Here is a 60,330-nt window from a genome sequence, read left to right on the forward strand (position 1 = left end):
CATCCAAAAAAAAATGCCCCCACGTGTAACACCATTGCGGCATTGGAGGAGGTTTTTTTAACTCTTTCAATGCTGATGTTCCATTGGAGCACAGCATTGCCTGATATTTAGTCCCCACAAGCTTGTGGGGACAAATGTTAACCCCTGCAATGCCACGAATGTGTCAGACACAATTGTGGCATTGAAGGGGTTAACGCTGCATTGTTGCTCTCGTGGAGCAATCAGGCAGCAGGGGGTGTTGGAGCTGGTCTCCACACTCATGTGGAGACCGAAGAACCCTCTCCCCCTGTCCCTAAAGCTGCCTCTGGCAGCTGGGACGCAATTGCTGGTCTACAGACCAGCCATTGCAGGGGGGAGTCTCTTTGATGACTGCTGTAGGCTTCCATGCCTACAGGAGTCATCAAAGGGCTTGTGGGGGCTCGTTTTTGCTGTTGCTGGTCTGCCTGGAAGCCCAGCAGCAGAGCCCCGTACAAAACAGGAATTAACCCCTAAATGCCGCAATCGCGGCATTGAAGGGGTTAACGCTGCACTGTCGCTCTCATGGAGCGATCAGGCAGCAGGGGGATGTTGTGTCAGGTCCCCACACTTGTGTGGGGACCCAATCAACACATCACCCCCTTCCCTGAAGCTGCCCGTGGCAGCTGAAAACGCGATTGCTGGTTTTCCTGCAACCGTGTTTTCAGCCTACAGTATCACTCCGTGGGAGTGATCTCGGGGTCGGGCCCTGAGTGGCTGTGCTGGTCTGCCCAGACTCCTGGGCAGACAGCAGCAGCAGTGCCCCCGCGTGGTGACGCGGGGGCAATTTTTTGTGGATGTAACAGGCTGAAAAACACCTAGGCGCCATGGCGACCTGGGATTTGTCGAGCCCTGCTCTAAATGAAGAAACCATCAACACAAAAAAATCTCCTCTTATCTTCCAACATTAATTGGATGGGGAGAGCGATTCACAATTGCACAGTCAGCACCTTAAGGTAGTTTGAATGCTGTGTCACAAACCTATTTATTATCGGTTTGTTTTTCCAGAAAAAAAAAAAATATGGCTTTGGGAAAAAAGCTGCCCCCCCTCAGACCTTCCCATCTCTATTCCTGAAAAAAATGGTCTTGACTACCTCTTTAAAGCTTGTTTTATAATGAGTTTCTTGATACATGGTACTATGTATACTACATTATACTATGTATAATTATGTTTTTTTTTTCTTCTCGCAGAGATCCAGGGCGCAGCAGATAGTGCCATGCACCGTATCACAGTTGCTCTCTGCCTCTCAGAGTGATGAAGTTTTCAGGATAGGAGATGTTGAGCTTTCACAGGTGAGTAATTTCTCTTCAAAACATAGTTATGAAATTTAAACATTGTAATGACCTTTAACAAACAGGTAGATTTAAAAAAAAAAAAAAATTGTTTCCAAGGCCAAATGTTGTTTTGTGTTTAGTGTAGTATGGATTATTATGATTACCTTCAGTGCTCTAAATTCATTTGTCTTGGTAGGTTACAATTGTTGGAATTGTCAGACATGCAGAAAAGGCTCCCACAAACATCTTATATAAAGTGGATGATATGACTGCAGCACCCATGGATGTCAGACAGTGGGTGGATACAGATGTAAGTTGTTTTTTTTTTCTGTGGTACCGTATTTGCTCGATTTATAAGACAAGGTTTTTCCCAGAGTAAATGCTCTGAAAAATACCCCTCGTCTTATAATTGGGTCGTCTTATAATCAGACCTTAAATAGGTCTGACTAAGATCCAGATCCCCTGCAGCGATGCAGGGGACCTGGATCCTCCTGTGTTATGCCCCCCCAATTTACCGGTGCTTCTGAGTCCCCGGTGCTTAGTCCGGGCAGCGTGTAGAGCTCTACGTGATCAGCGTAGAGCGGAAGTTGTCTACGCGATTCGCGTAGAGCTCTACACGCTGCCTGGACTAAGCACCGGGGACTCAGATGCAGGGGACCTGAATCCTCCTGTGCTATGCCCCCCCCTCAACTTACCGGTGCTTCTGTGTCCCCGGTGCTTAGTCCGGGCAGTGTGTAGAGCTCTACGCGATTCACTTAGAGCGGAAGTTGTATACGCGAATCGCGTATAGCTTTACACGCTGCCCGGACTAAGCACCGGGGGACTCAGAAGCACCAGTAAGTTTGGAGGAGGTGTTAAATGGGGGGCATAAGGCATTTCTGGAGGCAGAGTGCTCTGTGAAATGCCTTTTAACCCCCTTAATGCCACTCTGCCTCCAGAAATGCCTTTTAACCCTCTATACGCCACTCTGCCTCCTGAAATGCCCTATACCTCCCTATATGCCACTCTGCCCCATAATATGCCTTTAAACCCCCTAAATGCCGGAGGCATTTACTGGTAAAACTTTTTTCCTATAGGGTCGTCTTATATTCAGGCTTTTTCTTTTTTTTCAGAAATTAATATTCAGATTTTGGGGGGTCATCTTATAATCGAGCAAAAACGGTATTTAAATAGTGATTTTGCAGCTTTAAAAAATCCTAGAAACGTGTATTTTTATTTGTTCTAATATTACCCATGTGTTTTTTGTCTGTAGGAATCAAGCTGTGAAAGTATAGTAGTACCTCCTGGGAGTTACGTGAAGGTAGCTGGCCACCTACGTTCCTTCCAGGTAAAAAAAATAAATGTGATCACGGTCTCTAAACTGTAGAGACGTATTGTTATTTTAAAAGGACACTCCAGCCATCGTTATGCACTCTAATGCATATGAGAGCTGTGTGGTCTGTTTTTCAAATGCATGTCCCTCTCTCGTCCGGCTAAATGCCATGCACGAATGCTTAATCCTGCATACAGATCTGTATAGACCCCAGTGCGCATGTGTAAAGTCTTCCTATTGAAGTGTGTGTGTGTGTGTATGTATATATATATTAGTGTTGCTGTAATCCGAGAATTTTGCCAAACATAAAATTGGGTTATTTTTCAGTAGTGGCAACTTCTTCAGAAAAATCTGAAGCAACTCAGCAAAAAAATAAATTTCTCTGCTTTGCTATAGACTTGTTACATATTAGCACTAGTAATGTTTTATGCTTTTATCTGTGGTTTCCAAAAAATTGGAAAAAGGTAATAATGGCGTTAACATGGTAAATCACCCCCAGTGCTTAGGGAAGAAAGAAATTGAATCTTGGAGGGGTTAAAACCATTCATGTACCACTGTATGCGCTTCCCAATATTCAACTGTATGAGCAAAATATGTAGATGGTAATTCCCTCTTCTCATACTCAAAAAGGAGCAAATTATATAAAATGTTAAAATTACATGGAGACTTTTCTTTGTTCCAGAATAAAAAAAGTGTTGTTGCGTTTAAAATTGCACCAATAGAAGACATGAATGAGTTTGTATCTCATATGTTGGAGGTTGTCCAGTCTCACCTGATCCTCAATTCCCAGAGTCAGGTTGGTACAGAATAACATGCATGTTATAGTTAAACCTGTATCTGTATTTCTGTGAACTTGTATGTGGAAATGTTTTGTTAGATGACATAACTGAGTCTTTAACCGAGTCAATTATATCTAATAGCTTCCCCATTACAGTTTTGTCCTCACAGTAGCACTTCTTGGGTTTTAATGTTAGTGTCCATAATCCTCTTTTCTTATGCACCAAACATTTTTTTGGTAATATCCACATGAATACGGTATCCTTAATTCTAAATAGTAGAATCTATTTCACAGGTTTTTTCCCTAGGTTTTTTGGGGAAGTAAAATTTTTCAAATTGTTTTTTTTTTTCCAATTTTTTTTTTTATAGGAAATTAGATATTATAAAAGAATGGTATCTTCCCTGGTATGGCCATTGTCCTAAGAAAAAAAAACAAAAAAACAATACATAACTTGTGGGGGTACACTAAATGGATGAAGAGATAATTACAGCTAAACGGGCTTTGGTCACAAAGGGTACACAAATAAAAAACAGCCTGGTCCTGAAGGTGTTAAATGGACAAACTCTCAATTTGTATATTTGCTGGAACATTGGATACAATTTCTGGTTATATAAGACTTTGTAGAAGAAGTATTTACTTTTATATGAATGTTGGAGGTTTTCTAGAATATGCCTCTTTTTCCAGTCTGCAGGAGGTGGCTCTTCCATGCCCCTCAGCACACCTGGGAGGTTGGGAATGGACACCAGTGGAGGAGTTTACGGTGGTAATGATATGCAAACAAATGGCCTAACACCACATCAGAGCCAGGTAAATAATAATAATAAAAAAAAAACATTGAAGTGTTTATAGTTTTATAAAAGACTTTTTGTATAGATTTTTGTATCATGGCTTTCCAGCTAATGGTAGAATACTGCTCTTATTCCAAGCTGTTCCTAATTTTAGGATTAATTAAATGCGTCAACTGCTTTTAGTCCTCTGTGCCGCAGAAAAGATATGTTTTTACAGATCATTGCCAGCCACCTTTGACATATAATGTTAAATCGGTTAAGGAACTTAAGGTCCATAATCTTTTGTAAAAAAATAAATAAATAAATGTCAATTTGTCCTAGATCTTGAATCTGATCAAAAGCTGCAGGGGCAGTGAAGGTATGGCCTTTGACGATCTGAAGGCAAGACTTCATGGAATGAATGTGAACACAATAAAGTATGTGTCATTTAAATGCATCTGATACAATGTAAAATTAAGGTTTATATATTTGTTTTACATTTGTAGCTAGTTTTACATGGAATAGCTTTGAGATTCACAAACAATGGTTTAGTGTGCATAATTTTTTTATTTTTTTTCTTCTTTACTCAGGCAAGCTCTGGAATTCCTCAGCAACGAAGGCCATATTTATTCCACAGTGGATGAAGACCATTTCAAGTCCACGGATGGAGATTAAGAAGCATACATCCCACTGTGTTCCAACTAAAATGGTATATTACAGCAGAACTAAGACATCCATAAATTCAGTTTGCCTGCACAATTAATTTTTAGTATTCTTCAAGCAGATCAATAATTGTTGACTGACATGCTCTTAAAACAGGCACATAGAGGGCCCTAGATCTGATAGGCTTATGTACCATTTTATATTTGAGCTACTTATTTGAATAACAGTCTCTTAATTAACGCTGTCCACATTAAATAGAAATTGCTTAGAATATTGATGTCAGAGCTAAATATGGGTTCATGCCTTTAAAGGGTTGGATTTGTTAAATTAACCTTATGGTTTTTGTTAGTATTGAATTCAGCCTACATGATGATTTGGCACTTGTACTATTTTTTACATTTTGACATGGCTTTATCATATATTTATCCATTTGCCCCCCCTCCATAATTTTCTTTAAAAGAATTGTTGAAATTGCAAATGTTTTGAACCTGTAAATAAAGTTGCATAAAATGTTTTTTTTTGTAGTATTGAAACCTGATTAAAGCAAAGTTTGCTTTTTGGTCTTATGGAAAACAATTTATAGGTTAACAGAATATTTTATATTTTGAGAAAGATTCTGTAAAATTTACAGAAGTGAAAATAAAGCCATTTTCTTTCCATTGCTTGTAAATATATTTGTGTTGCTTACCACCTTTCAGTGTTAGAAGTACTATTTTCAAAAACTGTCCTTTCTAAAGTGAAACAAATCAAATTGATTACCATTAGATTCTCGTTGGCAATTTTCTAAGAGTAATTGTATCGTAATCTTGGTGTCAAAGCGTATTAAATGGACCACACTAGCTCCGAAGCAACACTGCTGTCTCAAAAAAAAAACCAAACAAACAAAAAAAAGAACTTTGAGAAGCCAGTTATTTTAATAATGGCTTGTTAATGTGAACTACCACCACTGCCCTCCCCTGCCAATGCACAGTAAATAGGCTGTGTGACAACCTGATTTCACCTCTGTAGGAGCCAGCATGTAGCTCAGAGTTGAGAGGCAGAGAGGCAGGACAGTTCCTTCAGTATGCTCATATTTTACCGGAGCACATCAAACAGTTTTGTCCTTTAGGCATATGATAGCATAGTGTAACCTTTAAGTAAACGTGAAAATCAACTCAGGCATTTGCTGTCTTATTGCTGTAGCAGCTATTTACATTGTGTGGCATGCATTTAGGTAAACACATCTCATGTACAACAGTGTGCATCTGCATGCTCAAGTGTGAGTTCCACAGGGTTTTATTAGGCCACGTGTGCATTGATTTCAAAGGGAGCTTTATCACTAACTGGCTACTTCAAGCACCTCTGGAGCGGCAGCAGTTTCTTCAGGTAAATGTATAATGGCTTTTGTTTATGGACTGCCTATTGAAGTGATCTACTCTAAATGTACCTGTTACATCCTGTCTTTTGCAGCAGGATCATATCTGCATGGGATATCAGAACTATAGCCTGGACTTTCTCTTGTCAACAGAAGCTGGCTTTCTGGTGACAGATCTAGTGTAACTGCTCTAGCACAGGTACACTGTTACTATATGACTGCCTTACTTTCTGCTACTATCTCCTGTGGCGAACGCCCAACCCCCCCCCCTGTGGAAAGTTCTGGCAGGGGAGGCTGTCACAGCGTATCAGAGTAGGATGCAGGTCCCCTGCAGCGCTGCGGGGGATCTGTATCCTAAGCCTGCTGCCTGTCCTGGGTGTCGGGCGATACGAATTGCTCAGTCCTGCGCTAAACCCTGATTATAGGCCGCACCCCCCCCTTTAAGTCTTTAAAGTGGGGGACTGAAAGTGCGGCCTATATTCTGGCAAATACGGTGTGTGTGTGTGTATATGTGTACATACACTATTCCCATTAAGCCTAATTTGTGTGCATACAAAAACGATACCATATGGTAAAAATAACAAAAAAGCCTTGGTCTTCAAAGGAGTAATAAACTCTCGTCTTCACATTTAAAAAGTAATTGAGATTTTGCAAGTGCAGACATCAGACTTATTTGACAGGTGGCAAGTATGCTAAATCCTTTATACGCTTACAGCAGCAAAGAAAAATCTACATACGCAAATTACATTAACAATACATCAAACATGATCTGTAAATGAACCATGCCAGGGTGATGTCGTTTTCCCCATAAACTGGCCTCCTTCTCTGAATTGGAGATGCACAAACAGAATAAAGAAGGTCTAAATCAACTGGAAGTGTAGCAAAATCCATTGAAAAGCCATAGATATCCATATAAAATGTTTTATCTAGAAATAAAGAAAGAAAACATCCTCATAAGCTAGTGGGGAAAAAACATACAGGTCAGTATAATACTTTTCTACATTAGCAAAATCTTCATTTTAATAGAGAGACAATGTGTCTGGTGCTGGTTTAAAGCCAATTCTAACAATTTAAGAAATACAAATTCTAAAAGTTGATTTAAGCTATACCTAGAAGCAAAAGCCTTGGAAGCCGTAACACATTTAGTAGAATGCTAACATACCCATCAAGCAATAGTAGTAGTGGAGCAAAGGGCTTGTGATAAGCAATTATTAACTGAGAGGTCAAATTCACAATAAGGTTCTAGTCGTATGAGACTGTAAACAGGCTTCCTAAGTGCTAATTATTTGGAAAAAAATAAAATTCAGAGTTACTGTAATTATGTTTTTAGTTCTAGAAATGCAAAATGAAACACCATCTAGTCCCAAAGATTTTAGAAAGACACCTTGTTTGTAGCCTTCATTGGTTCCAAGACAGCATCGGCTGTTTTAAGATAACTATAAACGTAAGCGTCTCCAAAGCCTTAATATGGGTGAAGAAAGTAGAAGTTGACTAAGTGCCATTCTAAGACAACAGTGAAACATTGGGTTGTCTTAATATGCAACCCCTTCCTTCCCTCCACAAATGAAACTGAAAGGAGAGACGGATTTTCTGCTCCACCACAGTGGGAAACAACAAGTGTCTTCAATGGGAGATAGCAAGCAAAATGCTATTCCCATCTCCTCCACCAAAAATTCTGCAAAGACCCAGCTACACTGCTGCATTTCCAGTAGATAAAGAGCTGTGATAAGTGTACGGAAGATGCACAGCACCCAGATGTGTTTGGTAACAAAACGCATTATGTGACTCGACAGCAGCAGCTCATCCGAGGGGAGAGGGAAGTAGTGAGAGAAAGAAAAAGTATATGTATGTGCAAGTGTATAGTGTTGGAAAGTATGTGTACATGTGTATGGTGTTGGAGTGAGCATGAGCCTGTGGTGCTAGAGTGTGTGTTATTGAATATGTTACTGTATGTTAGTATGTGTGTATGGTGGTAATGAGTGTGTTTCTGTATAGTGTTAGAGTGTTACTGTGTGGTTAGCATGAATGTGTGCTTTAGTACTTGGAGTTAGTATGTATGTGGGTTTGTGTCTCTATGTTTTTAGTGTCAGTATGTTTGTCAGTTTACTGAATGTAGGGTTAATGGCTTCTGGGAGAGGTGAAGAGGAAGAGGAGGAGCATGAGAAGAAATGTGTGCACATATAGTATATGTATAAGTATAGGGTTTTACAAAGTTTAGCTCCGCTCACTTTCTGCTTATTCCCTGCCCTTTTTTGAACCCACCAATCCAGCCCTAGCTTTTTGGCCGCTCCTTTCCTGCCCTATAGGAAGCAAAAAGGTAAGGACTCAAGTAATATTCCAAGGCAATTACATTAATTGATTTTGGTTGATGATGAAAAAAATCAGCATTAGGCTAGGTTTCCACTTGGGTTTTTGTCCAGCGTTTTTTTCTTGATGAAAAACGCCAAGTAAACTGCCACTGCATTTACCTGCGTTTTGGCGTTTTTTCTGGAGTTTTTTCTGGCGTTTTAGCCTTTCTGTGGAAATTGCTTTTTTTGACCTTAGGCAGTTTTTCCAGCCTTTACAAGTTAGAAGTTTCACCCAGCTAAAAGGGATTAGGATAAATGGCAAGTATCTGCCCTCTCCTGATGTCATTTACTTGGTAGACCCTTTTGTCTCTTTTCTGTGGTTTGTAAGGCATGCTTTATTTCGAATGTCTGCTCCTCTGGGAAGATTGGCCCCAAATGATGGTGCAAATTGTTTGCTGTTGCTTTTGGCACGCAGGATCCGGTCGCGTATGTTTGTTTGTAATGGCATGTTTGTTCCAAATGGTGTAAAATTCAATATGAACCAGTCCAGGACTTTGTTTTGTGTGAAACTGTTTGTTTCCAGCCTATTTCTCGTAGGACACACAGATACTGGGTCCATCCTCTGCATTGTAACTGTGGAAAAAACGCCATAAAAAACGCCAAGACAATAAACCCACATGGCTTTTTCATGGCGTTTTTTCTCTCCCATAGACTTCTATTGGAGAAAAACGCCATGATTTCCTTGCAAAAAACGCCAGAGTGTCAACATGCTGCGATTTTGAAAAACTGCCACAGAGCCCAAAAAAGCAGAAAAACGCCAAAGAGGACTGAAAAAACGCCAGACAGAAAAACGCCAAGTGGAAATGGCATTTTGCGATTTCCTATTGAAGAACAGCTAACATCTGGCTGCTGCGTTTTTCCACTAAAAAAACGCCAGGTGGCGCTATTGGTGTTTTTATGGGCGTTTTTAGCAAAAAAAAACCAAGTGGAAATCTAGCCTTACACCAGTTTCTAAAACTATGTAATAAGTGTAACATATTGCACAATATATGGTCAAAGTGTATATTTTGTACCGTCTCACCACTGTCTTCTTTAATACGTTTTCTTCGTCGTCACTTTTAACTTGCTGAACATTTCATCTCTCACCTCTTCATAGTCATGGTCATATTGAAACTCTGTGAAAAAATAAAGACTGATTTACTTTCTAACTAGGGTTGGCATTTGACTTTTGACTCTCTCAGTCCCACTTACTCTCACTGGGAGCTAGTCCCCACATCTTCAACCTGCCTCTGCACCTCCCTGCCTCCCGTAAAGGCCAGGAAAGAACCCTTGGTATGTACAATCCACATTTAAGAATGTCCTTCATTTTAATCAAACCTGGAAACATTCTAATCCCTCGGAGTCCCGGGATTCTCAGGCTGGGCTGTATACTCCAGGATTAGCCCTTAGTAATGTGTCACTGTTAACTCTAGCTTTTCTTCCTAGTAGGGCTAGGCCTAGGTTTCTGCTTATGGTCAAAGATCTTACTGCTCAATGCATTATACAATTTGCAGGGACATTCAGTAATTTGTCATGTCACAAGGCATCAATCCTTAAAAATGTCAAAAATGTGCAATCAACTGTAGAGCTCACATTGAGAAAGCAAAACATATAATAATAAGCCATATCATATTACAAAATATTACATATCTGCTTACTATTCTAATATGCTAAGGTGCCAGAGTAAAAAGCCATTTTCTGGCACCTGAAATGGATTCTCCATAATAATTGTATTCTTTTTCAAACTTGTCTTAAGAAATCATCCATCAGTTTGCAAAAACATGCCAACACACCCACCTTCTTCAACTGTATCTATCCTTGGAGTGGAAGTGTTCGGATTACTCATACATGACATACTTTTCTGTGGGGTATCTATATGCTTTTCCAGGGGATTGAGAAAAGCTGTTGGTGAAGCCTACAACGAGAAAGAGATCTGGTCACCAAACTATAAAAACCGAACCATACTTTGGTTTTACTTTATATAGTAACAACTCTAAAGTTATCAATAAAACAGATATAGCAGTGCACAGCATGCCAACAGTTTATTTATGTTTGTATGCCTCCTAGTCTATAAAATCTAGTTTATTTTGTGAGAGGAGTTTTACTGAGGTTGCAAGTGGATGTGCGTGCACTCTAACCTCTGGTAGGGTAACTCTTCCAGCTGTAGAGTTATATAAATATGGCTGGAGTCATGAAGCCACTGGAGTCATGAAACAGTGGCATTGATATCACTTTTTTGTAAAAATGAACAATTTAAATATGCAATATAGTTTTGATAACAGAACTATTTTCATATTAGGCCAAGAAAAAATGGACTCACAGATAATTTTAAAATCAAAATTATAGTTATCCTTTGGTAATAGGTCTATTTATCTGAATATTTGGAAACATTATAATAATAATGGTAGAGAAAGATAAAGCGTTAAAGAGATCAGGATTATGAGGAGATCATTTTCTCAATTCACTAAAGGTAAAGAGTAAAGTATCGTTGGCAGATCAAATGTCAAACTAACATATTAAATACATATTTTGAACAAGAAACTCAACTGCACACTAATAACTTTGACATAGCCAGATTGTATTGAATTGAAAATTAGCAACTCAGGGATTCACCCTTATCAGCCTGGTTCATCAGTTGCTCTCTCATAGACTGAGGGCTCGCCACTTGGACATAAACCTTACACCTGATCCACCAAATGACAATATTTTTTCAATGTGCAGCCAACCACACAATATAAAGTTATGATGGATCTCCTCTGACAACAAAGGTGTAGCAGACATTGGGTGTCCCTGAAGCCTAGTGAGGGCGCAACGCATACCGGTACTTTTGCATGGAAGTCCTGGATTTTGCTCTGCAAGTGGCTGGAGAGTTGCAGTTGAGTTGTAAATTTGTTAGTAGAAGAGTTAATAGGTGAATTTTGACTTGCAATACTTTAAACAAATATAATTACAGTTAAAAGAAATAAATCAAACAATAAAAAATACATAAATCAGTATTTATTTCTTCACCAGTATAACAAGATGGTAACAAATCAGAATATACATACCCTCACCTTAATAGATGCTGGATTTTTCTCACTTGCATAATTATTGTATGGACGCTCCACTTTCAGACTAGTCTGTCTTTTAGGGGGCCTGGGTGGTGGAAGCTCCTTGCATGGTTGGTCTTTCCGTATACTATAGTAAAAACATTCTGTTAGTTCTTCCACATGTGCTACCATGTTTGGTTCCTTACTTGGTGGGACTGGATCCTCAAGGAAAACCAAGGAAACATCAGAGTATTTAATTGGAAGTTCAAAGCATTCAGATGGAGTCTCTTGAAAGCCAATCAACAGCACAGGTTCTTCAATCAACTCCTCTAGCTTGAGCAAAGAAAATGAACACAGGGGGTCACAGTTCATGGACGGATCTTTTGCTACAACCTTCACTTCACATGGAAGTGTAAGTGTTTGGATTAAACTGTTGAGGCTATATTTTTTGTTATTTGTAATTTCTTCCACAAAACGGCCTTCCAGGTTCAAAGGCAGCACAATCTCCTCTGATTCATCATCATCATCATCAGCAGCAGCAGCAGCAGCTAACTCCTTTCTACAAACTAGAAAATCAACATCCTTGGTTGATATTTTCCTTGTGGTGTGATGCAGAACCTTAAGGTGATCCCCAATACCTAAGGATGGAAAAGAGCCCTCCAAACATTCACTATCCTGAGTTACTACAACATTCAGTTTTGTTCCTGCTACAGCATGGATCCAAAGATCATATATTGTTGAAAACTCCCTTGGCCGTTGTCGAAACATCCCTTTGTATGAATCATGGATGTAGAAGAAGCTAGAAAGCTTCCCTTTGCTAGCAGTGGCTAAAACTTTTCTGGAGAGGAACTTCTTGTGAATAACAATTTTTTTACCTTTTCGCAAAGCGGAAAATATGTCACTTTTCAAAAAGGAGGTGTATTTTGAATTGTCCAAGATCTCTGCTACAATGGGGAACTTGTCTTCACACTCAGAAGCTTCGGTCAAGGACAAAGGTTTGACAAAATCGATGACTCCACAATTATCAGTTATATCTATCACATCTACTTCTAGACTTGATTGCATTATCACAAGATCTTTTCTCACTGTTGTAAAATAGAATACATCTTGTGAAAAAAGCCACACAAATAAACTTGACATGTTTCTAACTTAACCTTATTTGTTTTACAGTGACAACTCCCTGTGTGTTTAAACTATACATATGTGAGTTCAGAATGTTCTATGCTACTCTTCGCTCATTGGCTGTATTAAGTAAACTAAAAGTGACATAAAGAAAAGTATTCATATCCTAAGACCTATATCCTACAGCTGTACCCGTTCAGGGCAATACTGTAACATGATTCTTAAATTGGGTTATGTATAAATTTGGGTTATGTATAAACAGAAATTATTTAGCAAAGTAGTGAAAGTGGAGACACCAGTAGGAACATTCCAATGATTGATATGATGATTGCACTAGTTTGACTTTATACAACCAAAGTGGTAGCAAATATTACCACTGTTTAATACCAAACATACAAACAGAAGTACTGGCAATGTTCTCTATTGTTAAATATCATTGGAGTTTGCATGTGTAGACCCTGTTTGTAATGGATTGAGGCGAATTGAACACCAGTAGAAAATGAAGACATGGGTGTGCAAAACATAGAGATGTGAAAGCAGCACACACGTTTACATAACATCATTATGGAATAATCATCATGCAGAAATGCAGACACTATCTACTGGGAGACTTTTGACACTCCCAGGGGCTACATCAGTTGAGCAATGTGTACATCGCACTTCTGCTAATGACTAGTCACAAGTCTAAACTTTACAGATCTTATCTACTACTCTAACAATGCCTGTTTACATGTAAAAGCTTTAACTTTATAACATGACTTAAGAAGAGTCTTAAAGGGTCAAATGCAGAGTCCCAGTATGCAGTTGACCCTTACCCTGCTTCACAGCTATTTCTGTAAGTTGTGTTTGGCCATCAATGGCAGTGTTGGCGGGGTATGTTCCCGACAGCTTGGAAAGTGTCTCTATTAATTTTAGTGGGATCACTTTCCTGCCACTGCATGGCTGTTTTGAGCAGATCATGGAAGAATTCATTTTAAAATACCAAGAGTATTTTAATGTGCATTCTTCCTTAGTAGGGCTGTCAGGAGCTCTCTTTCTTTAAGTTTACTTGGAAATTTGCACTGTAAATCTCCTCAGCAAATGAAGGTATCACCTTAACACAGTTGTTTCCCTCTATAACAGGATCTCTTCCAACCCTAATAATGGAAGAATGGCAGGATAACAACACAGATTTATTACAAAAATGTGTGCATTTTATGATGTAATAATTAACACATTAACACAAAAGTCCAAGTCAGAGAGTATGAATAGCAGTAATCAAGTTTAAGTTAATACTCACTGTGCATAACAGTTGCAATTTCATAAACTGGGCATACAATATATGAACCATTTCCTATTTCACTGCATCTCAGGCAACTTTTCAATAAGATAGGTGACTGTAAAATTTTATCCAGTGAGTATGATTCCAGTGCCTTATGTTCATAAAACTGTCCTTCCTTCGAAAAAGGTATTTTGAGACAGAGTGCTTTGGGACCCACGTACATTTGGCAATTAGCATATTTGCATTTTTTGTATGTCTCGGTTGACATGTATTGAATTGGAATGTGCCTCCTGATGAGTTGGCCTCCAATGATCATGTCTGACAATGATGAAAACCAGAATCCATGTGTGTAGCCACCACTACACAATTCATTATGCAACGCACCAAAGTTGTTGTATATACATGTATCCTCTGATATTTCAAACAAACCTAGAATATATGACAAAGATACTGTTTTTATCATTTTTTGACAGTCTTTATGAAATGAGTTGAGGACATTGGTGAAGCTACAGAAAAATGTCATATGAAAAGATAAATTATATATCACCAATACAGTGCTTTACAATTATGATTGAGAAAACACATAAAGCTGTACAAAAAGTGCATGAATGCAATTGGAGTGGAGGTCTATACCCGTAAAAGCTTATATTTTTGAATATGTATTTCAACAACGTACTAAAAGAAAGACGACAAATTATAATTGCACATCTGCCTTTGTCTATTATATATATATATTGATCTAGGCTGAAATGACAGTGTTTGTTAAAAATAAGTTTCTCTTTGAGTATAAGATAGTGCTGTATACAATAATTTAATGTAGGTTAGCATTAATAAAAACCTGGTTTCATTACATTTTGTTCCAATACATTTCATTTATTTGCAGAACTGGAAGCTGTCATTGTCCTATTCACGATATTTTGGGTGGCTTTCCCAGCTGTAATACCACACTGTGCTGATTCTTTCTTGACATGCTAATGAACCTTCATTAGGCAGAGTATTCCATACTTGCCAACAGTCCCGGATTTGCTGTGACAGTCCTGTTTTTGGGTCCTGTTACATGGTGCCTATATACAATCTATTATACTGTGCACAAGCAGGATTGCATTTAAGCTGTATATGTCTGCGAGACACACACCTAAACGCTAGTAAATGAGCTCCAGACACTTAGAAACATAAGGGGCATAACTAGAAACCACAGGTCCCTGGTGAGAAAATTGCCCCGGGGCACCCAACTTCACAACTTGTATGTGCCCTCTTTGTCCCGCTCCCCTCCCTTCAACATAGACTCTGGCACACATATGTAAGCACACACTAATTACACATACTTACTCATACTCACTAACACGCACATGCACATTCATTCTAACACACTCCATTTCACCCACTTACACATACTCTCATACATGCTCTCAAACACACACACACACCTACACATCCATGCTCACACACACACAATTACACATCCACTCTGACACACTATTACACATCCATGCTCAATCACGCACACAATTACACATCCATGCTCACAAACATACACATATTGAAAATAAACTGATTTCGTATTTACCTTGAAAATTTACAGGAAGATGATGGTACTTTCCAGTCTTTGAATCCACAAGAGATACAGACTTCAACCTCTTGCTAATGACTTTAAGTACATCCCCGGTAGATAAAGAACATTCAGTGCCTTGAATGTCATATATGGAACCTGAAATGTAAAGGTGTTTTTTTTGAATGTAAAGAAGTTTAAAGGGACACCTTAGCTATCATACGTACTTTAAATGTTTATGTATGGAGGGACTCTGTAGATCCTCCCACCCATATAAATTTGACCCTTTCTCTGTCTTCCCAGCTAGTTACCATGCAGGAGATGGGTTAGGCCAAATACATCTCCCTGCACATGATGTACTTACCTCTAGCCAGCTCCAGAGAATGAGTTCCCAATAAAGCACTTTCCCCACAGAGATTGTCTGCTTCAAGCAGCCAATCATTGCCAAGCATTGCAGGAACATAAATGAGGAGTGCAGCTGAAGCTGAAGGGATTCAGTTTCTGTGTCACGTAAAAATGCATAGATGAATGTACAGTATATTAACTCACAGAGTACTTAAGTATGCAATGGCAGGGACAGTAAATTGTCCCTTTAAGGAACCTTTCAATTTATATACTTTCATTTATAAACCCATTCACTGTTTTATTCTATACACTATGTGACAGAATGACCTGTCATACAAGGCCCCAAGGTAGTCAGAGATGGCTCCAGCCTGGCTGCCAAACAAAGATTGCACAGGCAGGAACTCCATTGTGTAAACTAATCCCATTAACAGGATTGCTGCCAGGGGGAGATTCAGGGGATAAAGGAGATTAAAGTTGGGTTGTCTACATGTACCTGTTTATCAATGTTAATTTATGTTAATGAAGTTCTGTGGATATATGAGTTTATGTTTTACAACAATAAACCGTTCATTCCTGCTGTACTCAATTCAAGGTAGTTGTGTCTACTTATTGGGTACACTTAGCAGGGTTCCAAGGTGTGCATGCTGGCTGGTGCTGGAAGTTATTCTGGGGACAACAGGAGGATACATATGGGTGATCTCTGGGAGTTACTACAGCTCTCTTGGTGAACCTGTTACACACATTATTGTGACATTTTAGGGTTGTAGAACCAATACCCACCAAACATTCTGAGCTCTCTGGAAAAGGACGCTCGAGAGGAAAGATGAGCAGAGAGATATGGGTTATCAAAAGGGAAATGTATCAGTTATGGCTGTGTTTCATTATGAGAGGCATGGAGAAAAAACATATGTCCTGGAACAGAAAAAACGTACTTGCTGGAAAAGAAGTTAAAGTTATTTAAGTTCTCTTTCAGCAAGTATGTATGAGTGTAATGAGTGTAAAGTGTGTAATTATAAAGAGAACTGGAAATACAGTAGACCTCCTTTAACACATTACAGTTCCATTTAATCCTAAAAAGACTATGTTCTAAGGGTATGCCTATATTTATTTGGTAAATAGTTTTGCCTTGATACACTATGTGACCTAATGTATGTGGACACCTGACATCTCAATATTTGCTTGTTGGACATCCCAAGCCAAAACCATGGACAGGGGAGGGCTGGCAGCCTAAGGCCTGGGGGGCAAGTCTAGTCAAGTGGTCCATTGCGCCACCAAAGCGGCTGCGAGCAACATTGAAAGCAGTCACTCCACTGGCGCCTAATGAAATTCAAGCGGCCGGCGTGCACGCACTGCGCCGCCCAATAGCCGTGCCTCAGCTCTTTATCCCACCCCTTTTAAGACGTGGGACGAAGAGCTGAGGAATGGCCATTGGGTCTGACTGCTACATGATGCAGGGGCGTACCTAGAGTATTTGGCACCTGTGGCAGATCCTGTATGTGGCACCCCCCCCACACACACACTTTAAAACTGCATAGTTTCTATGGTTAGGCAAACATTGACAGGGGTACAGCAAAATTGTTATCATTATATACTGAGGCACACATTGACGGTGGTACAGCATAACTGTTATCATTATATACTTAGGGATTACGCTGTACCACCGTCAATGTGTGCCTATACTTTGAGCCAGACAATACTGCAGTACAACCCCTATCACTATATACTAAGCCAAACATTGATGTGGTGTAGGCCTAACACTTCAGTGACTGGCTTAGTACATAGTAGGGATGCACCGAACTGAAAATTCAGCATTCATTTGGCCAAATCCGAAAAAAAAAAGTTTAAAATACTTTATTAAAAGTAACACACCAAAATTAGACAAAAAATAAATCAACAATATTAATATATATATATATATACCTATATATACATATAATTAACAGCAATCACAATCCTATCATGCCCAGGTTCTAGCATGTACTGGCTGACTTAGCATGATAGGCGTGTGATTGCTGTTTGCAACCATATATATCTATTAATACTGTTATTGAATTATTGGACGAAAAAAAATAAAAAAATTGATAACAGCACACTCCTATCATGCCTAGACAGCCTTCATATGCCATGCTATCCCCCCACACTTCCATGCAATCTGAAACCCTCATTCACAAACATTCATCATAAACTACAGCATAACACCCATCACTCTCACACACTTACTAATATTTTCCTACCTTTCCTCTGGCACTGTCACTTTTCCTCCTCCTCTTCATTCTTCCTCTTTCTTCTTCCTCTTCTGTGTCCTGTCCTGTTATCAAGTCCCGACACACAGCCACAGTTGCCGCGCGTATCGTTTTTGGATACTTTGCGGATAACTTTGCGGCTGCCATGAATGTTCGTCTGCCGGCCGCCCGGCCAGCCGGCCAGCCCGGATTCAGGGCAGCCTGGGGGGCAATTGCCCCCCTGCCCCCCGGCCCAGCCCGCCCCTGACCATGGACATTAGTATTGGGTAGCCCCTCCTTTGTATGTATGTGTCTTTATGGACATTGCTTTGTTCACAAGAGCACAGTCACACTGGAACAGTAAATGCTCTTAGGCAACCCGGTTCAACAAAGCATACATTTGTCTTTGTATGTTGTAATATTAACATTAATGATATTAACAATGTTGTACGTGTGTGCATGTGGTGTTTGTAAAGGACAGGTTGAGTTGCCTGTATGATCATTGATGTGCACTGTGTTGCACCATAAGTAAAGTGATAGAGGGGATGCGCATCAGCATGATGTTGCCTGTATAAATTACTTCTTTGATGACACATCCATGCTGAAAGACAGAGGATGTGTGCAAATGGGACTAGGATGTAAGACAAGGGTTCACAAGCGGTCTCCTAAGGATAAGATGCCACAGGGGACACAACATAGTGCCTTGAAGCCTGGACAAATTTAGATAGAGTCTGAGAAGAAATGCTCTGCTAAAGCATTGCATTAAACTTGTAAGTAAGAAAAAAACAATGTGGTACTCTCCATTTATTGGAGGAGAATAAGGTAGCATTAAGGAACTATAAGCATTCTTAAAAGATCAGAGCCGTTCATCATAAGCTAAGCTTATGGAATCAAAACCTTTTTACTAGATGTGCCAAAGAACATGCAATTTTAGATATATAAGTGACAGGAGAAAATGTGAACAAGGAATAATTGGAGAAAAGATAAATGATGGGAGTTATGTAAATGAAGATATAGATCTAGCTGAGTGCATAAATAAATACTTCTGTTAAGTTTTTACAGAGAATGGTGAAGTGACTTAAGTTAGAAATGAGAAGTAGGGAAATATGTAAAATGTGTGTTTTACAGAGGCGGAACTCTACAAAGTAAAACATAAATCAATTAATAAAGTTATTAAAAGTGCTTCAGTGTGTTCTGGCAAAACTGCTAGCAGACTTGTTTTAACCAGCCAATACTGAAAGTAGTTCCAGAAGATCGGAAGTTGGTAATTATAGTACCACCACACACACAAAAAATAGCAGGTACAATATAGTAAGTATTATGTGTCATGTTATAGAACAGAATATGTTAATGTAAGTGGTTTGCAAGATCATATCAGCACAAGTTTACTGCAGGGAGATCTTGTCAAAAGTTATTTTTTTAACTAATAATAATACACCACAAAGAAGCAGTAGTTACCTTAAAGTAACAATGCCAAACCTATGACGGGCATGCCTGGTTGCCGGTTAATTTTTTAAATTATCTTAAAATAAAAGAGACCAGTAACCGCTCCATCGCAAAGCTCAAGCTATGCTGGCGTCATATCACGGGGCTCAGCACTAAAGAGCTCTGTTTCAGCACTCCCTAACACTGTGTGCCAGATCCTGGATATGACGTCATTTGCCTGCGCTTAGCATAGAAGCCGCACAAGCAGCAAGAGAGCACTGAAACAGAGGTCTGAAGGAAAAGACCTCTTGCTCTCTTGTGGCACAGGACCTAAAGAATTAGAAAGCAGAGGAAAGGGTGAATTGGAGTGAGAGAGGTAAGACACTGGACACTTTGTTGGCAATGACAGAGGTCAAACATTTTCTGTAAGTCTTCACAAGGTTTTCACACACTGTTGCTGGTATTTTGGACCATTCCTCCATGCAGATCTCCTCTAGAGCAGTGATGTTTTGGGGCTGTCGCTGGGCAACACGGACTTTCAACTCCCTCCAAAGGTTTTCTATGGGGTTGAGATCTGGAGACTGGCTAGGCCACTCCAAGACCTTGAAATGCTTCTTACGAGTTTTACATATACATTACATTTAAATGTTATTCCTTGCAGGTAAATAAGAAAAATGTCTCTATAATGTGTAGTTTTAAATATCCCATGTCTCAACTGTGTTGTATATATTCTTAATTTATCATATGTTTCTAAGGAGGAAAAAAAAAAAAAAAATTCGGGAACTTCTATACTTCAATATCTGAGGTTCGTTGTATTAAACCCCAGGAAATTAATTTAGCTTTGAGCTGTTCAGGGTCATGACAGATGTAGATCTTTCCGCTATAGGTGACCCTAATTTTAGTCGGAAAACCCCAGGTATATTTGATGTTATTTCCTCTTAAGCATACTGTAAAGTCCGCAAATTTCTTCCTGTTGATACTTGTAGCCTTGGAAAGATCGGGATAAAAAATTAATGATACAAATTTCTTATTTTTTTGAGGGTTTCCGCTCCATTCCTTTACAAACTGATCTTTGATCCACAAACTGGCAAAAATAACTATGGTATCTCTGTCTTGGTCTTTATAAGTAGGGTTAGAAGGTTTTGAAATTCTATAGACCTTACCGACTGGTGTTGGTCCCGGCAGTTTAATATCTATATATGTAGCCAAGAGTTCCTTAATATATTGATCCAAGTTTGGAATTGCTTCTGGAATACCTCTGATTCTTAAGTTTTTCTTCTGGAGTTGTCTTCCATATCTGCTAATTTATACGCCATTATTATTAATTTCCAGATTATATTCTTCATTTTGCATTTTTAGATCCTTGATAGTCTGTTGAAGAGTGGAGATCTCCTGAGATTGGGAAGCTAATAATGACTTTATGGAGGAAGTTTCATCCTTATAGTCTTTCAAATTTCTACCGAGGTCAGATTTAATTTTATCGTATAAAGTCTCTAGAGCCGTTGATAAATCTTTATGAGATATATAAGACCATTGAGTATGAACTGGTTCTTCTACGGAGTGCTCTAATACTGATTTTTCAGGTGATTCAGAGAGACTCAATTGGCTGCGAAGAGAGTAGAAAGTGTGTATAGATTGTGGTTTTCTGGATTTGTTAGTGTTTTTATTCTTCTCCCCTTTATCCATTTTATCTGTTTTCTCAAACTTAAACGTTTTGGGAGGCATAATAAATAAGATGATAATTTCTGTGTAAAAGACTTCAGTACGTTCAAAATATACCTGAAGAGATTTCTTTTTGTGTTAGAATAACTGTCCATATAGTCCAAAAAGAAAAAGTAAGTCAGTCTGGTACTGGTTTAATGTCAATCAACTCTTCGCTAAGCTTCTTGGCTCAGATTGTTTTATCACAAGTTACTTGATTAAAAACGAAATTCCCTTGCTTCTTCTTCTGTGTATAACGAATCTCATCTGACTATATTTAGATCTTTTGGTGGCAGATTTCTCAATGTAACAGAGTTCAAGATGGACAAAAAACAGTATGAATGTGTGTATCAAGGAAAAATGCATTAGTTCATTGGTTCACATTCAGCTTTTCTCCATTAATTCACATTATTTAATCATAGAGCTATAAACCCAACTGAAATATAGAGAAAAACTGTCTCCTCTGTATATATCAAGACTCATATAGCTGTATTCAGGTTTTTTTCCAGAATTTGTATTCTTGGGAAGGTTCAAAAAATATATCCAGTTACTATATATCAAAAGGTGTGAGTCAATATAATCAGTATAAGCCAGTATAAGCCAATTAAATCTGGTCCTACCAGTTTTGCTGATTCAAAGTTTCAGATACAAGGTCTTGTTGATTTCTTCTTCACATTGAAAATACAGACAGTTCCAGACTCCAAGCAAAGAAAAGAGATGATTCTCCAATCAGTCCCGCAGACACTGCAGACGGACCACCACACTCGTCCAGTCGTCCAGTCTAGCCGCTCAGCCGCACAGCCGCACTACTGTAGTGATGTCCAGATCATGAACGAATCGTTCATTTGATCCGGTTCTTTTTAGTGATCCGGATGAGTCGGTTCACTAGACTGAACGATTCGTTTGTAGCGGTTCAGTCTGTGAATCATCATGCAGCTGTAACCTGATCCTAGAGCTGTGAGTCATCTGCAGAGCACTCTGGGGTCAGGTTACAGCTCATTAATTCTCACAGGAACGATGACTCATAGAGTCAGAGAGTCGTTCAAAGAGTCGAATGAACCGAAGAGTCGAATCAACCGAAGAGTCGAATGATTCGAATCTTACAGGGATCCGGATCTTACAAGGATCCGAATCTTACAGAGATTCGAATCATTCAGAGAATATTACTGATACCATACTTTTATAAATAAATACATTAATAATGTTCACACTGCCCCCAGGATTTAGATTCCCCTGAGTTTGCCCCCCTTTACCTATAACTGCACCTACAGTTAACTTTATTAAATTAATTAAATTAACCCTCAGTCATCAGCATAAAATTAACCCTTATACCCCATCAACCATAACTGCCCCTGAAATTAACCGTAAAGATCCCATTAACCATAACGGCCCCTGAAATTAACCCTAAAGACCCCATTAACCATAACGGCCCCTGAAATTAACCCTATATACTCCATTAACCATAACTGCCCCTAAATTAATTGCATGTACTCCAGATAAATTACCTAATAAATTGGTATGGTTGATGGGGTCTTTAGTGTTAATTTGGGGGCAGTTATGCTTAATGGGGTGTTTAAGGATAATTTAGGGGCAGTTATGCTTAATGGGGTCTTTAATGTTAATTTAGGGGCAGTTATGCTTAATGAGGTGTTTAGGGTTAATTTGGGGGCAGTTATGCTTAATGGGGTCTTTAGTGTTAATTTAGGGGCATTTATGCTTAATGAGGTGTTTAGGGTTAATTTGGGGGCAGTTATGCTTAATGGGGTGTTTAGGGTTAATTTGGGGGCAGTTATGCTTAACGGGGTGTTTAGGGTTAATTTAGGGGCAGTTATGCTTAATGGGGTGTTTAGGGTTAATTTGGGGGCAGTTATGGTTAATGGGGTGTTAAGGGTTAATTTTAGGGGCAGTCATGGTTGATGGGGTGTTAAGGGTTAATTTTAGGGCAGTCATGGATGATGGGGTGTTTAGGGTTAATTTAATGGTGAGGGTTAATTTAATTAATTTAATAAAGTTAGCTTAAGGTGCAGTTGCAGGTAAAGGGGAATGTAAATCCTGGGGGCAGTGATTATTAATGTATTTATTTATAACAGTATGGTGATATTCTCTGAATGATTAGAATGCCAATGAAGGCAGAGAGTCGTTCAAAGATCCGGATCTTACAATGATCCGGATCTTACAATGATCCGGATCTTACAATGATCCGGACCTTACAATGATCCGGATCTTACAGTGATCCGGATCACTGTAAGATTCGGATCCCTGTAAGATCCGAATCTTTGAACGACTCTCTGCCTTCATTGACATCACTGGAGGCAGGGGGGAGGATTCATAATGAAAGGGGCGGGGCCAATCGTTAGTGTGCCTGCACGGAGTTACTGGAAAACAGTAACTCCGTGCAGACACACTGAGTGATCCGAAGATCCGGATCATGAATCGGATCATTTCAGTGAACGAATCGAAATGATCCGATTCACTTTAATGATCCGAACTTCCCATCACTACACTACTGCACAGCTGCCCTGCCTCACAGCCGCGCAGCCGCTCAATCGCAGGAGACCCACAGCTCAGTCGCTCGGTCAGCCGTTGCTCCCGTCTCAATCACGCAGCCCCAGGAACGCCCCCATCACGCGTACGTGCGTCTCTACGCCATCACTCCGTACACACACAGATCTTTTTTTTTTTTATTTTGTTTTGTGGGTTTTTTAAATTATTTATTTATTTATTGTTTGTTTGTTTGTACATGATTTGTTTGTTTCTTGTTATAATGTGATTTTTACGCAAATTAAAGATACGGAGAACCTACACATAACACTTATCACACAGATTTCTCTTTTCTCCCTTCCTCTCCTTTCTTTTCTCCTCCCTTCTTTCTTTTTTTTCCCCCTCTCTCCCTCTCTCTAGATAGAAACATATGATTAATTAAGAATGTATACAACACAGCTGAGACACGGCTATATTTTTTTTTCTCTTTTTTTTTTCTCTCTAACACGTAACCCTATATACCCCCCATATGAATCCCAGATGGATCAGGGATTTTTTCTCCATAAACGGTGGATGGTAAATTACCCCCTCCTAAATTTTGGAGACAGTTCGAATGATTTAATGTATGTTTTTGTACCGCAAGTTAGTGTATATTTATTATACTTTTTGTTTAGTGTTAAGCTCAATGGCCTCTTTCTTGAAACCAAAAAGGTCTTAATATGGAGGAGTGTTGGACTGGCGATGATTATGGGTCTTTATGTTATAACACTTTTTCATCAATTAATCTTATGACTCTTAAACTAGTAACAATTAATGCGCAAGGGTTGAACTCACCGTATAAAAGATCTTTTCTTTATGATTCCATGTTATACGAAAATATAGATATTGCATTTGTACAAGAAACCCACTGGCAAAAACAACAAATTCCAATGTGGAAATATCGTAAATATCCTCACATATATACTGCCTCCATGACAGAGAAAAAGAAAAGAGGAGTTGCAATTATAATATCCCATAGAGTTAAATTTGAATATATTACACATGATTCAGATAAAGAAGGGAGACGCTTAACTTTAATTTGTAAAATTAATGATACTTTCTATACATTGATGTCTCTCTACGCCCCTTCAGAATTATCAGCTAAATTTATTAACGATTCGTTGGAAACTTTAGAAAAAGTCGAAAAAGGTTTAGTGATAATAGGGGGCGATTTAAATTGCATTCAAGACTTCAATTTAGACAGGAAATGATTAAAGAAAACAGGAATATATGATAAAGGGTTAAAAAAAAAGCTGAAACATTTTCAGCTTCCTTATTTCAACAAAATCTGTATGACGTTTGGCGAACCATGCACCCAGACGAATTAGATTATACCTTTTATTCTGCACCTCATAAATCTTATTCCCGCATAGATACTTTTTTTATGTCAGGACTAACACTGGAGAGATGCTCCTCCTCTTTGATAGGTAGTATCACATGGTCTGACCACGCACCAGTTTACATACAAATTTTAGATAATCCAAATTATAACAAGAGATTTAGATGGCGTCTGAATGAGCAATTAATAAAATCAGAAGAAAATAAAAAAGAACTCCGCTCCTTAACGAAGCTATTTTTAGAAACCAACAATACAGGAGAAATCTCAGTGACCACTTTGTGGTGCGCAATGAAATGCTTTCTGAGAGGACACCTAATCAAAAAAGCATCGTGGATCAAAAAATCTAGGGGTAAAAACTTGGCAGAACTGCACATTGCGTTAGCAAAAGCAGAGAGAATCAATAAGATTAACCCTAATGAAGACAAACTAGAAGAAATAAACTCAATTAAAGAAGAGATATTAACTAAATTACAAATTAAAACAGAGGAAATTATGACTCGTTTAAAACAGAAATGGTATTGCAGAAACAACCGAATCTCTCGAGATTTAACAAATAAACTTAAAGCTCAAAATCAAAATAGGATTAAACAAATACGCTTTAAAGATAAAACCTGTCTGTCCCCGTCCCAAATTGGAGACGCCTTCAAAAGTTACTATGAATCATTGTATAATCTGGAAGATTTAAATAAAACAGATGCACAAATATTTTCTTACCTGAAGAAGTTAGATCTTCCTCAAATAACAACAGAGCAATCGAATATATTAAATCAAACATTCTCTATTACAGAAATTGAGGAAGCCATAAATAGTTTGACAGCAGGGAAAGCACCAGGCCCGGATGGATTTTCAGCATTATTTTATAAAATCTTGAATACAGAGCTATCACAGATTTTTAAACGACTCTTTGAAGAAATAGGTAAATTTCCAAATGAAATGTTGGAGGCGATAATAACTCCAATACCAAAACCAGGAAAAGATACATCAATTATAGACCAATTTCCCTTATAAATGTAGATGTAAAAATCTTCTCCAAAATATTAGCTCAAAGACTTAAAATAGTTATACCAGATCTTATCCATCCTGATCAAACAGGTTTCATTTCAGGTAGATCGGGAGAAGACAACACCCGTAGACTCTTTAATATATTAGAGGAAGTCCATAGTAAGAATATTCCCTCAGCTTTTCTAGCATTAGATGCAGAAAAAGCTTTTGACAGAGTCAATTGGAAATTTATGGAAGCAACTTTTCAAATGTTTGGACTAAATGAAAGATTCTTAAGATACATTATGGCATTATATTCATCCCCTATGGCTAGAATAAAAGGACTTGCTTTCGAATCTAAATCTTTTACAATTCAAAACGGCACCCGCCAAGGCTGTCCTTTAGCACCATTGATATATGCCCTGGTCATGGAACCTCTAGCAGCATCAATTAGAAATTCACAAAAGATTCACGGGATAAAAATAGGTTCTCAGGAACATTCATTTATATTATATGCAGTCGATGTACTCTTAACGCTGTCACTTCCAGAACAGTCATTTCCTTCTATTTTAGAAGAAATAAAGAAATATGCATCTTTTTCTAATTACAAATTAAATTTTTTAAAGACACAAGTAATAACATTATATTTGAATGAAAACCAACAAAGATTCCTCTCAGAAGGAAATTATGCAATCAAATCTCAGAATATAGTTGAATATCTGGGTATTAAAATTAGTAAAAATCCTTTACATATAATTTCTTTAAATTATACTGTTTTGCTAGTGGAAATGAAAGAACTAACTTCAAAATGGAAAAAAATAGAACTTTCATGGTTAGGACGTATAAACATACAGGGCCGGACTGGGACTGAAAAGCAGCCCTGGAAAAATTTGGAGACCAGCCCCATATAGTTTATCTCACGGTCGCGCTCTTTAACCACACGCACCCCTTATACATACCCGACTCACACTATTCGCCATTCTTTTTATCTTATTATTTGTATTAAAATGCCAGAAAGCAAAAGTGTTAAAAGGCCCTAATAAATTAAATACATTACACATAATGGGATCAAAACATTTGCTACAGCGAACATTTTAGATGAAAAAGTTCAGTGGAACAAAACACTGATCACATTATTCTTCACGATATTCTGGTAAGAAACTTTTATTTCTTTATTAATTCATGTAGACAATTTTTTTCCATATTTAATAAAAGCTATGATTGAGACATGTTTTTTTTTTTCCTTTTATTTGCCAACCTACCCCCGAGTTATGCACATCTGTCCCCAGGCTTGCCACTCTGCCCCCCTGATATGCCTTCTAACCCCCTATATGCCACTCTGCCTCCAGAAATGCCTTATACCCCCTATATGCCACTCTGTCCCGTGATATGCCTTTTAACCCCCTGTATGCCACTCTGCCATATAGGGGTCAAAAGGCATATCATGGGACAGAGCGGCATATAGGGGGTATAAGGCATTCCTGGAGGCAGAGTGGCATAAAGGGGGTTAAAAGGCATATCATGGGGCACTCTGCCTCCAGAAAAGCCTTATGCCCTCCTATATGCCACTCTGCCTCCCGGATATGCTTTATACCCTCCTATATGCCACTCTGCCCCATGATATGCCTTATACCCCCCATATGCCACTCTGCCTCCCTGATATGCCTCAATCCTCCTATATGCCCCTCTGCCCCGTGATAAGCCTTTTAACCCCCCTTTTGCCACTATACCTCCAGATATGCCTTTTGACCTCCTCTATGTCACTCTGCATCCAGAAATGCCTTATACCCCTATATGCCACTCTGTCTCATGATATGCCTTCTAACCTCCTATATGCCACTCTGCCTTATAGGGGGTTAAAAGGCATATCATGGGACAGAGTGGCATATAGGGGGGTATAAGGCATTTCTGGAGGCAGCGTGGCAAAAAGGCATATCATGGGGCACTCTGCCTCCAGAAAAGCCTTATGTCCCCCTATATGCCACTCTGTCCCATGATATGCCTTTTAATCCCCTATATGTCACTCTGTCCTATGATATGCCTTTTAACCCCCTATATGGCAGTGGCATATAGGGGGTTAGAAGGCATATCATGGGACAGAGTGGCATTTATGGGTATAAGGCATTTCTGGAGGCAGAGTGGCATAAAGGGCACTCTGCCTCCAAAAAAGCCTTATGTTCCCCTATATGCCACTCTGTCCCATCATATGCCTTTTAATCCCCTATATGTCACTCTGCATCCAGAAATGCCTTTTACCCATATATGCCACTCTGGCATATAGGGGGTTAAAAGGCATGTCATGGGACAGAGTGGCATATAGGGGGGTAAAAGGCATTTCTGGAGGCAGAGTGGCATATAGGGGGACACACTTACATACACACACATGCTGATTTTTTTTGTTTTTAACACATACAAAAAAATATTATACATTTTGTACAAAAAAATACATTACTTTACTCACCTTTTACTTCTCTTGACTTCCGTCCTCACACTGTTCCCGCACACTGTTCTCTTCTCTCTCCTGACAGGATGTCACTGACCTGACATCCGGTGCTGCAGCAGTCTGAGTGTGAGGGGGCGGAGCTTTCACCTCACGCTGCTCCCATCACTATGCAGCCATCAGACTGCTGGGAATGTAATCTAAACGGCCGGTGCGTGCTGATGCCCCCGGCCGGAGCTACTTTAACACTTTTTTTTTATTTATATGGTAAGCAGGATCGGCTCGCCATATAAAGTAAAAAAAAGTATTAAAGTAGCGCCGGCCGGCGGCATCAGCACGCATTGGCCGTTTAGATTACATTCCCAGCAATCTGACGGCCGCATAGTGATGGGAGCAGAGTGAGGGGTAAAAGGTCAGTGCGAGGGGGCGGAGCTTTCACCCCTCACGCTGCTCCCATCACTAGACGGCCATCGCACACGGCTGCTGGGTGTTGATGCGGCCGGCCGGCGATACTGTAAAACATTTTTAAAATTTAATATGGCAAGCCGGACCAGCTTGCCATATTAAATTAAGAAAAAAGTATTATAGTAGCGCCGGCCGGCCGCATCAGCACCCAGCGGCCGCTCAGATTAGATTTCGGGCAGCCTGGGGGGCAATTGCCCCTGGTCCCAGCCCACGGACCTGCCGGCCCACCGGGAAATTTCCCGGTATCCCGGTGGACCAGTCCGGCCCTGTAAACATAGTAAAAACATATTTAATACCAAAGATATTGTATTTGTTTAGAACTATACCATATAAGGTTCCTAAGAAAGTATTAGATGAATTTGAAAAATTGTTTTCTATATTTGTATGGTCAGCAAAAAAACCTAGGATTTCAAAAAATATTTTGAGGAGGAGCATCTCTCAGGAGGGGTTAGGTTATCCAGACCTAAACAGACTCTATGAGGCTTCTTATATATCTCATGCAATGGCTTGGGGACTGAAAAATAAATATAATTTAGGTTGTTATAACATAGAAAAAAATTTAAGTAACATTAATGACCCACTTAACTTAATATGGCTAAATAAGAAAACAACGATGGACTTAAAAATAGCAAGCCCTTTACTAAGAGATATCCTAAAGATAAAATCTAAAGTTCGGAAAAAATATCAGCAGGTATGTCTGACTTGACACCTGCAGAAACCCTGAGTATTTATATTAAAGATTTAAACATTTGTGGTTGGAAACAAAGTGGTATTCTAAATATCAGAGATATTATGGATGGACAACTGGTGATGTCATTTGCTGATATTCAATTAAAATTTAATCTACCAAACAAAGAACTTTTTATGTATTTACGTATCAAACAGTTTTTGACAGTAAATTCACCAAGAAAACACGACATATTAGACGAACTCTTTTTGGAAATTCCTCAACTGAATATAATCTCGAGGGTATCAAAAACGTTAATAAATCTTTTACCTCAGGAAAAGTCCAAAACAATCTCCCTATGGGAAAGGGATCTCCAAAAAGAGTTTCAGCTGCAAGAGTGGTATAAAGCATGGCAGAATACCAGAAAAGCAGTTCACTGTTTAAATCTACATGAACAACATTTTAAATTACCGTATTTGCTCGATTATAAGACGAGAGCAAATGCTCTGAAAAATACCCCTCGTCTTATAATTGAGGTCGTCTTCTAATCAGACCTCATTCTGCTTCGGCCGTGCTGCTTACCGGGCTTTGATCGCGAGCAGCGTCTCTGCTATTAGCAGCAGGAGAACAGGAAGCTAGCACAGTCCTCACATAACTCTACCTCCCCCCTCCTTCCTCTGGGGGCGGGGCCAGAGAGGTTGCTTGCACAGCCGGGCCCCTGCAGAAGTCTGCGAGTGGGAGATCTGCAGTTCAGGTAAGGGGGTGGGGGGGGGTTGAGCGTGTGTGTATGTGTGATTAATGGAATGAATGAGTATTTAAATGTTTGTGAATGAGTGTGTGTGTGTGTGTGTGTGATAGCATGGATGTGTAAGGGGGGTGGTCGTGGTAGCATGGCATAGGGAGTCTGTAATCACACTTCTAACACCCCCAGAGTGGCATATAGGGGTATAAGGCATATCATGGGGCAGAGGGGCATATAGGGGTTAAAAGGCATATAATGGGGCACAGTGGCATATAGGAGGGTATAAGACATTTCTGGAGGCAGAGTGGCATATAGAGGGTTAAAAGGCACATCATGGGGCAGAGTGGCAAATAGGGGGGTATAAGGCATTTCTGGGGGCAGAGTGGCAAGCCTGGGAGGAGATGTGCATAATTGGGGGGGCAGGTTGGCAAATAAAAGGAAATAAAAAATATATTTTTCTCAATCATAGCTTTTATTAAATATGAAAATTAGTTTACATGAATTAATATTTATTAGTAAAACTTTTTTCCTATAGCGTAGTCTTATATTCAGGCTTTTTGTTTTTTTCCTAAATTAATATTTTGATTTTGGGGGGTCGTCTTATAATCAGGGTCATCTTATAATCGAGCAGATACGGTATTACATCGTTGGTACCTGGTTCCACATAGACTAAGTAAAATGTATAACACTAACAACGGTCTCTGTTGGCGTTGCCATGAAGCCACTGGAACACATCTTCATATTTGGTGGGAGTGTCAAAATCTTAAAATTATTAAGGAAAAATTAAGTCTCCTATTCTCATTAATTACCGGTAATAAAATCTGCCTGACACCTCAGACTTTCCTATTCCATTTACACTTACCACAAATGTCTAAATTTAACAAAATACTACTGATTAATATACTATTAGCATGTAAAATTTGTATTGCCCGACATTGGAAGAGTCAAAATAATCCGTTGTGGGATGAAATTCTTAATCAAATTAAAACTCAGGCAGTGTCACAGAGATACTTTTTCCAAAGTGATTTAGATTTTTATAATAAAATCTGGTCCAGTTGGAATATTTATGTGATCGGGATCCCTTTGGTGAGTTCAACCCTAGCCTACTCCGCCAGCGACACAAATTCCTCTTCTTTAAGACCCAAAGTTTCATTAGGATTAGTTACCATAGAGCATTGTCCTATCGATTTTAAGTAATTCATGTTAGTCATTAAAAATGACTATTGTTTGTTGTTTATGTTAAGTCTGTTTTATTTATTGATTTGTAATTTACAGATACTTGTGTGTCATAAATTTCTTTTTTTAAAAATCTAATAAAGAATAATAATAAAAAAAAAAAAAAGAAATGCTTCTTACGAAGCCACTCCTTCGTTGCCCGGCCGGTGTGTTTGGGATCATTTTCATGCTGAAAGACCCAGCCACGTTTCATCTTCAATGCCCTTGCTGATGGAAGGAGTTTTTCAATCAAAATCTCACGATATATGGCCCCATTCATTCTTTCCTTTACACGGATCAGTCGTCCTGGTCCCTTTGCAGAAAAACAGCCCCAAAGCATGATGTTTCCACCCCCATGCTTCACTGTAGGTATGGTGTTCTTTGGATGCAACTCAGCATTCTTTCTCCTCCAAACACGTTGAGTTTCTACCAAAAAGTTCTACCTTGGTTTCATCTGACCATATGACAGTCGCCCAATCCTCTTCTGGATCATCCAAATGCTCTCTAGCAAACTTCAGACGGGCCCGCACATGTACTGGCTTAAGCAGGGGGACACGTCTGACACTGCATGATTTGAGTCCCTGGCGGCGTAGTGTGTTACTGATGGTAGCCTTTGTTACTTTGGTCCTAGCTCTCTGCAGGTCATTCACTAGGTCCCCTCTTGTGGTTCTGGGATATTTGCTCACCGTTCTTGTGATCATTTTGACACCACGGGGTGAGATCTTGCGTGGAGACCCAGATCGAGGGAGATTATCAGTGGTCCATTTTCGAATAATTGCTCCCACGGTTGATTTCTTCACACCAAGCTGCTTGCCTATTGCAGATTCAGTCTTCCCAGCCTGGTGCAGGTCTACAATTTTGTTTCTGATGTCCTTCGACAGCTCTTTGGTCTTGGCCATAGTGGGGTTTGGAGTGTGACTGTTTGAGGTTGTGGACAGGTGTCTTTTACGCTGATAACAAGTTCAAACAGGTGCCATTAATACAGGTAACGAGTGGAGGACAGAGGAGACTCTTAAAGAAGATGTTACAGGTCTGTGAGAGCCAGATATCTTGCTTGTTTGTAGGTGACCAAATACTTATTTTACTGAGGGATTTACCAATGAATTCATTAGAAATCCTACAATGTGATTTCCTGTATTCTTTCCCCCCATTCTGTCTCTCATAGTTGAAGTGTACCTATGGTGAAAATTACAGGCCTCTCTCATCTTTTTAAGTGGGTGAACTTGCACAATTGGTGGCTGACTAAATACTTTTTTGCCCCACTGTATGGGGCCCTCCATAACACTGCTGCTCCATACATTTCTGCCCTCATAAGCAAATACTCTACTACTCGATCCTTACGTTCTTACTATGGGTTAACGCTCTCCTCCTCACTTATCACCTCTTCATTTTCCTCCTTGTCATTGATACAACCACCATACTGCCTTCTGTTTGTCACCCCATTCCCTCAAGATTGTAAGCTTGCGAGCAGGGCTCTCGCCACCTCATGTATCGGTTTGTCTTAGTCAATTTTCGTCTTGTCATACCCCTTGAATATATGTATTGTATTAAGCACTGCCTAAATTGTTGGCGCTATATAAATAAAATATAATAATAATATATAAATAACAGATAATGGTAGATGAGTAAAATAGTTTTTCAAATAAAAGTCATAAAAAAGTGTTACATTTTTCACCTTAATTTATTTTTATATTAAATTAGATGATATGATCAAAATAAAAAAAGCCCTCCTTAGACTGAAAAAAACAATATTGTGTTGGTACACTAAATGCATGCACTGCAAAAATGTTAAAACAGTCTCGGTCACGAAAGGAACAAAAAGGCAGCCCAGTCCTTAAAGGTATCATTTTAATTGTGATAATTGTTTGTTAATGTCAATACTATTGTCATTACATTCAGTGATATACAGGAATGATCATTTATAATTAACCAATAGTACAAAAAATGTTCAATAGCAGGACTAAAAATTAGGCAAACACAACCTCAGATGAACAACAAAACAACAACAACACAATAGCATAGTATACAGTGTCATGATTTATTCAACAAAAATAAAGCCAAAATGAAGATCCCATGTGTGAAAAACTAAGTACACCCATACTGCTTCTATAGGAATTAAAATGCTATTACACTTGATTATCAGCAAGTGTGACCACCTCTAAAAAAGGGGTTTAACAATTTGCTGGTCTGGAGCATTCAGTTGTTTGTTAACACAACACCAGGAGGAACGACATCAGCAATGATCTTAGAGAATCAATTCATGCTGCCAGGGGCATAACTAGAAACCACTATGCCCTGATGCAAAAATTCTTCCCGGGCCCCCCAACTTCAACAGCTGTTCTGTGCCTTCTTTACCCCTTGTCCTCCCTCCTTCCAACATACAACATATGTAAACACACAAATTACACACACTCATACTTACTAATACACACTCCATCTCACCCAACTTACACATCCATTCTCACACAGAAGAACACATCCATGCTCACACACATACAGGTACACATCCATGCTGACACACAATAAAATTCACATTCATGCTCACACACAATTATACATCTAGCTCACACATACACACAATTACACATCCATGATCACACACACAAAAGTACACATTTATGTTTACACACAATTACACATTCATGCTCACACACACAATTACACAGCTATGCTCACACATACACACAGTTACACATCCATGCTCACACATACACACAATTGCACATCAATGCTCACACACACTTACACATCCATGTTCACACACAAAAATACACATCCATGCTCACACACAAGTACACATCCATGCTCTCACACACACACACACAAGTACACATCCATGCTTACATACATATATATATACATATATACACACATAAACACATATACATACATCTGTGTATGCGACAGCTGTGACCCCTGTAGTTACGCCAGTGATTGCTGCCCATCAATCTGAGGAGGGTTATAAGGAAATGTCCAAACAATATCAGTCAATCATTCTACAGTGAGAAAGATTATTAAAACGTGAAAAGCATTTGCCAATCTTCCCAGTAGTGGACATCCAAGCAAATTCACCCCAAGGTCAGAGAAATTGTAAAAAACCCAAAAGTTACACGTTAAAGTTCATGACAGTACAATTAGAAAACCACTGAACAAGTATGACTTGTTTAGAAGGGTTGCCAGGAGAAAGCCTCTTCCCTCTTAAAAGAACATAGCAGCACGGCTTTGGTTTGCAAAGTTGCTTTCGAACAAATCACAAGATTTCCGGAACAATGGGCTTGTTTGGCAGGGCCTGGGAACCTTGCAGGCATTGAGTCATGAACGCCGCTGTATAGCAAAGTATTCTAGAGTCAAATGTGAGGCCTTTTGTGTGACAGCTAAAGCTTGGCCGATACTGAGTCATGCAACAGGCCAATAAACCCAAGCATACCAGCAAATCTACAACACAATGTTGCAACGGCCCAGTTGAAGTCCATTGAGGTCCTTCAATGAACTGAAGCAATGTTGCAAAGAAGACTGGGCCAAAATTCCTCCACAAAGATGTGAGAGGCTGATAAAGTTGAATACTTCAAGATATTGCTGCTAAAGGTGGTTCTGTAAGCTATTGAATCATAGGATGTGCTTAGTTCTTCACACATGGCTTCTTTATTTTGTCTTTATGTTTCTTGAATAAATCATGACATGATGTAATATCCCATGAGAGTTGTATTCACCTATTTTTTAGACCTGCTAAGGAACAGATGATTGTTGTTATGTCCTGATATGTAAAACCTTAAAGAGGGCGTATTTTCTTTTTCAAACGACTGTATACAACTTTACATGTTTTTTGTATAGTGGCCCAATAAAGGTTTTGGATTTCACTATAGATGATTGTTTATTTGCCTGAAAAGAAATATTTAGGCATGCACATTTTCCTGTTTATCCCAGTATAATACTTTTTTCTTTATATAAACTCTTCTAATTTGAGGTTTTTTCCCATGAACTCCTCTTTTTTACCATCAAACCCTCATACCATAAGGCTTACAAAATAATTCAGCATGTGTACAGGGGCATGTTAATAGGTGTGCACAGCACCCAGTTAACGTAACAGAGGTACCAAGTGGGGCCAAGTGTATGTAATACGTACAAAAATTGCAGGCTGCTGTGAAGATAGTTCCACAAGTGAGGTAAACGGGTAAGTAATCCTAGACTTAGTGGCCCCTGGGAAAGAGAGAGTGTTTATGTCTGTGTAAGTGTATGGTGTTTTTGTAGCAAATTTGTGTTATATATGGGGGTGTTAAAAACAATAAATACTGCCACACTAGGCTAACCCCTGCATTTGTAGTTTATATTTTTAAGTATATGGCCCTTATTGGCTTGTGTACCAACAATCTGGTAAGTAGGCAGTTTCCTATAAAGCTGTTCTGCATGATCCCATATACTTACTCTGCTGATAGACTCCACAAGCAATCTTTATGATCCTTGGCAAAGAGGAGGCAGGTAATGATATAATGAAGTCACTCAAAGGGACTGCGTTCTCCAGCTCCTCCATGGTTAAAGTATAAAGAAATAAGAGCAATACCACAAGTTTTCACTGGATATACTTTGAGCATGTGATGTGACTCATAAAGAAACATATTTCCTGTATCAATTCCTATAATTAAGCTTAGCAGCCCTTGAATGAGGAACTAAACTTGGTAAGAGAATGAGGTACCGTGCTAGCACATGTAAATTTTAAACTCAAGCAGTTATTATATGCTTTAATGCAGAATCCCCCCAAGTGCATTTGCTAGTTCCCCACCCCTAGCTAAATTCACTGCAGAAGATGCATTCAGCCAGATGCATCTCTCTGCGTATGATGTACTCACCTCCAGTCAGACCTAGATTTATGTTAGTATACTGATAATAGATTCTCCATGACTGATGCAATATATATAACGATTTAGTGTATTCGCACTTTCATTTATATGAAGATAGAGAAAAAGGAAATGGGGGGGGGGTACTGCGATTACTGAGAGATTGTATCCCACTACTTATTTGCATGTACTTATTTGCATGTACTTTATAGATTCATTTTTGGATTCAATTTAACTATTGTTTATATATATATATATATATATATATATATATATATATATATATACATGCATCTTAACAGATTTAGAGCACAGAGTGGGAAACATTTAAGAGACACTGGCCATGTTTTGTGTGAAATACAAGGGCCATGTGGTCTAGGAGCAAAGATATTCTATTATAAGAATTTGTTTAATGGGTGAGGCATAGCATACCTCAATTTACTGCTAGAAAAATAACTCCCAATTTGGTGTGCGTGCTGTGAATGAAAGTTGATACGTTTTAAAGAAAGAGCAGCAGAAAATATTACCGTAGTTGCTCGATTATAAGACGAGGTTTTTTCAGCAATGCTCTGAAAAATACCCCTACTAATCGGGGTCGTCTTCTATTCAGACCTCAAATAGAGGTGCGGGGAACTCTGATCTCTGACAGCCGGGGAAGGTATGCGTGACGGACGCAGACAAACCCCTGCTGCCAACTCCACCTCCTTCCGGCTGCAGCGGAAGGAGACGTCAACCCGCTGCCCCGGCAATACAGCAGGAAATTGGAAGCACCGGTAAGTGTGTGTGTGTGTGTGTTAAATGGGGGCATAGGGCATTTCTGGAATGCCTTATACCCCTATATGCCACTCTGGCACTTAGGGGGTTAAAAGGCATATTATGGGGCAGAGTGGCATAGAGGGAGGTATGAGGCATTTCAGGAAGCAGAGTGGCGTTAATGGGGCATTTAATAGAGCACTCTGCCTCCTGGAATGCCCCCTAAATGCCAGAATGGGATATAGGAGTATAATGCATTTCTGGAGGCAGAGTGGCACATAGGGGGTCAAAAGGCATACCATGGGGCACAGTGGCATATAGAGGGTTAAAAGGCATATCATGGGCCACAGTGCCATATTGGTGTGGCAAGCCTGGGGGCAGATGATCGTAACTGGGGGACAGGTTGGAAAATACAAGGAAATAAAAACAAAAAAAATATTTTTCTCAATCATAGCTTTTATTAAAAAAAATAGTTTACATGAATTAACATTTACTGGTAAAACTTTTTTTCCTTTTAGGGTCGTCTTATATTCAGGCTTTTTCTTTTTTCCTAAGTTAATATTCAGATTTTGGGGGGTTGTCTTATAATCAGGGTCGTCTTATAATCGAGCAAATACGGTAATACAAGGTCTGTGGACAGAACCACCTGGAACAGTAGCGCCTAGGGTACCCATGCATACTCATAATCAACCTTATCAAAGAGGCAAACACTTTCACTTGCGTTACCAAGCAACAGGAGCAGTATCCTTGTGGTGCAACAGCTTGGTGAAGTGCAGAGTGCAGCGGCACTGGAGCAGAGCAATGTAAGTTCAATTGCTCCACTTCCTGCTGCCTCTGTAAAACAATATATATGCCTAATTTATCTAGGGGGGATTTCTCCATTATCCATCCCCGCATAATTTCCTGGGGATCCATCCCCCTTTCCCCTTTGGTTCCTATGCCTATGCGCCCAATGCCTTTAAAGACAACCTGCAACCCCTAGCCCGCTTATCAGTCTTTGACTTCCTAACATTCACTTCAGCTGAATTACTCCCAATTGCCTCATCCACTGTAGTCAAACCCCCAAACTACCTTGCACTCAGGGACACCCTGTGGACGACAAAGAAGGCTAGGGCAAAAGACACTCAAATAACAGAATCTCGTATTCTGAATGAGAAATAGTTTCCAAGATGCCAAAAGAAGCCAGTACCCCCAGATCCAAGTGTTTGCCCTACCAACTCTTCAGAAAAAGAAGTCTCCAAGAAATCTATGAGGCTGGTGAAGCAAGGCTCCAAAAAATATGGAGGACAGGGTAATCTGGTGAGCGAGGCCTCTGGATAAAGAGTTAGATGTGACATTCTGCACACCCAGGACATGCCAAGCCTTAACCTAAATGTTATGTGGCAGACAACACCAACTGCCTCAGCAAAGCCATCAAATCATCCTTAATACCCTGTGTCACCTGGGGACCAAACCCCTGCTGTGGACAAAGACAACAGCCTACGAAAAGGAAATCATCCAAATGCAGCAACGAGGATAGCCGAGTCTTCACACACTCCAAAAAGGTTGCAAAAGCTTGAATGGGAAATTGAACAACCCATTGACAAACATGTCATAGAAAATTCTTTCCTAAGCTGCATGCCCAAAAGGTGGAAACACTCAGGATGGATAGGCATTAGCAAACAAAATATCCCAGCAAAAAAAAGAAAGAAAACAACTCAGCGCTAAACCTATTCACCAGCTGCAATGTAACCTCTCGTTACACCTTTAAAGATATACCAAAGATATATCAAAAATAAAAATATTGAACCTGTTCCTGAAAGCAAATTCCTTTTGATAAACTGGCTCATAAAAGGAGAGAAAATAAAACAAGAAAAAACATATAGTGTAGTATTCCAGAAATCCTTATTAGTGATAATAATCAAATGCACTCACATTTGCCCAAAAGAAAGGAGGCACCTCAGGGGGATCTTGTGAGAAACTTCCTTATGTAGAGGAGACTTTTGAGATCTCTAGTACGTGCTCATAACAAAGTAAGAGCAAAAAAAGACAAAGAGCAACACAATAGTGAAATATTATCTGAAATCTTGATTATTTAAATATGCATCAGATGCACTCACGTGTAATGCAAGATTCAATAGGCACTTCAAAGGTAAGGTAGGTGGATATCTTCTTTATGGTGGTGTAACCTTCAATACACCCCAGGAGTAGGTATGATGAAAAAAACTTTTCTCAATCGGATTGCTATATCATTCAAGGATGAGACGGGTATGACAAAGTAATGTTTACATCTATGTTTACACTTATGTTTATCCATGGGTACCAGCCCTAGAGAAGAGACTCTATGGTTAGGAAACAGAGGGCTATTCTACCTGCCACAACCTCGTTGAACAATTTCTGTACAACCACCTCCTCATTGAGGCAGACTGAATGCAAATTCTCTGTATGCAAGACAGAACAAATATGATACAAAACACAATACTTAAACCATCCCTTGCATCATTTTACTTATTGTATGGGCCAAGCCATGGAAGCATCCTTAGGATGCTCGCCAGGGGCCTCACACCAGCGGGTCCTACTGACTTCCCCTTTTTGTTTTTTTTAAACAAACCATACAAAACATAAAAACTATTAACAATTCCATTCGATTCCATTATACTTTGCTAATTTCTTATCCAAGTTCTGAGTGTGTGATTTTAAATATATCTAACAAGTATTCCTCTTATTTCAAGGATCTAAATTACCTTCGACCACATATTTTATTCTGTCCTCCCAGAGAGTGTAAGTATTAGTATTCCAAGAGGTTTGTGTCAAAATTCCCTTTTCCATATTGCACTGATATATTAACTGAGCTTTTATCTTAGCCCATGGAATTGACTCACCAGATCGCCAATTTCTGGCGAACACTATTTTTACTGCTGTCAATAAATATAAAAGGAATTGGATATCTTTTCTTTCATTATTAGGTAGATTTAAATGGAGTAGAGCTCTTTCGGGGGTTATTTCTCAATCTGATCCAAATTTATTTACTAATCTATGTGAAATCCTTTGCCATAGTTTTTTAATGGGATTACAGTTCCACCATATGTGGAGCATATCTCCTTTTTCTGTGCCACATCTCCAACAATTTGGGAGATTATTGGGGAACATTTTTGCCAGGACAAAAGGAACTAGATACCACCTATTCTGCTAAGCTAGTTCCTGTTGCGGTCAGCTCAATAGCTTTAATGGAGGAAGTCCAGAACAGATGTTGTAAGTCTCTGTGTGAGTTATTTCTTAATAGTTCCCCTTCGTACCAAGTTTCCTGCCTTGCGCTATTTGATTGTGTTAAAATTGCCTGCACAAACAAAGCCGTCTGTGCATATTCTCTTATCAGGGAACTCCCAGTCCACTTTGATTTCTATTTCTTGTAATACCTTGCAGTTTCAACCTTGGTTTTTTAGTCTGCAAATAGTTTAATTTTTTGTATTCCCTCTTTTCCACATCCCTTCACATTCTGATCAGCCCTAATGTCTCTGGCAAGAGGTTCTAAAGATAGGACATATGACAATGGGGATAGAGGGCAACCCTGACGAGTGCCGTTCAAGAAAGAAAACCAATTTGATTTAATTCCGGGACCTACCACTTTACCCGTTGGTTTGGTATATAGAGCCATTATTGCGTGGTGTATTCGTCCTTGGAATCCAAAGGCCTTCAATACACCTGCCATAAATCTCCAACTGACTCTATCGAAAGCCTTCTCGGCATCTAACGAGAGGGTCAGTTGCGAGATATTTTTTTCAATATTTTCCTCAAAGATACCAGCAATTGCTCTTATATGACTGGTTGCTGACCGGTTCTTAATAAAACCTACTTGGTCTGTGTGGATTATTTGCAGCAATACTATGCTCAACCTATGAGCGAGTACTCCTGCATATATCTTGGCATCAGTATTAAGGAGAGATATCGGTCTGTAACTAGTTATCTCTTCTGGGTTTTTATTTGGTTTAAGTATTGGTGTTATATTCCCTCTTAACAATTCTTCTGGGAGGGCTCCTCTATCTATACTTTCATTAAATGCTCTTACCAAGTAAGGGGAGAGTTCCTCTGTAAATAACTTATAAAAATTTGAATCAAAGCCATCCGGACCTGGGGATTTTTTTTGTTTTAACTCTCGGATTCTGTTCTGGACCTCCTCCAGGGTAATTTCACTATTTAACCCCTTCGTGACAAAGGCTGATTTTACTTTTTGTACCCTTCGTGACAATGGCCGTTTTAACATTTCTGCGCTGCTCGTGTTTAGCTGTAATTTTCTTCTTTCCCGTTTACTGAACCTACACACATTATATATTGTATATTTTTGGCCAATGCAATTTACCCCTTCAAGTCATATATTTTTGAAAACTAGACAGCCCAGGGTATTCCAAAATGCTAGTACTTTAACCCTTTCCAAGCACTTATTCTACCATCAGCCTTTGTCAAACTTTATGGTAGTAATTTTTTTTGCATTTGTTTTTTCACACACATTTTACTTCAGGTATGAATAAACAGGTTCTGGTATATGTCACTATCACAAAACACCCCAATATGTGTTCAGCAACATCTCCTGAGCGCAGTGATACCCCACATGAATGATTTTGCCTGGCTGTTTGGGGGCAAAAGGGCCACATTTGGGGCATGCACATTTTTCAATGTTGAACTTTGGCATTTGGGGATCCACTGCCCATGCCCTATTTGGTACATATTTGAGCCGGGCCATTTCAGTGTGCCCAACAAAACCATATATTTTTGAAAACTACACACCACAGGGTATTTTAAATGTTAGTATTTTAATTCTTTGCATGCACACATTTTACCACCAGCATTGTTTCAAAGTTTGCAGTAGTATTTTTGTGTGTGTATTTTTCCCACACATACCTACTTTATGTATGAATTTACAGCTCCTGGTATATGCCGCTGTCACACGACACCCCAATATGTGTTCAGCAACATCCACTGAGTACAGTGATACCCCACATGCATGGGTTTGTCATTTTTTTGGGAACTAAAAGGCCACATTTGGTACGTGTGCATTTTTCTAATTGGAAATTAGATGTGTGGCCATCCTTCCCCCCGTGTTAATTGGGACCTTGTTGAACCCGGCCAATTCAATTTACCCCATCAGATCATACATTTTTTTAAAAGTAGACACCCCATGGGCATTTAATATGCCAGTATTTTAACTCTTTCCATCCGAGAATTGTTTTAAGCTAATATGCTAATTTTAGGACTTGCTCACAAAAATATATTTTTTATATATATATATATATTTTTTTGCCTTTTTTAAAAATTTTTTTTTTACATTTTTTTCAACTTGGAGGTTCCCCTGATAGTGACATCAGTGGGAAATTATTTTTACATTTTACTGTTTTTTTACTATTTTTTTTCTAATTATTATTAATTTTATTTTATTTTTAATTTAGTTTTACTAATCACACTGTGATTAGAAAGCTGAGCTCCATTGACTTGCATGGTTGAATGGAGTACCTGTATTCAACCTGCAAGTGGAGCCAGAGTTCTCTAGAGGGTCTGGAGACCGTCTAGCGAACTTTTTAGTCTTTATTGTTTTTTTTACAGGGCGGCCGCCATCTTGCTTGATGGCGAAGATCACCTGCAGTGGCGGCTGTGAATCCTCACAAAATTAGGTAAAGTGATGGAAAATCCCCTCCAAGTTTATCAATTCAGGTGTCCTGATTTCAGAAATACCTAATTTATATAGATTTTCCAGACTTTCCCAGCACCAGGGTGCATACTATTAGGTGTACAATTTTGTATAATTTTTATGCCTATGGCTTAACGGGTTTGGGGGTTGTGAACGAGGGCAGGAGGGTTATACTGGCTAGATGTTATGCTAGGGCAATGGGATGTAAGGTTTTTTTAAGAATTTTTTTATTATCTTTTTTTATATATATTTTTTAAAAAAAAATTTATTTGAATTTTTTTTACATTTTTTTTTTTTTTTTACACAGTAATGGTTAGAGGTCCTCCTAGGGACCTCCTGAACATGCCAGTGATGTCACAGTGACATCACAGCTCACATTATAATTTTTTTTAGTATTATTTATATTATTATTTTAATGATTTATTTAATATTATTTTTAAATGACTAACGTTTTTTTTTTTTTTCAGCTTTTCTGTTACAGGACGGGAGGGGGAGTGAGAGAGATGGTTTCTCACTCCCCTCCCCGCGATCCCCCTGCACCGATCACACTGTGATATCTATGCAGGTCCTTCCGGGTTACGTCAGCTGTGACGCAACCCGGAAGGGAATGCCCGATCGCGCGTTTGAAACTGCGCGATCGCGCGATCGGGCAGTTTACCGGTAACAGCTTACCGGCTTTCATGCCGGAAGCTGTTACAGGCGATCAGACAGCAGAAAGCCGGCAAAGCCTGGTCTCCCGTGCAGCGGCAGGGATGTGTCCCTGACGCTGCACGAAGGGCTGGACGTACCGGGACGTCCATAGGGGTTTCTTTGTGGGCGTTTTTTGGACGTCCCGGTACGTCTATAGGGGATTGAAGGGGTTAAACATGATTAAAAAAAAAGAGAAAAGAGAAAACCCTCTGACATTTACTGCTGCTATTAATTTATGCTCTTGTAGCCACTTTTTCAAATTCTCAGGCGAATCAAGCATCCACGTTTTATACTCATAAGTTAGAATAATTTTCACCGGAAAGGCCCATCGGTAGCGAATTTGTTTTTGTCTTAAGATTTCAGTTAAATGGGCATATTGCCGTCTCTTCATATGTGTATGGTAAGATAAGTCTGGAAAAATCTTATTATATATTTTTAAATGGTTCTTGTGGTGTTGCTTCTCTGTGTGCTCTCAATATTTTTCCTTTGTACTCAGATCTGTACAACAAATCAGGACGTCTCGCGGAATCTCTGATGGTAAATTCGATGGTTTCACCGTCCTGTAGCACCGTTCCCATAATAACTTCTGATCTTCTTGATTTACTCCAATATTAGATAAATATTGTTTAAGGTGTTTTTCCAAATGCTCTTTAAAAAAGGTTTCTGCTATCCCTCTAATCCTCAAATTTAATCGGCGTGATTGATCCTCTAGGTCTGCCAATTTTTGTTCAATAATATCAATTTTCAAATTATTCTGTTTGATGTTGTCTTGATGTATTAAGTCCATCATTATTAGATTCTCTATTTTCTCTTCATTTGCTTTGACTCTAGTGGCAACCGCTAAGAGATCAGTTTTCAAGTCTTGAATCTGTAAATGTATTTCTTGTTTTATCCTTTCGAATTGTTTATCAAGTGCAGTATTCAAGTACTCCTGAATTTGTGGTATTGGATCTAAGAGGGATAGAGTCATACTGTGTTGTTCATCTTCACCCGAACTCGATCTGTTCATTACAACCTCTGCATCTGATCTTTCTTTTTCAGGTTTAGAAGTTTGGGGGGAGAAAAAGGACAGTCTTTTATCCGGTCTGTCTTTCCTATCCTCTCTTTTTTCTCTTTTTGAGGGTTTTTCAGCCACTTTTTTTGAGGCCATCGTGAAGTTAAAAAGAGATTTTTATTTTATTTTAATTTTTTTATATATATATATATATATTTTTCCTTTTTTCTTTCTTCTTTTTTTTCTCTTTTTCTTCTCCCTCTTCTCTTGAATTAAGTATATTCCTGAGAAATATCTTAATCTTATAGCTCTTTTTGCTCACTTATATTCACACTCTATATGCTGAAATCGTTTTTTATATGTTTTTTCATATATATATATTTATAAAAATAAAATATTCTCTTTTATAGTGAGCAAATCTTCTTGAGAATACTTATATGTAAAGTCTGTAATTTGTTCTTTCAAAGGTTATTAACCATTTAGTTGGTCAAGCACACAGAATATCATAAGTATAAAATAAATTCTTTTACTTATCTGTAATGATGTAAGACTTCCATGATCTGTATTTCATAATGTTGAAGTAGATGCCTCTAAGGTGAATATCTTTTAATCATATCAGCAGAAGAAGGAAAAGACTTTTTAAACTTGGTAACATCAACCACGTGTATCTTTTCTTCTCTGTGTATCAGCATTTGGTTTCGTCTGGACTACTCCTCCTCTTTGATCTCGGACTACAGGGGTCACAAAACACGCAGGAGCAATAATTTTTAAAACACCAAAGCCCACCAGTCCGATATTTCCACCCGTAGGTGATAGGCTCGAGTGTGTATCTTGATTCAGGTATGTATCGCGGCGTAGTGCGATTTCACTGCCGATAAATCGGCAGAACGCCAATCTCTAAGCCGCCATCCTCCTTTAAGGTAGTGCAGAGTCGGTACATGTGAAAAACAGAGGCCAATACGCAGCCAATACGGAGCTGATTCCCAAACAGTACGAAGCCTGTAAGGAGCCGGTACAGAACAAATGCCGAGCCGACGACGAGCCGGTATGGGACTGATAGCTGGTAGCTCGAGAATACAAGGCTGGTAGTGAGCTAGTTATTGGTAGCGAGCCAATGTAGAGCCGGTAAAAAACCGATATCAAGCCGATGTGGAGCCTGATTACAGCCGGTGCACCGCCAGAAGCATCGGACCGTCGGAGGGAGAACTCAGGGTTTTCGTGCCCAGGGCTCCAGGACGCCGCGCACGAGCACACTTACGTGCTACGTCATCGCTCCTCCCCCCAACTTCTGTCACCCTGACTTCCCCTCTTTGAAACAGCGGGATGAACCTCGCTGCAGTGGGCACACTGATGCTTGAAACTGCACAAACTGTACCACCCACAATGGCCTTCACAAAGAGCCAGCACACTCATCTCTGTGGCCATGCCTGCAACAGTGCCCCCCCCCATGAAAGGGCATCAGCAGGATGGTGTAGCCATGTCAATTGTAAATTGAAATGACTGGCTGTAAAGATGTCCCAAATAGGATATGAGGGCAGTATGACCAGATATTTTCAAAAAATGGTTTTGAAATGGCAATATGTATTTATTGCCCTATAAGTTGCAAAAAAACCCCATAAAACATTGAGGATTTCTAAACTCAGGACAAATATAAGAATCTATTTAACAGTTAGCTTTTGTAGATATATAAAATATTTTCCAAGTAAAAAATTTTTTTCCTCTTTTTTTTACCATATGTTATACTTTTTATAGTAAAAACATATGATAATGGTTTCTTAAGAAAGTCTTTCTTGTCTTGAAAAAACAATATATACAGTAACTTGTGTGGGTACAGTAAATGAGAAAAAAGAAAATCACAGCTAGCCACGAGCACCACAGAAATATTAAAACAACCATCGTCATGAAGAGTCTAAAAAACAGCTCTGTCCTTAAGGGGTTAAATGAGCTTAGTGTTGTACTAACAGATTTTAATGGGAGATGTTAATGGGAGTAGTCCCAGAAGGTTGGAAATTAGCAATTGTTGTGCCCATTCACAAGAAAGAAAGAAGGGAGTAGTCAGGCAACTATAGGCCAGTAAGTCTTACATCAGTAGTGGGGAAATTAATGGAAACTAGACTTGTGTATTCGTATTTGGGCGAACATGAAAACAAACACGAAGGGTGCATTTTCATTGTTCAGCCCGAATATCGATGAAACAAACATGGCGGTGGCAAAACATACACGAAGACACACAACACGAAGAATCTTCGTGTTCATCTTCGTTTACTAATCTTCCTGGTCCTACCTTATCAAAGCAGCATCACAGGGGTTAACTGGAGCGGAAATACGTAGATTCGCGCGAGGAGTTAAAGGTTCAAGCTTCTTGAAAGAATTTCTTATACACAATTAAAGTTTCTTGATTCCAACTCCTTACTTGACCCTCTTCAATCTGGTTTTCAGCCTCGACACTCAACTGAGACCGCCCTTACTAAAGTTACAAATGACTTACTCACTGCTAAATTCAAGGCCCACTACTCCATGCTAATCATACTGGACCTTTCTGCTACTTATGACACTTTGGACCACCCTCTTGTCACGCTCTCCCAGGCTGCGGAGCTGCATATCTCTGTCTTGCTTCAGTTTCTCTATTTTGCTTCAATCCATTCCTGGATTTCCTTATGCTCTGTTCTGATCTTCCATTCCTTGCTTCTAGTTCTGCTCTTTGCTTCAGCTCTGTTTCCTTTATAAGGTGTGCCCACCCATTATGTTTGTCTCAGTCTTCAGTCTACAGGTATGTCTCTCTAATATGTGTTAGGATTTCATGTTTGGTTTGTTTAGTACCTCTGTAGGCAGGGTTTAGTGTTAGGACCCACCGAATATTGTAGTACTTTGGCGTAGTGGTGGGCTAAGCATACTATGGCCATCAGATGTGACAGAATCTCCAACTGTTATCTTGTAGTCCTAGGCTAGTCCTGTTTGGTCCTGTGGTTTCTGTGTAATCATATCATGTGGAGCCTGGTCAGTCTAGGCAGCTCTGTGCTTTATTGTCCTGAATACCCGGTAGAGGGGTGTCCTGTCCTGAATCCCTGGTAGAGTGGTGTTCTGTCCTGAATCCCCGGTAGAGGGGTATCCTGTTTTGTATCCCCGGTAGAGGGGTGTCCTGTCTTGTATCCCCGGTAGAGGGGTTTCCTGTCTTGAATCCCAGGTAGAGTGGTGTCCTGTCTTGAATCCCCAGTACAGGGGTGTCCTGTCCTGTTCATGTTGGATCTTGAGTATTCCTTCTCTTGTTCCCTATTGTGCCCTGTATTATGTATATCTTGTCTGGTTATGTTTCTTGCTTGGTCTCCCTGTCCCTTGCTTGTTATGTTTTGTGCTACTTCCAACCTGCAGCATCCTGCACATGATTCCAGTGCTATGTCTCATGCCTGCTCCCGGGTGCCTGCAGGATATCTCCAAGTTCTGCTCTGTTCCGTCATCATCCTCTGCTATGTCAGGGCGCTGGTATGTGGCTGCACAACCCTAGATGCCCATCGGGAGAGTGCTGTCGCCCTGCACCAGGCCCTGTCCAACTCAACTACTGCACCGTAACTCCTGAACACAATCTTTGGCCACAATTGACTGTGGTAGACCATGTAGGGGGAAGATCTCTTTGAGGATTAAGGAGGCAGTCTCAGTAGATGTATGTAATCCCTTGGCTGAGATAAAATGGGCCATTTTAGTAGTATGGCCCTGAGAAGCAGGTAGGTCAACTATAAAGTCCATTGTTACTTCAGTCCATGGTTGTTTGGGTACCAGCAGGGGTTGAAGAAGACAAGCTGGGTGTCGTTGCGTTTGTCATAGTACTGGTGCACACTTGGCAGGCCGATACATAAGCAACAACGTCCTGTCGCATAGCCGGCCACCAAAATTGTCGGGGGCGAAGCAGCTCCTCAGTCTTCCTCGTACCTCCATGACCTGCTGTTAATGTGGTGTGGTGTAGATGTAGTATCTCTTGGCGTACAGGAGGTGGTACAAAGATCTTTTCCTGAAAGTAGAGAAGACCGTCTCGTTGTATGAGGTCTTGAGTAGCAGTGGATCTCTCTGGTGCACTGTGGTAGCGGAGCCTCTCCCATATAGGTGTAGACCAAAATGGAGTGTGAAGCGCCTTCTAGGTAATGTCTCCACTCCTCCAAAGCGGATTTTAATACCAGCAACTCCTGGTCACCTACGTCGTAATTCCTCTCAGGGTGTAAAATGTACAGGGCACCAAGTCTTTGGGACAGTATGACTCCGATGGCGGATTCAGAGGCGTCCACCTCCAGGACGTAAGGTTTGGAAGGATCCGGAACAGAGAGTATGGGCGCAGAAGTGAAGAGGCGTTTGAGGTGATCAAAGGCTTCTTGAGCCTGTGTAGACCAGACGAATCTGCCCTCCTTCTTGGTCAATGCTGTGAGAGGCTGTACCACCTTGGATTGAATTTACGATAGAAGTTTGCAAATCCAAGGAAGTGTTGTACCTCTTTCTTGTTGGATGGGCTGGGCCACTTGGTGATAGCATGTATCTTTTTACTGTCCATCTGGAGGCCTTGGGGTGTCAGGAGAAAACCGAGGAATTCCACCGTGGTGGTCTCAAGGGCACATTTCTCTAATTTTGCGTATAAGCTATGTTCGCGTAGCCAAGTAAGGAGAATAGATCAATATGTCACCGAGATAAATAACGACAAACACATCCAAATAGTCCCGAAAAACATCATTCAAGAAATGCGGAAATGTGGCAGGAGCATTACAGAGGCCAAACGGCATCACGGTGTATTCAAAATGTCCATACCGTGTTCTGAAGGCCATCTTCCATTCATCTCCGTCTCTTATTCTCTCTTATTATAAACCCCACTAAAATCCATCTTGGAATATATACCAACAGAGCTGAGACGATCCAATAATTCGGGTATCAGAGGTAAGGAATAGTGTTTTTTTTACTGTAATATCATTGAGGGCCCGGTAATCAATACAGGGACGCAAGCCCCCATCTTTCTTGCCAACAAAAAACATCCGTGCTCCAGCAGGAGATGTAGATGATCTAATGAACCCTTTCTTAAGAGCATCCTCTAGGTAGTCCTTCAAGGTTTGGAGTTCTGGCCCTGAAAGGGGGTAAATACAACCATACGGGATAGGTGAACCCGGTAGTAAATCAATGGGGCAGTCATCAGCTCCTCTCTTCTCAAAAACGTCCGTAAATGCGGTAAGCTGGGGGAATGAAAGCAGGAGGAGAATGTGCTACTGACGGATTCGGGACATGGGAGACATGGTGCCTTGGGGGACTGCTTCCCCTGGCTCGTTCCTGTCTGTGTTCACGTAGACGTCGATCAATCTGGACAGGTAGATCAACAAGGCCTTCCAGAGAAGATAGAATGCCCGTGCGTGCCAGTTCGTCTTTCAGAGCCTCCGACAATCTCAGCCGTGTCCGGGCGTCTGCTGCAGTGTCCTCATTGGTGGGGGCTGGGGAGGCCTCTGTTACTGCTATGGCCCTCTATGGTGTGTGTGTGTGGGGGTCCTGATGACGTCAAGGGGTGGTTTGGGTTCCACAACACATAAAACTCCTGCAGCTACTGTGGGCTGCCATGGGTATTCTTCCCCACCTAGTGTTGATTTTCTAGTATTACATGCTCTTCTGGTTTTTGACTTTGGCTTGCCTTCTGGATTATCCTGCTCTCTCCTGACCAGACCTCGCTTCAGTAGCTCATCAGTAATGTCTATCTCTAGAGGAGCAGGCTCGGTTGGGGAGATCTCCCTCCAACCGGCTTAAAATCAATCAAGGGAGTGGGAGGTCTGTTAATGCAGACCACCGTTCCTGCTCTCTTGCGACACGCCTGGCAACTGATGATGTGCGTCGGGATTTGATGTCATATCCCGGCGCACAACACTAAAGCCACGCCTTCCGCACACCAAAATTGGTCAGAAATTCAATAATATTATATATATATATATATATATATATGTATATATATATATATATATGTATATATATATATATATATATATATATATATGTATATATATATATATATATGTATATATATATATGTATATATATATATATATGTGTGTATATATATATATATATATATATATATATATATGTATATATATATATATATATGTATATATATATATATATGTATATATATATATATATATATATGTATATATATATATATATGTATATATATATATGTATATATATATATATATATATACATATATATATATATGTATATATATATATATGTATATATATATATATATATATGTATATATATATATATATATGTATATATATATATATATATGTATATATATATATATATGTATATATATATATATATATATGTATATATATATATATATGTATGTATATGTATATATATATATATATGTATGTATATGTATATATATATATATATATATATATGTATGTATATGTATATATATATATATATGTATGTATATGTATATATATATATATATATATATATGTATATGTATATATATATATATATATATATATATGTATATATATATATGTATATGTATATATATATATATATATGTATATGTGTATATATATATATGTATATGTATATGTGTATATATATATATGTATATGTATATATATATGTATATATATATATATGTATATGTATATATATATGTATATGTATATATATATGTATATATATATATATATATATATATATATATATATATATATATATGTATATGTGTATATATATATGTATATGTATATATATGTATATATATATATATATATATGTATATATATATATATATATATATATATATATATATATGTATATATATATATATATATATATATATATATATGTATATGATTGCTAACAGCAATCACACTCCTTTCATACCCAGACATACACAGATTCCAGCATGTACTGGCAGACTTAGCATGATAGGAGTGTGATTGCTAACAGCAATCACACTCCTATCGTGCCCAGGTTCTAGCATGCACTGGCTGCCTGGGCATGATAGGATTGTACCACCGTCAATGCGTGCCTCAGTATATAGCGATAGGTGTTATGCTGTACCACCGTTAGTGTGTGCCTCAGTATATAATGATAAGTTATCCTGTATCACTGTCAATGTCTGCCTCAGTATTTAATGATAACAGTAATCCTATACCACCATCAATGTTTGCCTCAGTATATAGTGATAGGTGTTATGCTGTACCCCTGTCAATGTTTGCCTCAGTGTATAGTGATCGGTGTTAATGCAGACCTCCGATCCTGCTCTCTTGCGATGCGCGCGGCAGCTGATGCTGTGTTGTGTCATATCCTGGCGCAGAACACTGAAGCCACGCCCACCACCTTCCACACTGCACTGGGACAGGACACAGAAGAAGAAGAGGAGGAAGAACGAAGATGAGGAAAAGTGACAGTGACAGAGAAAAGGTAGGAAAACATTTAGCGAGAGTGGATTAGTAAGTGTGTGTGATGGGTGTTACGTTGTAGTTTAAACTGGATGTTTGTGAATGAGTGTGTGATAGCATAGAGTGTGTTTGCCTCTGTATATAGTGATAGGTGTTATGCTGTACCCCAGTCAATGTGTGCCTCAGTATATAGTGATAGGTATTATTCTGTACCACCGTCAGTGTCTGCCTTAGTATATAATGATAAGTTATGCTGTACCCCTATCAACGATAGAAGCAGTTTTAAAGCGTGCGTGTGTGTGGGGTGGTGCCACATACAGGATCCGCCCCAGTTGCAAATACTCTAGGTACATCCCTGCGCACAACAGTTTTTTTGATCCTCCGCTGGTGATTTGCTCATAATTTACTTATACAGCGAGAATTTCCCCTTTAAAATAGACCATGCAAGTGGAGTCAAACTGGGTGGAAATATATATCTCCACCCCCTTACAATGTGATTTTTTTCAGCTCCACCAACTTTGCTTTGTATGAGCTGTGTGACAAAGCAAAGTGGACATCTGGAGAGAGGCTTGTCTGTCTGACAGGTTGACATTACAGTTAGCAATACTGTTGTGTAACTAATACTATAGTATCACACTATAATGCAGTGCATGAGCGAGCTGTGCCAAATACATAGACTAACAATTTAAATATAACATTTGCAGAAGCATATTGTGTGCACAAAATTTTCTGCGCACACCACCTAAGAAAAATTAGAGGGAACATTGATTACAAGTACCCTGGTTTGAATTAAATTGTATACAAATATTTCTCTCGCATATGCAGTGTAATTATATAAATCCCTACAAGACTTATTATATTTGAGACTTGAAGAGTTAATGAATAAGTAAATGAATTGGATTGCGGTGGGCTAAAAAAAATGTACTTTCATATATTTTGTTTATGAGATCACATTTTCTTTGGGGAATGGGTGATCTATAATCCTGTATTGCTCACTTTACTATATCAATACTACTTTTACATAAAACAACATTTAATAGTAGAGAATAACCATTTGGCCCATCTAGTCTGCGCCCCCCCTTTTTTTTTTTTGAAGCATAGCAAGTTTTGATTTATGAGGTCCAAGTTGCAATTAACAAAAATATTTAATTCTACTTGATATATTTCAAGCTGAATTAGACTGGAATCCAACAACATGGCTGTTTAGTTTATTGTTATGATGTTTGCCACCATGGGGTCTGCATTAAGACTGAATATTACAGCATGTGAAAGTGTGTAAAAAATTAATAAATCAAAATGGGGAAAATATATAGAAGGAACAACTGTCCACTGTTAATATGTTGACCTTACTCAGATGGATGTCTCCTGTAATAACTTTAAAATCAGTTAAAATTAAGTGTAAAAAAATAAATAAAAAAAAGTTGATTGCAATCTAAATTCTACAATACTTAACTCAATAAGAGGGACTTTGTCAAATAAATAATTTAAAGGACAAAAGAAAAAGAGTGTCTTTCTAAAAATGGCAGTATGGCATACCCCTAACGGGAGCGTTAACAAGAGTTGTGACTAACTCTCGCTTCACTATTATGATGGGCCAACACTAGCAAGTTTTTCCAGCATTAAGGGCTGAGATGGCCCTATACAATGCAGCCTTCAAAAAAAATCTCATTGCGTTAACTACATATTTTACAGGGCCTGACAATATCTTGCTGCTGTAGAACCTACCCAAGGTTTCCTCATCATAATGTAGTACAGGACACATCACTACCTTTAGAGAATAGACCCCATTAAGACCATCTGCCTCATGCCCCTCAAAATCTTTACCATTCATTCTCTTTTTGAAATACAATGGGTAGGGGAAGGAATAGCAGAAATCCCAGGCTTTTACAATAAGACACTAGAGATAAACATAACACACTGTTCATTAACCAGTCTTCAATCTTTTAAAAGAAAATGTAGGAAAATATGTTGGCCTCTACAGGATATGGTAGAAAGTATACAGAACAAAGATCTATATATAATAAAATAAAAAAAAAAACTATGTACATATATTAACAACATAAAGACAAAAAAAATTGTGTAGCATAACAGATTTTTCAACTAAAGGGACAAACTAACAATTTCTTGTCTATAAAACAAGGACAGCTGTTTGTAATATGCTTTTCCTAAATGAGAATTAAAAACAAAACCCAAAAAATGTTAATTGACCAGCATATTCTATTGTCAAGTAATGTAAGTGGCTGGGACAAAATATAGGTAACTACAAAATAATCTACAATATTTGTATACACTACAGCAGCACGTCAACTGGAGAGTAGCTGTATCAACATTGTACAAAAACCACACACACGCATATATTTCTCCTATCTTGATCACACATATTCTGATCTTGAATATAATAAATTCCCTGAATTCACTTTTCCAAAATCACAATACATTGTATCATGTGTGTTGCATGATGGTTATGTGCATTCCTTCTTGGTTTCTTTGCTGTTCTTCCATCTTGGCATAAACTGCAGGAAACTCTTGAACCGGAAGAGGAGAGGCTTCTTGGTGCCATTCGCAAGATACAGTTAATAGTCCTAAATAGAAAAGCAGACATTTAGACAATACAATTAAATGCCACTACATGGCTAGATGTTATCCATATCCATGGAGCAATAAATATTTAACTCCTGTGGTATCAAGACACACATCCAATGCAGCAGCACATATGTAAAAAACACTGGCATATTTGTTTTCTTCAACATACACACATAGACAATTTAAGTGCATTAAAGTTAATTTCTCATATATGTCGGATAGATTAAAGCAAAACTGAGGGGAAAACTATTCAGCTTGGGGCAAGCCCAAGCTAGAGGTATAATAACACAGTGCACCAAAAAATTTGTCTAAACGACAGCAACATTGCATGCAACCCTGTCCTTCCCAACACATATATGCCAAAATGGACTGCACATAAAAAAATAAAAATAAAACAAAGGCAGGGAAAGGATCCCATTGGTATATAAATGCTGCCTATGTCCCTAGTTATGCTAGGCAATATTGCCATGCTTTCCCTCATTATGACCACTGACAAAACCAATGTGCACATTTTAATGAATGGCTTTGTTTGCAATGGTTACAAAGCGGCATTCATCAGAAATTTGATGCCAGAAGCAATTTGTTACCTTGATCTGTAAACATGTTCGCAGACCAGACGGCATCCCTTTACTAATACCTCTCTCCCTTTTGTCAGTTTCTTCATTGGCTGCCTGTGCACTTCAGGATCCATTTAAAAATCAAATGGTTATGTTATATATGTTATGTCCCGTCTACCCACTGTACAGCAACACGGAATATGATGGCGCTATATAAAGCAATTAAAAAAATAATATGAAATAGCTTTGCTCTCTATAAACATCTCATGGAAAAAATAGAATTAGGTTACAGTTACTGAGGCAGACACTTACAGATCTAGGTTTTTTGTTCAATTTGAGATCAATCCTGTGGAAGAAGAAGATATCATGGTTAATGAGCCATATTTGTTAAGTGCTTTTCACATCAAACAACATTTCTTGAGAATAAGCTTTCTTTATGACCCAATGATCGGAAAAAAGTGTGGCTGTAAGTACATCTGTATAGTCAATAAGTGTGCTTAATCTCGGATATTTAAAATATAGCTATTGTCCCATTTATGTATTTTTTTGGAGAATTTTGTACTTTATGTTAATCTTTTGAGCTACCCAACCTCTAATCACAGAATTTAGGATTATCAAAACATTTTGCTTATTACATTTATTACTAAATGGTTTTTGGGTAGTTCTGGTTCCATTTTTCTGTAAAAGACTTATAGCTTTTAGTTTATATTTCATTATAGCACAGCTATACAAGTGCAATAAAACAATGTAATTTTTGGAGCTGCTCTCTATACACTTCATTGGAAGTGGCAAGGACAATATATTAAGGCTTAAACAATGATACAAAATAAATCATTTTAAATACTTTTACTTCTGAGAAATCTGTGTGGACTTATATATTGCATTTTAATCGTTCTATTGTTTTCTGCAAAATATTTTCAGCTTTGTAGAGAGTTAGGCATAACACACACACAGGAAGAGCAACTGAAACATGCATTTGGCATTATTTACACAGGCGTAGTACAGACTGAAGAATCACACTTACTCGAAGTCATAATCATACATGCCAGATGGACTGGGGGGAAGCATTTAAAAAAGGAAAGAAAGAAAAAAAAAAAGCAATAGGAATTAATACACCGATTAGTTTAACTGAATAATTAGCATTAAACATTATGCCAAATCGGAACAAAGATTTAAAAATGAAACATATATATTTAAAAGAATAATCAGATGCTTATGATTAGATGACAGCTGAAGCAACATAAGAGAGCAAGTAAGTTAAATTAATGTGCTTAAACCTTTAGAGGAAAGACAAAATGATAGATGTGAGATTCATTTGATTAACGTGCTAGAGAGAAATCATTGTTTAGGAAACAATCCTAAATATAATATGGTAGCATATACTTTGCTCCCTTACACAACTAACTATAGTTTAATGCTTAATAATTAAATAACTTTAATATACACCGATCAGCCATAATATTATGACCACCTGCCTAATATTGTGTAGGTCCCCCTTTTTCCACCAAAACATCCCTGACCCATTGAGGCATGGACTCTACTAGACCTCTGAAGGTGTGCTGTGATAACTGGTTAGATGTCTGCATTGGCCACATATCCTCTAAGGCCTGTAAGTTGCTAGGTGGGGCCTCCAAGGGTGTATCCTGGTGCCACGTGTTCTAGAGGTAAGCGATGCACATGAGGATCCACATGATGCAAACCCCCCCCCCCAAAAAAAAACACATGACCCATCAGACCACGCTACCTTCTTGCATTGCTCTGTGGTCCAGTTCTTATGGCCACATGCCCATTGTAGGCTCTTTCTGCAATGGACATGGGTCAGCATAGGCACCTTGACTGGTCTCTGGCTACACAGCCCCATACGCAACAAACTGCAATGCGTGTTCTGACACCTTTCTATCAGAACAAGCATTACGTTTTTCAGCAATTTGAGCTACAGTAGCTCGTCTGATGATTTGACCACACAGGCCAGCCTTCGCCCCAACATTGGTTCACCGCTTTTCCCTCCTTGGGCCACTTTTGATAGGTACTGACCACTGCAGATCAGGAACACCCCACAAGAGTTGCAGTTTTGGAGATGCTCTGACTCAGCCGTTTAGCCATCACAATTTGCCCCTTGTCAAATTCACTCAGATCCTTACACTTGCCCATTTTTCTGCTTCTAACACATCAACTTTGAGGATGAAATGTTCGTTTGCTGCTTAATATATCCCGCCAACTGACAGGTGCCACGATAACAAGCTTATCAGTGTTATTCACTTCACCTATCAGTTGCCATAATGTTATGGCTGGTCGGTGTATGTACTTTCACATTTTAGGTCACTTTCTAACATGCAAGATTTCATAAAAATCAGGGACTACATATACACAAGAGGGTATTATCAACAAAGTTATTCTAGCACGTTAGCTAACATTAATGGCTTAATGGATGTTTTCATTAGAAGTGGAAAAAATTTCTAGCACTTTCTGCCTCCTGGATGCTCCCCTAAAAAACAAACAAACACACAACCAGGTTCCAGGTTTTTCATGTATTACCAAAAAAAAAAAAAAAAAAATAATCACCCAACATGACCTTCACGGTCAGCAATGCAAAGTTTCTACAAAGGTGGATATGGTGATATGTCCCCGATTCTTCCATTTGTGCAAGAGTGTGTGAAAAAAATTCTAGGTATTCCCAGACCTTAGAGAAATAAAAACCCAACACTTAACTATATTGTTAAAAGGAAATTAATCTTGAAAAATATGAAATGCATAAAGTCTATGCATTAGAGCATGAACGTAACCTACTTATTCCAATTAAAGAGAAGCCATTAGACAATGATATCCTAATGATATAGGAGGTTAGGCACACTGAAAGCCAAAATGCATATTAAAAGCAATGTTGTTAAAGAAAAACATGGTTATACTTGGTGAATACATTTAGCAGCTGCCATGCTGGTCATTTGAATCACATTTAAAGTGTTTGGTTAATGCTAACAGAAGCGCAGCATATAGCAGAAATATGATTAGGAAAGCGAATAAAACCACTCCTTAGCCAACCTGTGCCTGTTTTTATTCTTGCGCTTCTTGTGACTGCTATGATGGCCACCAGAGTTGGCCGAAGAAGCTGCTTTTTGAGGTTTTACACCAGACAAAGAACCATCAAGATCCTCTGTATCATCCTGACCGGGCTCATTTTCTTGATTCTGGAAGTCTGGAGAATTGTCACTCTCTGTCCCACTGCCAGGTTCTCCTAAAAACAGAAATATTTTACTGGGTAAAGTAAAAATCCTATCTATTAAAGATTAATATTGGATTTATATGAATGGCATTTTTATAAATAGCGCTCATTCAAATTGACTGGAGGCAACAATAAAAACAAAGTCCAAAAATATTTAGAGATTATTATACACACACAGAGGTGTGAGATTATATATACATACATACATACATACACACGGCTTTAAATCGCTTATGAAGCCATAACGAAACTCCATACATTAAAAACTTTATAAACATATGCTGAATGTTCAAAAATATACCTACTTTTTTCAACCATTTGGTCTTGAACACCAGCCAATGCACTTACTGCCTACAATCAGAAAACACAAATAGGTCCTCATTAACAATATTAAAGACAACATTTTTCATATCCTGAATGGCAACACTGTCTTGCTCCCACTAAGCATAAGCAGTATGACTAACATACCGTATCTGCTCGATTATAAGACGACCCCCCAAATCTGAATATTAATTTAGAAAAAGCCTTAATATAAGACGACCCTATAGGAAAAAAGTTACCAGTAAATTTTAATTCATGTAAACTATTTTTTTTTAATAAAAGCTATGATTGAGAAAAATATTTTGGTTTTATTTCCTTCTATTTTCCAACCTGCCCCCCAGTTATGCACATCTGCCCCAGAAATGCCTTATACCCCCTATATGCCACTGTGCCCCATGATATGATTTTTGACCCCCTATGTGCCACTCTGCCTCCAGAAATGCCTTATACCCCTATATGCCACTCTGGCATTAAGGGGGTTAAAAGGCATATTATGGGGCAGAGTGGCATATAGGGAGGTTTAAGGCATTTCAGGAGGCAGAGTGGCGTATAGAGCGTTAAAAAGGCATTTCTGGAGGCAGAGTGGCATTAAGGGGGTTAAAAGGCATTTCATAGAACACTCTGCCTCCAGAAATGCCTTATGCCCCCCATTTAACACTCCCCTGCCCCCCCCCAAACTTACCAGTGCTTCTGACTCCCCTGTCATGCAGCCGGGGCAGCGTGTAGATGTCAACGCGATTCGTGTAGACAACTTGCGCTGCAGCCGTAAGGAGGTGTGGCTAGCAGCGGGGGGAATTCTCTCTGACGGTCGGGCAAGGTCTGCGCGATGGGCGGTGATGCCGGTGCCGCACCGGTGCGGGGAACTCTGATCTCTGACAGCCGGGGAAGGTCTGTGCTATGGACGCAGACAACCCCCGCTGCTAGCCACAACTCCTGCCGGCTGCAGCGTAAGAATCGCGTAGACATCTACACACTGCCCCGGCTGCACACCGGGGACTCAGAAGCACCGGTAAGTGGTGGTGGTGGTGGTGGTGGGGGGGTCAGACAGGAGGATCCAGGTCCCCTGCGGCTGCGGGGGATCTAGATCTTAGTCGTCTCATAGTCAGACCTATTTGAGGTCTGATTATAAGACAACCCCGATTATAAGACGAGGGGTATTTTTCAGAGCATTTGCTCTGAAAAAAACCTCATCTTATATTCGAGCAAATACAGTAGTTCACTGAAACAAAAATTTTTTCTAAAGATAACACCTATTTTTTTTTAAAAAATTAGTTACGATCTAATATTTCAGCAACAGTGTTTGATAACAGTAAAGGGCTATTACCATATGTAAGCTGAGATCTGGCAGAAGAAGCCTATCAATTTGCTACCGTATTTGCTCGATTATAAGACAAGGTTTTTTCCAGAGCAAATGCTCTGAAAAATACCCCTCGTCTTATAATCAGACCTCAACTAGGTCTGACTATGAGACTAAGATCCAGATCCCCCGCAGCGATACACAACATCCGCTGCAGCCGGGAGGAGGTGTGTTTAGCAGCGGGTGTTGTCTGCGTCCATCGCGCAGACCTTCCGTAGCTGTCAGAGCTCCCCGTGACCTCTGCCCGCCGGGGAAGATCTACAGTGGAATTTGTCTACACGAATCGCGTAGAGCTCTACACGCTGCCCGGACTACATACCGGGGACTCAGAAGCTCCGGTAAGTTTGGAGGAGGGAGGGGGAGGGAGTGTTAAATGGGGGGCATAAGGCATTTCTGGAGGCAGAGTGCTCTGTAAAAAGCCTTTTAACCCC

At 39.2% G+C, this 60,330-nt stretch overlaps 3 protein-coding genes across 5 annotated transcripts in view; 1 reads left to right on the forward strand and 2 right to left on the reverse strand.

Annotated features, from left to right (window-relative positions):
* Positions 1-5,469, forward strand: part of RPA2 (replication protein A2) — an 8,776-nt gene extending 3,307 nt beyond the window's left edge. Inside the window, exons 3-9 of the mRNA XM_053454523.1 lie at positions 1,207-1,308; positions 1,487-1,600; positions 2,543-2,617; positions 3,285-3,398; positions 4,065-4,187; positions 4,490-4,584; positions 4,738-5,469. Coding sequence (XP_053310498.1) covers positions 1,207-1,308; positions 1,487-1,600; positions 2,543-2,617; positions 3,285-3,398; positions 4,065-4,187; positions 4,490-4,584; positions 4,738-4,822 — 708 coding nt within the window. The 3' untranslated portion in view covers positions 4,823-5,469. The remainder of the gene's footprint in view (positions 1-1,206; positions 1,309-1,486; positions 1,601-2,542; positions 2,618-3,284; positions 3,399-4,064; positions 4,188-4,489; positions 4,585-4,737) is intronic.
* Positions 5,470-9,485: 4,016 nt separating this feature from the next.
* Positions 9,486-36,042, reverse strand: THEMIS2 (thymocyte selection associated family member 2). 2 transcript variants are annotated; one of them, XM_053454506.1, is made up of 6 exons: positions 35,937-36,042; positions 15,471-15,611; positions 13,922-14,332; positions 11,545-12,605; positions 10,289-10,406; positions 9,486-9,627 (listed from the first exon to the last, which is right to left on the reverse strand). In XM_053454506.1, exons 1-6 carry the CDS (start codon positions 36,040-36,042, stop codon positions 9,545-9,547), a joined length of 1,920 nt encoding a protein of 639 aa, XP_053310481.1. In that variant the 3' UTR covers positions 9,486-9,544. The 2 variants fall into 2 exon arrangements, with proteins under 2 accessions (XP_053310481.1, XP_053310480.1); XM_053454505.1 differs by having other exon boundaries at positions 11,539-12,605.
* Positions 36,043-53,781: 17,739 nt separating this feature from the next.
* The window catches only part of MEAF6 (MYST/Esa1 associated factor 6), an 11,828-nt gene continuing 5,279 nt past the window's right edge, over positions 53,782-60,330 (reverse strand). The window contains exons 4-8 of one of the 2 annotated variants that reach the window (XM_053454529.1): positions 58,527-58,572; positions 58,041-58,233; positions 56,026-56,055; positions 55,314-55,347; positions 53,782-54,443 (exon numbers count right to left, since the gene is read on the reverse strand). In XM_053454529.1, the coding sequence (XP_053310504.1) occupies positions 54,435-54,443; positions 55,314-55,347; positions 56,026-56,055; positions 58,041-58,233; positions 58,527-58,572 (312 nt within the window). In that variant the 3' untranslated portion in view covers positions 53,782-54,434. The remainder of the gene's footprint in view (positions 54,444-55,313; positions 55,348-56,025; positions 56,056-58,040; positions 58,234-58,526; positions 58,573-60,330) is intronic. The other variant, XM_053454530.1, reaches the window with a different exon arrangement.

The sequence above is a fragment of the Spea bombifrons genome, chromosome 2, assembly GCF_027358695.1.
Source record: "Spea bombifrons isolate aSpeBom1 chromosome 2, aSpeBom1.2.pri, whole genome shotgun sequence".
Taxonomy (NCBI): domain Eukaryota; kingdom Metazoa; phylum Chordata; class Amphibia; order Anura; family Pelobatidae; genus Spea; species Spea bombifrons.

Bases quoted from the DNA above. Each gene is read 5' to 3' on its own strand.
- THEMIS2 (XM_053454505.1), bottom strand. From the start codon at position 36,042: ATGGAGGAGCTGGAGAACGCAGTCCCTTTGAGTGACTTCATTATATCA. The intron at 15,612-35,936 runs GTAAGTATATGG...TTTACATTTCAG, and splicing joins TTGTGGAGTCTATCAGCAGA to GTTCCATATATGACATTCAA. The intron at 9,628-10,288 runs GTGGGTGTGTTG...ATTTTTTCACAG, and splicing joins GATAGATACAGTTGAAGAAG to AGTTTCAATATGACCATGAC.